Source organism: Coregonus lavaretus (genome assembly GCF_964263955.1).
Source record: "Coregonus lavaretus genome assembly, chromosome: 40".
Taxonomy (NCBI): domain Eukaryota; kingdom Metazoa; phylum Chordata; class Actinopteri; order Salmoniformes; family Salmonidae; genus Coregonus; species Coregonus lavaretus.
The window spans coordinates 3,122,480-3,194,568 of record NC_140027.1 but is presented as its reverse complement, the minus strand read 5'-3'; the positions used below and the strand labels follow the sequence as shown (position 1 = coordinate 3,194,568).

At 43.2% G+C, this 72,089-nt stretch overlaps 1 protein-coding gene across 2 annotated transcripts; it reads right to left on the bottom strand.

The window, feature by feature from the left end:
- Positions 1-31,139: 31,139 nt before the first annotated feature.
- On the bottom strand, positions 31,140-64,052 carry LOC311113743 (uncharacterized protein). Of its 2 annotated transcripts, XM_084157044.1 has the most exons (8): positions 63,929-64,051; positions 59,408-59,490; positions 58,845-59,189; positions 57,442-57,762; positions 56,417-56,542; positions 49,999-50,031; positions 33,588-33,635; positions 31,140-33,235 (listed from the first exon to the last, which is right to left on the bottom strand). In XM_084157044.1, exons 2-8 carry the CDS (start codon positions 59,478-59,480, stop codon positions 33,192-33,194), a joined length of 990 nt encoding a protein of 329 aa, XP_084013170.1. In that variant the 5' UTR covers positions 59,481-59,490; positions 63,929-64,051; the 3' UTR covers positions 31,140-33,191. The 2 variants fall into 2 exon arrangements, with proteins under 2 accessions (XP_084013170.1, XP_084013171.1); XM_084157045.1 differs by lacking the exon at positions 49,999-50,031 and having other exon boundaries at positions 63,929-64,052.
- Positions 64,053-72,089: the final 8,037 nt, after the last annotated feature.

Genomic DNA, 72,089 nt, shown 5'->3' with positions numbered 1-72,089 from the left:
GGATGATCCAATGACCTGTGTCATTGCCAACAAAGGGTATATAACAAAGTATTGAGAAACTTTTGTTATTGACCAAATACTTATTTTCCACCATAATTTGCAAATAAATTCATTATGTGATTTTCTGGAATTTTTTTCCTAATTTTGTCTGTCATAGTTGACGTGTACCTATGATGAAAATTACAGGCCTCTCTCATCTTTTTAAGTGGGAGAACATGCACAATTGGTGGCTGACTAAATACTTTTTTTCCCCACTGTAGTTTTATCTTATCTTGATTATTGTCTAGTCATATGGTCAAGTGCTGCAAAGAAAGACCTAGTTAAGCTGCAGATGGCACAGAACAGAGCGGCACGTTTTGTTCTTCATTGTAATCAGAGGGCTAATACTAATACTATGCATGCCAGTCTCTCTTGGCTAAGAGTTGAGGAAACACTGATTGCGTCACTTCTTGTTTTTAGAAGAAACAATGTGTTGGAAATTCCAAACTGTTTGCATAGTCAACTTACACACAGCACAAACACACACACTTACCCCAACAGACATGCCACCAGGGGCCTTTTCACAGTCCCCAGGTCCAGAACAAGGAAACGTACAGGGTTATACAGAGCCATGAGTGCATGGAACTCCCTTCCATCTTATATAATACAAGTGAACAGCAGAAAACTAATAAAGCAACACCTCACAGCACAATGCCTCTCCCCCATGTGACCTACTAGTTGTGTGTATGTACTGACATAACTGATAGATGCACACACCCACCACGTTAATGTGTTTAGATGTATGTAAATTGTAAAGTATTTTGTCTGTAATGTCTTTTTGTTATGTGTCGGACCCCAGTAAAAGTAGCTGTCGCCGTTGGATTCGGCTAATGGGGATCCTAATAAATCAAATAGGACAGTGGAGATCGAACAATTGTCGAGAGACAGACAGCAACGTTTGTACACACCCCCGTTGTTGCAAACAAAATGTTAGGCTATAAGCAAGGGGAAATAATGTCTAGATGCTTTTTACAGTGGCGATCAAGCTAATTAATTGGCTGGCTGGGCTGATGGGACAGTGGATGAGCAGGGATTTCTCAGATGGAACAGAAAACAAGATGCCCATTTTTGCATCATAGGTCTAACCGTGCTAAACCGGTTCTTTAGTATTGCTTAGCGCGCATGTCAACCAATCACAATGGTTGTTATGACCAACCCGTTTTAGAATACACAATACCACCTCGGCCTTAAGTATTCTGATTAAGAATACAATTTATACGTTCAGAAAAAGTTTTACTTTGCTCTGTGTGTTTGGTCACTCACTGTGGTTGGTTTCTGAAAATGATGGGTGTGTTAAAGAGAAGCACATATGTTCCCCTAGGGTGTTGGGTATGGTTTCGCATGTGTCTGCTGCCACCACATCAGAAGCCACTGTCACCAGCAGCACACTGAGGTCTGGCTTACAGGATAAGTGTCTGTGTGACACTTATAGAGTACTTGACTTATGGTTATGCTTGGAGAATATAGTATGTCAAAAACAACATAATCATGTTGCTCATGTATATTGAAACTATTTATTGACAAGAGTAGCTTAAAAGTGATTAGATAGAAAGCCTCTCAAACATATAATATAAGTAAGCCAGATAGCTGAACATCACCAATGTGTAACACATACATATATACAACATAAACATGAATACACATGTTGAATATCACATGGCTTTATAATAATTATCTATCAATATTTTGATTAAAAGGCAGTAAACAGTGAGAATTATATTTGTCTCCCTCAAAAACATACCTTACACATTAACAGGTATTCAAAATGAAAATACCTGTTAGGAAGTTGAAACATAAGTAGAAAACAGTGACTCGTAGAGTAAGACAAATACTACGTCACTTGGTAAAAATGAATAATAGTTTTTCCAACCACAAGACGTCCTCATTACTCCGTATCAGTATGAAGACAATGTACTCAGACCAATAGTAACAGACAGACATTGATTTGGTTAAAGCTACTCTTTCAACTAAAATAATACATTATGTAAAAATGTCTTATGTCCTGTATAAAGCAATGCATGTGGTACCTGAAAAAAGTTCAGGCTGCTAAAATAATAATATAAATATAATAAACGTTTTAATAAACTGTTCTTGTTTTTACTTTGACGCTCTTTTGACTTTGTGGCAGACACCATGCGCAGAAACAACTTCCTGAATGGTTGGACGGAAGGTACTGTAGTTGAGTGTTCCAGTGACCTAAAAACACTACAGCCTACGCCATTGTTTAGAGCTGAAACCAATATAAATCGTATGACCTGATGTACTGTTATTGAAAAAAATTGTAAGATGAAAAGTTTCCATTGAGATTTTTATTATAAACATGCATGCAATGTAATGCGACACACACGCACGCACACACACACAAACAACCATACAACCACTAAGTATTGCGTCGAGGATAGAATTGTGAAACATAGCTAGACAGGCTTTTCAATTCTGAGAAAAGAAAGAAGCAATATTCCGAGAAAGCATTTGAAGCTGCTACTCAGTGGTCCTACGTCCTCCTTTGGTATACACAGAATAGGGGTCTGATTCTACCTGCTGTGTGGCTGGTGGAGGAAAGCGATTCTTGCCCATGTCTACATAGATCGAGTCAGGAAAGACCTGGGGTGTGTATCCTCCCTGGTTACAGCACCTCTTCACCTGTGAAACAGGAATGTTGCTTCATTGATATCTTCTAATGTGCTACAAGCAATCAATAATTTTTACTAATTCAACCACTTTAATTATTCTTGGACATTGATTAAAAAAATAATGCATCTGAATTGCCCTTTGTCCATTTCAGTCACTACGATGACTGGCATTGAAAGGACATTGTGTTTTGACAGAGTTTAGAACAAAATGCAAATCTGCATGCTAGTATTATGCTCCCAAAGTGTTTAGTAGGACTAGGACAACTTGTTAATAAAGGACAAGGTTTTGACAGAGTTTGACAGATACATGTGATTGACCCATCACCCAGGCAACCTTCAGCACACTCACCTGAGGAGTGACCCAGATGAGGAAGATGACAGCACACAGCAGGATGGTCAAGGTGCTGGTGATGATGATGATGTTTACCCAGCCAGATAGGCACGGCTTTTCGTCGGCTGGGTGAAAGGGGGTCAGCAATACCGCAGTAGCATTGTCTATGTAAGACAGTAGGGCATTGTCTATGTAAGACATCACCAAATGGGGAAATCTAATTAGTATGCTGCAGCACTCACACAGAATAACTATCAGAGACAGAATTTTACAAAATAAAAGCCACTGAAGAACAGTGTTTGTCAACTTTTTTATTTATTTAAATTTATTTCACCTTTATTTAACCAGGTAAGCCAGTTGAGAACAATTTCTCATTTACAACTGCGACATGGCCAAGATAAAGCAAAGCAGTGCGATAAAAACAACAACACAGAGTTACATATGGGGTAAAACAAAACATAAAGTCCAAAATACAACAGAAAATATATATACAGTGTGTGGAAATGTAGCAAGTTATGGAGGTAAGGAAATAAATAGGCCATAGTGCAAAATAATTACAATTAGTATTGACACTGGAATGATAGATGTGCAAGAGATGATGTGCAAATAGAGATACTGGGGTGCAAATGAGCAAAATAAATAACAATATGGGGATGAGGTAGTTGGGTGGGCTAATTTCAGATGGGCTGTGTACAGGTGCAGTGATCGGTAAGGTGCTCTGACAACTGATGCTTAAAGTTAGTGAGGGAGATAAGAGTCTCCAGCTTCAGAGATTTTTGCAGTTCGTTCCAGTCATTGGCAGCAGAGAACTGGAAGGAATGGCGGCCAAAGGAGGTGTTGGCTTTGGGGATGACCAGTGAGATATACCTGCTGGAGCGCATACTATGGGTGGGTGTTGCTATGGTGACCAATGAGCTAAGATAAGGCAGGGATTTGCCTAGCAGTGATTTATAGATGGCCTGGAGCCAGTGGGTTTGGCGACGAATATGTAGTGAGGGCCAGCCAACAAGAGCGTACAGGTCACAGTGGTGGGTAGTATATGGGGCTTTGGTGACAAAACGGATGGCACTGTGAAAGACTATATCCAATTTGCTGAGTAGAGTGTTGGAGGCTATTTTGTAAATGACATCGCCGAAGTCAAGGATCGGTAGGATAGTCAGTTTTACGAGGGCATGTTTGTGAAGGAGGCTTTGTTGCGAAATAGGAAGCCGATTCTGGATTTAACTATGTTTTGGAGATGCTTTATGTGAGTCTGGAAGGAGAGTTTACAGTCTAACCAGACACCTAGGTATTTGTAGTTGTCCACATACTCTAGGTCAGACCCGTCGAGAGTAGTGATTCTAGTCGGGTGGGCGGGTGCCAGCAGCGTTCGATTGAAGAGCATGCATTTAGTTTTACTTGTGTTTAAGAGCAGTTGGAGGCTACGGAAGAAGTGTTGTATGGCATTGAAGCTTGTTTGGAGGTTTGTTAACACAGTGTCCAATGAAGGGCCAGATGTATACAAAATGGTGTCGTCTGCGTAGAGGTGGATCTGAGAATCACCAGCAGCAAGAGCGACATCACTGATATACACAGAGAAAAGTGTCGGCCCAAGAATTGAACCCTGTGGCACCCCCATAGAGACTGCCATAGGTCCAGACAACAGGCCCTCCGATTTGACACATTGAACTCTATCTGAGAAGTAGTTGGTGAACCAGGCGAGGCAGTCATTTGAGAAACCAAGGCTATTTAGTCTGCCAATAAGAATGCGGTGGTTGACAGAGTCGAAAGCCTTGGCCAGGTCGATGAAGACGGCTGCACAGTACTGTCTATTATCGATCGCGGTTATAATATCGTTTAGGACCTTGAGCATGGCTGAGGTGCACCCATGACCAGCTCGGAAACCGGATTGCATAGCGGAGAAGGTGGTAGTGGTAGCCAGGTGGAAAGCATGGCCAGCCATAGCAAAATGCTTGTTGAAATTCTCGATTATTATAGATTTATCGGTGGTGATAGTGTTTCCTAGCCTCAGTGCAGTGGGCAGCTGGGAGCAGGTGCTCTTATTCTCCATGGACTTTACAGTGTCCCAAAACTTTTTGGAGTTAGTGCTACAGGATGCAAATATCTCTTTGAAAAAGCTAGCCTTTGCTTTCCTAACTGCTTGTGTATATTGGTTCCTAACTTCCCTGAAAAGTTGCATATCGCAGGGGCTATTCGATGCTAATGCAGTATGCCACAGGATGTTTTTGTGCTGGTCAAGGGCAGTCAAGTCTGAGGAGAACCAGGGGCTATATCTGTTCTTAGTTCTGAATTTTTTGAATGGGGCATGCTTATTTAAGGTAAAGCACTTTTAAAGAACAACCAGGCGTCCTCTACTGACGGAATGAGATCGATATCCATCCAGGATACCTGGGCCAGGATACCTGTGGTCCTCTGTAGCTCAGCTGGTAGAGCATGGCGCTTGTAACGCCAAGGTAGTGGGTTCGATCCCCGGGACCACCCATACACAAAAATGTATGCACGCACGACTGTAAGTCGCTTTGGATAAAAGCGTCTGCTAAATGGCATTTTATTATTATAATTAGGAAGGCCTGCTCGCTAAAGTGTTTTAGGGAGCGTTTGACAGTGATGAGGGGTGGTCGTTTGACCGCAGACCCGTTACGGACGCAGGCAATAAGGCAGTGATCGCTGAGATCCTGGTTGAAGACAGTGGAGGTGTATTTAGAAGTTAGTCAGGATGATATCTATAAGGGTGCCCATGTTTACAGATTTAGGGTTGTACCTGGTAGGTTCCTTGATAATTTGTGTGAGATTGAGGGCATCTAGTTTGGATTGTAGAATGGCCGGGGTGTTAAGCATATCCCAGTTTAGGTCACCAAGCAGTACAAACTCTGAGGATAGATGGGGGGCAATCAATTCACATATGGTGTCCAGGGCACAGCTGGGGGCTGAAGGGGGTCTGTAGCAAGCGGCAACAGTGAGAGACTTATTTCTGGAAAGGTGGATTTTTAGAAGTAGGAGCTCAAACTGTTTGGGCACAGACCTGGATAGTATGATAGAGCTCTGCAGGCTATCGCTACCGTAGATTGCAACTCCACCCCCTTTGGCAGTTCTATCTAGATGTAAAATGTTGTAGTTGGGGATGGACATTTCTGAATTTTTGGTGGCCTTCCTAAGCCAGGATTCAGACACTGCTAGAACATCAGGGTTGGCGGAGTGTGCTAACGCAGTGAATAACTCAAACTTAAGGAGGAGGCTTCTGATGTTAACATGCAAAAAAAACAATGCTTTTACGGTTACAGAAGTCAACAAATGATAGCTCCTGGGGAGTAGGAGTGATACTGGAGGCTGCAGGGCCTGGGTTAACCTCTACATCACCAGAGGAACAGAGGAGGGCTAGAATAAGGATACGGCTAAAGGCTTTAAGAACTGGTCTTCTAGTGCGTTGGGTACAGAGAGTAAAGGGGGCACATTTCTGGGCGTTGTAGAATAGATTCAGGGCATTATGTACAGACAAGAATATGGAAGCATATGAGTACAGTGGAGGTAATCCTAAGCGTTGGGTAAAAATGAAAGAGATTGCGTCACTGGAGGCACCGATTGAGCCGGTCTCCGCGTGTATGGGAGGTGGAACAAAGGAGCTATTTGAGGCAGTTTGAGAGGGACTTGGGGCTTTACAGTGAAATTGTATAATAAGAACTAACTGGAACAGCAATAGGCAAGGCATATTGACATGGGAGAGAGGCATAAAGCAATCACAGGTGTTATTCGAGAGAGCTAAGACAACAACTGGTAATGGCGATGAAAGTTTGGGCTGAGGCTAAACAGATCAACTGGACAGGGTACCGTGTAAAGGAACAGTCCAGCAGGCATCAGCTGTGCAGCTGAGTGATCATAAGGTCCAGTGAACAGCAATATGTGAGTCCGAGAGCAGTTCGAATTGGTGCTACAGCACTGGCTAGCAGGAAGCACGGCTGTTGTTTGCGTGTGCTAGCGGGCTGGGGCTAGCAGATGGATCTTCGTGGTCATCGAAACGGGAAGCCTGTTGAAACCACAGACGATTACGTCGGCAGACCAGTCGTAATGGATCGGCGGGGCTCCGTGTCGACTCTAGGAGGTCCCGTCCGGTTGACAGAGAGGTAGATAGCCGGGAGATGGGCCTGACTCGAGGCTAGCTCAAGGCTGATTAGCCAACAACAACATACATTTGGTTGCAGCTAGCTAGTTGCGATGATCCGGAGTTAAAGGTCCAGTGATTCAGTGATTCCTGCAGAAAAACCAATATGTTCTGGGTCGATAACGCGCTGTGCCAACAGTGCAGACTGGCCGATAATAGTCCAGGCTAGAGCTGGCTGGTAGGTAGTGCAGGCCACAGACAATGGTGAAAAAACACTAACGGTGGCTAATAGCAACTTATTTGTATCTGGATCAGCAGGCTATGGTTGTTTAGATTGAAACTAACACTTGAGAGCTAACTAAATCGGTCTGGAACATCTCAGGAACCGCTGCCAGTCCATGAACCACAGATTGAGAAACACTAGTCTAGATTACACCATTTTTGTCTGCATGTGAAATTGACTGTCCATTGAGAAGAGTAAAACACATCACCACAACCAGAGTGGAGCCTCTGCCTTGTTTGATATCATTTTCAAACGTGGCTTTATTTAATTTTGTGTAAACACACCAGTAGACTCCTGTGTCCTCTATGGTCAGGTTATTGACGGTGATGGTCAGTTGGTCCACAGGTCCCTCAGTCTTCACTCTGTCCCAGTAGCCTTTCCTGGGTGGACATCTTGGAGTCATGCTGATGGTAATACAGCTCCTCAATGTCCTTGTCCAGCCCAACATACAGGTACATTCCATCCTGGTCTTTTAGAGTGGTGGAGCAATTCATGGTAAACTGCGCCCCTGTATTCACCCTAAGGATGGTTTCTATAGAAAAGAGGTGAACGAAAAGGTAAACCATGATTCAGAGATGCAGTGTAATACATAGATTAAGATTTTGCTACTCAAAACAAAACATCATAGCTGAAAGGCTGAACCCGTTTTCCCCCCAGAAAGGGTTAAACACCAAAAACAAAGCTCAAATTGTATTTTATCTACATACATATCTACATACATAGTAGGGCACTATACCCTACTATGTCATTTTAGTCTCCAAATGTTTAATACCCATCTGAAAAAACAGGTGCAAACTTTGCACATAGTGTAAACTTTGCTCCTGGTGCAAAAAGGCTTAACAGAGCCCAAACCGGTGATTCTACATTCAATTATGTGAGAAAAAACACAGTTTGTCTTATTACCTGCTGCTGTGGTTGATGCACTGAGACAGATCAACAGCAGATACCAGCGCAGTAACATATCCATCACTTAACCCCTGGGTACTGCTGTCTCTCTGTCGTTATGACTTTTAAAGACAGAGGAAGTGGTATCAATGTCCTCAAAGCCCCTTCTCAACAACCACTCCCTCCTCAACCATCAGTACTGAACATTACACATAATCTAAACAACAATCCTTAATTTAATTCTATTTTTGAGATATGTGTAATCATGTTATCATAGCGTCAATGGGTGTATTGTCGTAGCCTACAATAGTACTGCACTTTGTCTGGGGAAATGATTAATATTCAACTCATTCTGTCATTCAGCAGGGTACCATTTCCTGTAATATCACCATATGACCACTGGATCATTTTCACTTTTCAATACTACCTTTATGGATCTTTTTGCTGTTACATTACCCAACTTGACACACGTCACAGGCTGGGAGCAGCCCCTGGAGATCTAGGGTAAAAGGGCCTTGCTGAAGGGCACAACAGTGGAAAGTAGCTCATGTGATATTGAAGCCAGCAACACTCTGGCTGCCAGTTCACTCAGTTATTGAGGAGAGACAGCCCTCTAGTGTCAAGCCATAAAAAAACAGAAGGCAGAAAGAAACAAAGGTTTTATACCATTCCTCAGAAGAGTGTATTCATATAAAGTTATTAACAAGTAATCAATTAGATTTTAACTAACAAGACTGTTTTCTCCCTCAAAAGATGTAACCTGCTTGTCTGATGACTCAAACTGAATTATTCCACTGCTGTATCATTCGCTACATACTTCAGTCTGAGACTGCCATCATTGAAGTAATTTGTGATGACGTCAAAATGAGAGGTGTTGTACAAAACAAAGTCATCAGCGATAGGATCATCTCTAACCAATTAGAGTACCAGATGGGCACGGCTTCTTGACGGCTGGGTGAAAAGGGGTCAGCGTTACCGCAGTAGCTGGAGGACATGGAAGATTTAGGGAGACATCAACGATGGGGAAAATCCGATCAGTGGGCTTTGGGACTCATACATAATAACTCTATCAGACACACAATTGTACCAAAAATAACCAATAAAGGACAGTGTTTCTTAACTGTTTTTTTATCCAGGACCAACAGGCTTTGGTTGCTTATTTGAAACTAGCACGAGAGCTTACTAAATCACCCTGGAACACCTCAGGGACCGCTGCCAGTTTATGAACCACAGATTGAGAAACACTAGTCTGGATTCTAGATTACAAGCAATTTTTTCTACATGTGAAATTACTGTCCATTGAGAAGAGTAAAACACATCACATCTACTATTATAAACATACACCTGCCATTCACCACTACCAGAGTGGAGCCTCTTCCTTGGTTCATGTCATTTTCAAACTAGGCTTTGTTGACTTTTGGGTAAACACATCAGCAGACACCAGTGATGGTAATGGTCAGTTGGTCCACAGGTCCCTCAGTCTTCACTCTGTCCCAGTAGTGTTTCCTGGGGGTTTACGCTGGTAATAATACAGCACCTCCCGGTCCCTGTCCAGTCTAACATACAGGTACATTCAATCCTGGTCTTTTAGGGAGGTAGAGCAATTCATGGTAACCTGCTCCCCTGTCTTCACCCGGAGAATGGTTTCTATGGAAAAGAGGTGGAAGAAACAGAAACCATGATTCGGTGCAATGTAAAACATAGATTTCTTACTAAAAAAAAAACGTCATAGTTTAACTTTAATGTCTGCACCCGTTTTTCCCCCAGAAAGGTTTAAATACCTTCTAAAAGCAAGTATTATTATATATTTTTACTTTCTTTGGGAAGTAATATGTGACTCTGTCACTTTTAATTGATCTAATCACTTTCCGAAAAAGATGTTCAACTAAATTGATACTTCATGGTTCAAATAAATTAAAATATTATTTAAAAAATAATATTTTTTTGCAGAATAACATTTGTGTTGAGGGTCAGCGTGGCGGAGAGGTTGTAGCTTACTCTCACCACCTGGGGTCGGCCCATCAGGAAGTCCAGGATCCAGTTGCAGATGGAGTTGTTCAGTCCAAGGGTCCTGAACTTGTAATCTGTAGATCTGTTGGGGCGGTATGCAAACTGGAGTGGGTCTAGGGCACGGTTCCCCAACTGGCGGCCCGAATTTGGCCTGCGGGTGGTTTTATTTGGCCCCCTATGTTTTCTGAGAAAAATTAATAAATCTATATATACACGGTGCATTCGGAAAGTATTCAGACCCCGTGACTTTTTCCACATTTTGTTACGTTACAGCCTTATTCTAACATGGATTAAATTGTTTTTTTTCCTCCCTCATCAATCTACACACAATAGTCCTTTACGTGCCTTTTGGCAAACACCAAGTGGGCTGTCATGTGTCTTTTACTGAGGAGTGGTTTCCGTCTGGCCACTCTACCATAAAGGCCTGATTGGTGGAGTGCTGCAGAGATGGTTGTCCTTCTGGAAGGTTCTCCCATCTCCACAGAGGAACTCTGGAGCTCTGTCAGAGTGACCATCGGGTTCTTGGTCTCCCCCGATTGCTCAGTTTGGCCAGCTCTAGGAAGAGTCTTGGTGGTTCCAGATCTGTGCCTCTATACTTAACTCTATTTCTTGAACTGCATTGTTGGTTAAGGGCTTGTAAGTAAGCATTTCACAATAAGGTCTACTACACCTGTTGTATTCGGCACATGTGACAAATACAATTTGATTTGATTTGATTTTAATCCTGCCTCGGAGCTCTACGGACAATTCCTTTGACCTCATGGCTTGGTTTTTGAGCTGACATGCACTGTCAACTGTGGGACCTTATATAGATAGGTGTGTGCCTTTTCCAATCAATTGAATTTACCACACGTGGACTCCAATCAAGTTGTAGAAACATCTTAAGGATGATCAATGGAAACAGGATGCACCTGAGCTCAATTTCATAACAAAGGTTCTGAATACTAATGTCAATAAGGTATTTCAGTTTTTTCTTTTATATAAAATTGCAACAATTTCTAAAAACCGTGATCGTATATAAATGTAAGCAAGGTATGAAATGCTACTTTTTTTGTCAAACATTATGTCTGTTTGGGCTTCTTGCAGTCAATTTGCAGTCTACAAATTATTTGTAATTATGTTCCGGCCCTCCGACCATCTGCTCAAGAAGAAATCGGGCTGAGGCTGAATCTAGCTGATGAACCCTGGTCTAGGGTTTCTGGGATGATGGAGGGGATATGTGCCATGCTGCAAAGGCATCGGTTTCCTCCTAAACTAGCTTTAATTGCGACCAGGCCTAAAAACCTGGGAAAATATGTGTACTGTACTAAATAAAATAAAATGTTCTACCACCATGCTAGGGTGGTTAATGCTACTCCCGGAGGTTTCATACAGCATTCAACCAATCAGGTTGCACCATTCTATTGTTTACCCCTTGGTTGAACTCACCTGTGACAATGACTCACCTGTGACTATGGCATCACCATCGTCTGTGACCACCATGAATTCATACTCCCCCGTGTCTGCCATCTTGGTATTTGTCAACAACATGAAGACGTTCATATTCTTGTTGTTCCAGGATGGCTCAGCAAATTTAAATCCAGAGGTTGGGTTAATTTTGTCTTTATGGTATTCCAACAAAGCATCAGCTTCACCATCAGCATCAGCTCTCACCTTCTTCCAGTTCACCGCTATGATGTTATAACCTTAACCCTATCCCTTGTTCTAACCCTAACCATAACCATAGCAAGCAGTTACTTATCAACAGATAGTCACACTATCAACAAACTATCTGTAGATCATCTATATGGGACTATCCAAATAAAGTGTGGCCTACATTTCTTTTATCTCTATCACATGTTCTAATTTAGTCTGTGTACACTATTGTGTAAACACTGTGATTGCATGCCTGGGCAGAAAGAAAATATGGAGGCTAGTTGTGGAAATTTCAACTGGTCCTACTGCGTGCCATTCGAGCACTGTCATTCTGAAACAGAAAGTAACTATGGCTCATGCTGTGCTGTCCAATCACAACAATGCAGGATATTCAGCCACTCTTGGAGGACAATGGAAATAGAATAGAACTGCATTCCAATTCATTTCGACATGTGGGCATCATAACACCCTGATGAAGACTGTACAGTGTCTTCGGAAAGTATTCAGACCCCTTGACTTTTTCCAAATTTTGTTAGGTTACAGCCTTATTCTACATTTTATTAAATTGTTTTTTTCCCTAATCAATCTACACACAATACCCCATAGTGACAAAGCAAAAACAGGTTTTTAGAAATGTTTGTCTAATTTATTACAAATAAAAATATTACATTTACATAAGTATTCAGACCCTTTACTCAGTATTTTGTTGAAGCACCTTTGGCAGCAATTACAGCCTCAAGTCTTCTTGGGTATGACTCTACAAGTTTGGCACACCTGTATTTGGGGAGTTTATCCCATTCTTCTCTGCAGATCCTCTCAAGCTCTGTCAGGTTGGATGGGGAGCGTTGCTGCACAGCTATTTTCAGGTCTCTCCAGAGATGTTCAATCGGGTTCAAGTCCGGGCTCTGGCTGGGCCACTCAAGGACATTCAGAGACTTGTCCCGAAGCCACTGCTGTATTGTCTTGGCTGTGTGCTTAGGGTCGTTGTCCTGTTGGAAGGTGAACCTTCGCCCCAGTCTGAGGTCCTGAGCACTGGAGCAGGTTTTCATCAAGGATCTCTCTGTACTTTGCTCCGTTCATCTTTGCCTCGATCCTGACTAGTCTCCCAGTCCCTGCCGCTGACAAACATCCCCACAGCACGATGCTGCAATCACCATGCTTCACTGTAGGGATGGTGGCAGGTTTCCTTTAGATGTGACGCTTGGCATTCAGGCCAAAGAGTTCAATCTTGGTTTCATCAGACCAGAGAATCTTGTTTCTCATGGTCTGAGAGTCTGTAAGTGCCTTTTGGCAAACTCCAAGTGGGCTGTCATGTGCCTTTTACTGAGGAGTGGCTTCCGTCTGGCCACTCTACCATTAAGGCCTGATTGGTGGAGTCCTGCAGAGATGGTTGTCCTTCTGGAAGGTTCTCCCATCTCCACAGAGGAACTCTGGAGCTTTGTCAGAGTGACCATCGGGTTCTTGGTCACCTCCCTGACCAAGGCCCTTCTCCCCCGATTGCTCAGTTTGGCCAGGTGGACGGCTCTAGGAAGAGTCTTGGTGGTTCCAAATTTCTTCCATTTAAGAATGATTGAGGCCACTGTGTTCTTGGGGACCTTCAATTCTGCAAAAATGTTTTGGTACCCTTCCCCAGATCTGTGCCTCGACAAAATCCTGTCTAGTAGCTCTACGGACAATTCCTTCGACCTCATGGCTTGGTTTTTGCTCTGACATGCACTGTCAACTGTGGGACCGTATATAGACAGGTGTGTGCCTTTCCAAATCATGTCCAATCAATTGAATGTACCACAGGTGGACTCCAATCAAGTTGTAGAAACATCTCAAGGATGATCAATTGAAACAGGATGCACCTGAGCTCAATTTCGAGTCTCATAGCAAAGGGTCTGAATACTTATGTAAATACGGTATTTCTGTTTTTAATTTTTGATACATTTGAAACATTTTCTAAAAACCTGTTTTCGCTTTGCCTTTATGGTGTATTGTGTGGAGATTGCTGAGGATTGTATTTTTTATCATCCATTTTAGAATGAGGCTGTAACGTATCAAAATGTGGAAAAAGTCAAGGGGTCTCCTTTCCGTAGGCACTGTAGATCTGAATTTACCACCATCAAATAGCGCAAGACAAGAAGAAAGGAGACAGAGGAAGGACAAAAACATAAACATCTGTGATAGGAGCGACAGGCTGACCTTTGGTAATAAGAGTGGTTATATGTTACATTCCAGGCCAAATATTATAAAACACAAAGTCAAGTCAAAGGTTGCATTCCAAATGGCACCCTATTCCCTCTGGTCAAAAGTAATGCATTATATAGGGAATTGGGTGCCATTTGGGACTCAAACAAAGAGAATAGAAACAATGTGGTGGGGACTCACATTCTTCCCATAGACATTGTAGCAGAATCAAAGCCCAGGGAGAATAGTGGCAGGCAGGTATCTATTGAAACAACAATTATTTTTCACATTTACAGTTTCATTCCATTGCACTTCCTGGAGGTGATCCCTGAGCAAGATATAGATATAGATATAGATCTGGACGTTCCACCAGTAGATAGTGCAAGACAAGAACAAAGGAGAAAGAGGAAGTACAAAAACAAAAAACATCTGTGGCAGGAGCGACAGGCTGGCTTCTGGTAATAAGAGTGTAAGCCAAAGGTTACATTCCAAATGGCACCCTATTCCCTCTGGTCAAAAGTAATGCACTATATAGGGAATTGGGTGCCATTTGGGAGTCAAACAAAGAGAATAGAAACAATGTGGTGAGGACTCACATTCTTCCCATATATTGAATGTTCGCACAACCTTAGTATAGAACAGTGTGTAAAGTTATAGTGATTAGATGGTCTGGTGTTACAGTATAGTAATAACAACCACTATGGGAGAATCTACAGTATTAGAAACGTGGAATGTTTACCCATGCACCTTGTGGTATAGTGTGTACAATGATCAGATTACCTGATTATGAAGAAACAAATGCATCAATCAGAATGACCTGAGTGCCAAAGTGACTGTCATCGGACACTTAACAGGAAACAGTCCATCAAAGGATAGTGATGGTGACAAGCCCCTTTTTGATCGTCAAGGAAACAGTCCCTTCCAGAGACTGCCAGCTAACGAATCAGTTACTAGAGACTGGAATGCTGATCCTGTGGACTGTCCCTGTTTAGACCTGGAGAGAGGGAGAGGGAGGGAAGGAGGGAGAGAGAGTGAAATAGAGTGAAAGAGAAAGAGACAGACAGACACACAAACAGACAGAGAAGATGAGAGAGAGAAAGATAGAGAGAAAGAGCATATTGTTACAAAATAATAGAAAGTAAAAACAGGAGAGACACCACTAATCATTACAAGGAACAAGGACAGCATGTAAACTACAAAATAATCAATCATTAAAAAAAACATGTCCCCCATGAAGCTATGATGCTGAATAGAAAGAGAGCTATTATAAATACAGTAGATGTAGATACAATATATTTTAGGTAGATATATTCATTATATATGTACAATATAAATATAGATATATTCATTATTGTCACACCCTGGCTCTGGGGACTCTATATGTTGAGCCAGGGTGTGTAGATTCTATGTGTTCTTGTTCTATGTCGGTATTCTAGAGTTGTGTTTTCTATGTTGGCCAGTATGGTTCTCAATCAGAGGCAACGAGTATCAGCTGTTGCTTGTTGTCTCTGATTGGGAGCCATACTTAAGCAGCCAGTTTACCCACAGTAGTTGTGGGATCTTGTTCCTTTTGGTTTGTTCCGTGTTGGTTGTGTTTAACCTAGGACGTCACGTTATCGTTTATTGTTCTATCGTTTATCACTATCGATAATAAAGTATGTTCGTTCATCACGCTGCGCCTTGGTCTACTCCGTTCAACGATCGTGACAGAAGATCCCACCATACCAGGACCAAGCAGCGTGTCCAGGAGCAGGCAGCCTGGACATGGGAGGAAGCGCCGGGTAAGGAGCTGGAGAGGTTGGCGATGGCCCAGGTGGGCCAATTGTGGTCCTGGGAGGACATGCTCGGGGGAAAAGGGCCATGGGCTAAGGTTAAGGCTCTGGCAAGAGAGGAGCAACGGCGTCAACAGTGTCGTCGTCGGACGGACGAGAGGCAACCCCAATAATTTTTTAGGGGGGGGCACACGGCATGGGCGACGGGGCAGCAGGAGGCTGCCACAGGGCGTATTGGGAGATTAGGAGAGGAGGCCACCGGGTTTGGGGGGCCAGAAGGCAGGTTGGCGGAGCCTGGATGGAGAGCAGAGCCAACTCCCCGTACTCAGGCATGGCAGCATGAGACTGGGCAGGTTCCGGGGTATGCGGAGCTGCGTACTGTGCCACGAGTGGTCCGGCATAGTCCGGTACGTCCTGTGCGAGAACCCCGCACGTGTCGTGCGAAGGTGGGCATGCAGCCAGGACGGAGTGTGCCGGCTCAGCGCTCGTGGCCTCCAGTGCCTCTCCTCGGTCCCGGATATCCTGCGCCAGTGTCACGTGCTGTTATGCCAGTACGGGTACACAGCCCTGTACGTCCTGTGCTGATGCCTCACACAGAGTGTGTGAAGGTAGGCATTCAGCCAGGACGGGTTGTGGCAGCTCTTCACTCCAGGCCTCCTGTCCGTCTCCACAGCCCGGCCCGGCCTGTTCCTGCTCCTCGCACCAAGCCTCCGGTGCGCGTCGCCAGCCCGGCCCGTTCCTGCCCCTCGCACCAAACCTACGGTGCGCGTCGCCAGCCCGGCCCGGCCTGTTCCTGCCACTCGCACCAAGCCTACGGTGCGCGTCGCCAGCCCGGCCCGGCCTGTTCCTGCCACTCGCACCAAGCCTACGGTGCGCGTCGCCAGCCCGGCCCGGCCTGTTCCTGCCCTTCGCACCAAGCCTACGGTGCGCGTCGCCAGCCCGGCCCGGCCTGTTCCTGCCCCTCGCACCAAGCCTACGGTGCGCGTCGCCAGCCCGGCCCGGCCTGTTCCTGCCACTCGCACCAAGCCTACGGTGTGCGTCGCCAGCCCGGCCCGGCCTGTTCCTGCCCCTCGCACCAAGCCTACGGTGCGCGTCGCCAGCCCGGCCCGGCCTGTTCCTGCCACTCGCACCAAGCCTGGGGTGCGAGTCGTCAGCCCGGTAAGGCCCGTTCCTTCTCCACGCACCAAGCCAGGGGTGCGAGTCGTCAACCCGGTAAGGCCCGTTCCTGCTCCACGCACCAAGCCAGGGGTGCGCATCGTCAGCCCGGTACGGCCCGTTCCGGCTCCACGCACCAAGCCAGGGTTGCGCAGCGTCAGCCCGGTCCGGCCCGTTGCTGCTCCACGCACCAAGCCAGGGGTGCGCATCGTCAGCCCGGTCCGGCCCGTTGCTGCTCCACGCACCAAGCCAGGGGTGCGCATCGTCAGCCCGGTCCGGCCCGTTGCTGCTCCACGCACCAAGCCAGGGGTGCGCATCGTCAGCCCGGTCCGGCCCGTTCCTGCTCCACGCACCAAGCCAGGGGTGCGCGTCATCAGTCCGGCACAACCCGTGCCTGGGTCACCGGTGCCTGGTCGGGTACCGGTCAGCTGCTCCACACCGGAGCTTAAGCAATCCGCTCCTACGATGTCCAGTCCAGCTCCAGCCAGCGGGGCCAGACCGGACCAAGGGCGCTACGGGGGGATTATTGGAGGGTGGTGGGCAAGCCCGGAGCCGGAACCGCCTCCGAGGAGGAATGCCCACCCAGCCCTCCCCTGTTTGGTTTAGGTTGAGGCACGGTCGCAGTCCGCGCCTTTGGGGGGGGTACTGTCACACCCTGGCTCTGGGGACTCTATATGTTGAGCCAGGGTGTGTAGATTCTATGTGTTCTTGTTCTATGTCGGTATTCTAGAGTTGTGTTTTCTATGTTGGCCAGTATGGTTCTCAATCAGAGGCAACGAGTATCAGCTGTTGCTTGTTGTCTCTGATTGGGAGCCATACTTAAGCAGCCAGTTTACCCACAGTAGTTGTGGGATCTTGTTCCGTGTTGGTTGTGTTTAACCTAGGACGTCACGTTATCGTTTATTGTTTTGTTCTTGTTATCACTATCGATAATAAAGTATGTTCGTTCATCACGCTGCGCCTTGGTCTACTCCGTTCAACGATCGTGACAATTATAGATGTACAGTAGAGATATAGACATATTAGATGTAGATACAACATACAGTAAGAATAACTTTTCCTTCTGCCTCCTCATTGTGATGTCTGTCTGTTGGATGGAAACTGTGACCTATAACTGACAAGGACAAGTCAGAAGCTGATCTGTGACATATTGTGGAGGAATGTCATCTAACATTTAAATCTCCAGAGGAGCATTGCATCCTCCAAAGTTCAGTGAAATTAAGAGTTGGGCAGAAAGAGAAAAGTTAGTCAAGAGACTTGCAAGACAGCAAGTGTTCAGATAGGCCCATATTTCACCCAACATTACATAATAGTAAGACCCAAATAAATAATCTCCCTTCACCACAGCCATGCAAATAAACTACCTTAATTAGGACAGGTAGGAGTCAATTCTTAAGAGTTCCCCATGAGAACAGTACAAAAGCGGAGCCATCATCGCCAACTGGTTTGGTAAACAATTTATAATCATCCAACCTCCATTTTATACTCCACTTGTGACGGACGAAACACTTCCCTTTGACTTACATTCAATCACCCTAGTAGTCATGTTTAATAGGATAGCTAAGACAGATACTGTGTGTACAGCATATCAGATATTATACAGGGACAGATACAGGGATGGACTGGGACCAGAAACCAGGTCCATGTTTGCCCCTGGAGGCCCCCATACCTGCCCTAGACTGATAGGACAGACACTGTGTGTACAGCATATCATAAATAAGGGCCCAATGCAAACAAAGTATCTCCCTCTGAAGCTACAGTAAAGAGGAACAGAGAGAGGGTGTGGTTAGTGAGGAGATTTGGAAGGGTGACAACAGACAGACATGTGTTCCGGGTGAGTGGCCACTGTTTCACAGTTTTACTGACTAAGGCTGAGTGGCTAGTTTCACAAACCAAAAACATGTGAATGCTTTCCTGGTCAAATGTCTGTTTGTGCTACTCTTGCCAACTCCATAGATCATTGTCAAGACAAAGATGCTAAGCATGACGATGAGTGACGAGTTGGCATGATAGCCCAAACAGACTGGCACTCAGGCTATGTGAATGCATTATGGAGTGTTGTTTTTGCCTTGTAATCATTTGTTGAGTTATACTTTTTATCAAATATTCCAAATATGATGTAGGTCATTATAAAGTATATGTATTGCTTTTACAGGGAATTCTGTGAACTGTCTAGCAAAGATGGGAAACCATGAACCCAAGGTGACAAATTAAAATTACATATTGTCACGATCGTTGGTTTGAGATGAGGACCAAGGCGCAGCGTTGAAGGTGAACATATCCTTTTATTACTGATCACACGATCAAAACAATAAACGATAACGTGACGTCTACAGTTTAACACAAACCGAAATGAACAAGAAACCACAAACACAAAGTGAAAGACAGACAGTTAAATATGGCTCCCAATCAGAGACACCCAGCTGACACTCGTTGCCTCTGATTGGGAGTCACTCAGCCCAACATAGAAAATCAAACATAGAATTACACACCCTGGCTCAACATAACATAGTCCCCAGAGCCAGGGCGTGACAGTACCCCCCCCCAAAGGCGCGGACTCCGGCCGCGCCAAACAACCACAACAGGGGAGGGACCGGGTGGGCACTCCGCCTCGGCGGCGGATCCGGCTCCGGACATGACCCAGGCACGGGTTGTGCTGGACTGACGACGCACACCCCTGGCTTGATGCGTGGAGGAGGAACGGGCCGTACCGGGCTGACGAAGCGCACCCCTGACTTGGTGCGGGGAGCAGGAATGAGCCGGACCGGGCTGACGACGCGCACCACTGACCTGGTGCGGGGAGCTTGGACGGGCCGGACCGGGCTGGCGACGCGCACCACAGACTTGGTGCGGAGAGCAGGAACGGGCCGGACAGGGCTGACGAAACGCACCATAGACTTGGTGCGGAGAGCAGGCACGGGCCGTGCCGGACTGACGACGCACACCACTGGCTTGGTGCGGGAAGCTTGGATGGGCCGGACTGGGCTGGCGACGCGCACCACAGACCTGGTGCGGAGAGCAGGAACGGGCCGGACAGGGCTGACGAAACGCACCATAGACTTGGTGCGGAGAGCAGGCACGGGCCGTGCCGGACTGACGACGCACACCACTGGCTTGGTGCGGGAAGCTTGGATGGGCCGGACTGGGCTGGCGACGCGCACCACAGACTTGGTGCGGAGATCAGGAACGGGCCGGACAGGGCTGACGAAACGCACCATAGACTTGGTGCGGAGAGCAGGCACGGGCCGTGCCGGACTGACGACGCACACCACTGGCTTGGTGCGGGAAGCTTGGATGGGCCGGACTGGGCTGGCGACGCGCACCACAGACTTGGTGCGGAGCGCAGGAACGGGCCGGGCTGGGCTGTCGACGCACACCGTAGGTTTGGTGCGGGGAGCAGGAATAGACCGGACCGTACTGGGGACACACACCACTGGCTCTACACCGGGATCTGGAACGGGCCGGACCGGACTGGCAACACACGCCAGTACCTCTCGCCGTGCCTCTACACCCTCCATCCCCTCTTCTACCAGTGGCCCCCGTAACCTGGCGGCCTCCTCTGCAACCCCGCTGGACCGCTCCATAGCGGCCTCCTGCTGCCCCGACGTCGTGAGCCCCCCCCTAAAAATTTTCTGGGGGTCTCTCCTCCCCGTGGGCCAGGCCTCCATCATTCTCGCCAGACTCTCACCCCACTGCTCCAAACTCCAACCTCTCTCCTCTTCTCTTGGCTTGGCCCAGTCGAGACTCCTACTCAACTGCTCCCAAGTCCTTCCTCTCTCTTCTTCATGCTGCTTGGTCCTGTTATGGTGGTTTCTTCTGTCACGATCGTTGGTTAGAGATGAGGACCAAGGCGCAGCGTTGAAGGTGAACATATCCTTTTATTACTGATCACACGATCAAAACAATAAACGATAACGTGACGTCTACAGTTTAACACAAACCGAAATGAACAAGAAACCACAAACACAAAGTGAAAGACAGACAGTTAAATATGGCTCCCAATCAGAGACACCCAGCTGACACTCGTTGCCTCTGATTGGGAGTCACTCAGCCCAACATAGAAAATCAAACATAGAATTACACACCCTGGCTCAACATAACATAGTCCCCAGAGCCAGGGCGTGACACATATTTTAATAAATACTGAATATTGAAGGACATACTCATTAATGGCAAAGTGGACTGCCTTCGAGCCCCTGGGAAAAAATTACACAAAACCTACTATTACAATTTAGCATAAAACAAACTATACTGAACAAAAATATAAACGCAACATGTAAAGACTTTGTCCCATGTTTCATGAGCTGAAATAAAATATCCCAGAAATGTTCCATATGCACAAAAAGCTTATTTCTCTCAAATGTTGTGCACACATATGTTTACATGCTGTTAGTGAGCATTTCTCCTTTGCCAAAATAATCCATCCACCTGACAGGTGTGGCATATCAAGAAGCTGATTAAACAGCATGATCATTGCACCTTGTAATGGGGACAGTAAAAGGCCACTCTAAAATGTGCAATTTTGTCACACATCACAATGCCACAGATGTCTCAAGTTTTGAGGGAGCATGCATTTGGCATGTTGACTGCAGGAATTTCCATCAGAGCAGTTGCCAGATAATTTAATGTTAATTTCTCTACCATAACCCACCTCCAACGTCGTTTTAGAGAATTTGGCAGTACGTCCAACCGGCCTCACAACCGCAGACAACATGTAACCACGACAGCCCAGGACCTCCACATCCGGCTTCCTCACCTGCGGGATCATCTGAGACCAGCCAACCGGACAGCTGATGAAATTTAGGAGTATTTCTGTCTGTAATAAAGCCCTTTTGTGGGGAAAAACTCATTTTGATTGGCTGGTCCTGGCTCCCCAGTGGGTGGGTCTGGCTCACAAGTGGGGGGGCCTATTCCCTCCCAGGCTCACCCATGGCTGCGCCCCTGCCCAGTCATGTGAAATCCATAGATTAGGGCCTAATGAATTTATTTCAATTGATTTCAACTGATTTCCTTATACTGTAACTTAGTAAAATCCTTGAAATATTTGCATGTTGATGAACAATAAATAGCCTACTATTGCAGTTATCCATTAATAGATAATAGTATTATTGACTTGGATTGAGCATCAACTACACTGTTTTTCATGGTTAGTATAAGCCTATGCCACACATGGCTGAAAGCCACTGATCATATAGTAAAGATGTCTTCTGATGTTTAACTACTGTACATGAAGACTGGCTGAGCCTGGAGTATTTTCACTATGATGTTTGACTACTGAGGTACTTGGCAGTGCTACTTTAAGGTATGCTTCCCCCATTCATAGCCAAAATGGATGGCTGCCAACTGCCAAAGCATGCAGTCCCACTATACAGGTTCATCTAGCACCAACTAGCACATTGTTACACGCACATTGAGAGATCAATGTGCGTGTAACAGCGCCGGAGAAGATGGCTGCCGTTTTACAGCCCTCTAACCATTTGTACTATTATGTGTGTTTTTCCGCATTATTTGTAATTTATTTTGTACATAATGTTTCTGCTATCGTCTCTTATAACCAAAAAGAGCTTCTGGATATCAGGACAGCGATTACTCACCTCGTATTGGACGAAGATTTTTTCTTCAACGAGGCGGCCGCGAAGGATATCATACAGACACCCGACAAGGCCCAAATCCCCGTCATTCGCGTGAGGAAGAGACGGAGATATCGTGGACGTAGATCGGGGTGCCTTGTAAGGATCCGACGGCGAGCGAGTAAACTGCCTCTTCCATCAATCCTATTAGCCAATCTTCAATCATTGGATAACAAATTGGATGACCTAAGATTACGGTTATCCTACCAACGGGATATTAAAAACTGTAATATCCTATGTTTCACCGAGTCGTGGCTGAACGACGACAATGATAACATACAGCTAGCGGGCTATACGCTACATCGGCAGGATAGAACGGCTGACTCCGGTAAGACAAGGGGTGGTGGTCTGTGTATATTTGTAAACAACAGCTGGTGCACAAAATAAAATACTAAGGAAGTCTCGAGGTTTTGCTCGCCTGAGGTAGAGTATCTTATGATAAGCTGTAGACCACACTATTTACCAAGAGAGTTTTCATCTATATTTTTCATAGCTGTCTATTTACCACCACAAACCAATGCTGGCATTAAGATTGCACTGAATGAGTTGTACAAGGCCATAAATCAACAGGAAAACGCTCATCCAGATGCAGCGCTCCTAGTGGCCGGGGACTTTAATGCAGGGAAACTTAAATCCGTTCTACCTAATTTCTACCAGCATGTTAAATGTGCAACCAGAGGAAAAAAAACTCTAGACCACCTTTACTCCACACACAGAGACGCATACAAAGCTCTCCCTCGCCCTCCATTTGGCAAATCTGACCATAACTCTATCCTCCTGATTGCTGCTTATAAGCAAAAACTAAAGCAGGAAGCACCAGTGACTCAGTTAATAAAAAAGTGGTCAGATGACGCAGATGCTAAGCTACAGGACTGTTTTGCTAGCACAGACTGGAACATGTTCCGGGATTCTTCAGACAGCATTGAGGAGTACACCACATCAGTCACTGGCTTCATCAATAAGTGCATCGATGATGTCGTCCCCACAGTGACCGTACGTACATACCCCAACCAGAAGCCATGGATTACAGGAAACATCCGCACTGAGCTAAAGGGTAGAGCTGCCGCTTTCAAGGAACGGGACTCTAACCCGGACGCTTATAAGAAATCCCGCTATGCCCTCCGACGAACCATCAAACAGGCAAAGAGTCAATACAGGGCTAAGATTGAATCGTACTACACTGGCTCTGACGCTCGTCGGATGTGGCAGGGCTTGAAAACTATTACAGACTACAAAAGGGAAGCACAGCCGCGAGCTGCCCAGTGACACAAGCCTACCAGACGAGCTAAACCACTTCTATGCTCGCTTCGAGGCAAGCAACACTGAAGCATGCATGAGAGCACCAGCTGTTCCGGATGACTATGTGATCACGCTCTCCGTAGCCGATGTGAGTAAGACTTTTAAGCAGGTCAACATTCACAAGTCCGCAGGGCCAGACGGATTACCAGGACGTGTACTCCGAGCATGTGCTGACCAACTGGCAAGTGTCTTCACTGACATTTTCAACATGTCCCTGACTGAGTCTGTAATAACAACATGTTTCAAGCAGACCACCATAGTACCCGTGCCCAAGGACTCTAAGATAACCTGCCTAAATGACTACCGACCCGTAGCACTGACGTCTGTAGCCATGAAGTGCTTTGAAAGGCTGGTCATGGCTCACATCAACAACATTATCCCAGAAACCCTAGACCCACTCCAATTTGCATACGGCCCCAACAGATCCACAGATGATGCAATCTCTATTGCACTCCACACTGCCCTTTCCCACCTGGACAAGAGGAACACCTACGTGAGAATGCTATTCATTGACTACAGCTCAGCATTCAACACCATAGTGCCCTCTAAGCTCATCACTAAGCTAAGGATCCTGGGACTAAACACCTCCCTCTGCAACTGGATCCTGGACTTCCTGACGGGCCGCCCCCAGGTGGTAAGGGTAGGTAACAACACATCTGCCACACTGATCCTCAACACGGGGGCCCCTCAGGGGTGCGTGCTCAGTCCCCTCCTGTACTCTCTGTTCACCCATGACTGCATGGCCAGGCACGACTCCAACACCATCATTAAGTTTGCCGACGACACAACAGTGGTAGGCCTGATCACCGACAACGATGAGACAGCCTATAGGGAGGAGGTCAGAGACCTGGCCGTGTGGTGCCAGGACAACAACCTCTCCCTCAACGTGACCAAGACAAAGGAGATGATTGTGGACTACAGGGAAAAAAAAGAGGACTGAGCACGCCCCCATTCTCATCGACGGGGCTGTAGTGGAACAGGTTGAGAGCTTCAAGTTCCTTGGTGTCCACATCACCAACGAACAATCATGGTCCAAACACACCAAGACAGTCGTGAAGAGGGCACGACAAAGCCTATTCCCCCTCAGGAGACTGAAAAGATTTGGCATGGGTCCTCAGATCCTCAAAAAATTCTACAGCTGCACCATCGAGAGCATCCTGACTGGTTGCATCACCGCCTGGTATGGCAACTGCTTGGCCTCCGACCGCAAGGCACTACAGAGGGTAGTGCGTACGGCCCAGTACATCACTGGGGCCAAGCTTCCTGCCATCCAGGACCTCTATACCAGGCGGTGTCAGAGGAAGGCCCTCAAAATTGTCAAAGACTCCAGCCACCCTAGTCATAGACTGTTCTCCCTGCTACCGCACGGCAAGCGGTACCGGAGTGCCAAGTCTAGGTCCAAAAGACTTCTCAACAGCTTCTACCCTCAAGCCATAAGACTCCTGAACAGCTAATCATGGCTACCCAGACTATTTGCACTGCCCCCCCACCCCATCCTTTTTACGCTGCTGCTGCTCTGTTAATTATTTATGCATAGTCACTTTAACTCTACCCACATGTACATATTACTTCAACTATCTCAACTAGCCGGTGCCCCCGCACATTGACTCTGCACCGGTACCCCCCTGTATATATAGCCTCCCTACTGTTATTTTATTTTACTTCTGCTCTTTTTTTCCTCAACACTTTTTTTGTTGTTGTTTTATTTTTACTTTTTTTGTTAAAAATAAATGCACTGTTGGTTAAGGGCTGTAAGTAAGTATTTCACTGTAATGTCTGCACCTGTTGTATTCGGCGCATGTGACCAATACAATTTGATTTGATTTGATCACACACATCTGATCAGCCAGGCCCATGTAGCACACAGGCTGTCATCAGTTTGTACTGTATGAGTATGACAATTCATGTACTTACGTTGGGTGGTGCGCCTCTTAAATATCAGCAACGCAGCAAGGAGTCCAATGGTCAGAGATCCTATGACCCCAACCGGGGCAAGCCACTTGGTGGTGGAGTCAGAAGCAAAATCCTCTTTTGAACCTTCAACTGCATGGAGAAAATAAACAATTTGCAAATTAATGTGTTCTTGAATTAAATACAGGTAGTGCTATATCTGTGACCATTTTTTACATTTTAGTCATTTAGCAGACGCTCTTATCCAGAGCGACTTACAGTTAGTGAGTGCATACATTTTCATACTGTCCCCGTGGGAAACGAACCCACAACCCTGGTGTTGCAAGCACCATGCTCTACCAACTGAGCTACAGGGGGACCAGATACAGATGCACAAAGTCCATGACTGAGAACAAATCAAATCAGATTGATTATTTTTACATATCTAATCCAGCAGACCTGGATTCAGTCAACCAGAGTTCACTGTCATTTCTACTAAATAAAAGTTCAAATTACTGTCTGTGTGTGTATACACATTTATTTTCTCAAATATCAAATCCAGAGGAAAAGCTTAGCTATGCTTGTTCAAAGTCAGTATCAGGGCATTTCACTTGTTCCAACTTCATTTTCTGCAGAGTAATTTTTTGGATTATTTTGATATCTTAAAAACACACACATACTAAAGCGCTGTTCTAATCTAAATATAATCTTAATTTACTTCCCATTGCTAAGACTAATTAGTTTTGCATCAGATGGATAATTTTTATTTGGGAATTCCCAGCCAGGCAGGCAAAGATTAAAAATTAAAACATTAAAATTAAAAGGCAGGTCAGAAAAAACATTCAAAATGGCTGCCAGAGGTGAGAAACACAACTGCAGAGGCAGAATGTTCTGGTAAGAAGATATTATGACTGCAATGAATCATGATAAGAGGGAGCATTAGAGACAGATTGGAGACTATCAGCTCTGATTTGTTGTCATGAGAATTTCTATCTCTAATACTAAGCTTTGAATAATTCCTAGAGGTTGTAAGACTCTAGTTAATTAAGAATGAAACAGCTTCTCCAGTGTGTAAGAAATCAGCCATTTTTATTCATGAGAGCTCTCACGCTCAAAACACACACAGCCTTTTTACAGTGGGGAAAAAAAGTATTTAGTCAGCCACCAATTGTGCAAGTTCTCCCACTTAAAAAGATGAGAGAGGCCTGTAATTTTCATCATAGGTACACGTCAACTATGACAGACAAATTGAGGGAAAAAAATCCAGAAAATCACATTGTAGGATTTTTTATGAATTTATTTGCAAATTATGGTGGAAAATAAGTATTTGGTCACCTACAAACAAGCAAGATTTCTGGCTCTCACAGACCTGTAACTTCTTCTTTAAGAGGCTCCTCTGTCCTCCACTCGTTACCTGTATTAATGGCACCTGTTTGAACTTGTTATCAGTATAAAAGACACCTGTCCACAACCTCAAACAGTCACACTCCAAACTCCACTATGGCCAAGACCAAAGAGCTGTCAAAGGACACCAGAAACAAAATTGTAGACCTGCACCAGGCTGGGAAGACTGAATCTGCAATAGGTAAGCAGCTTGGTTTGAAGAAATCAACTGTGGGAGCAATTATTAGGAAATGGAAGACATACAAGACCACTGATAATCTCCCTCGATCTGGGGCTCCACGCAAGATCTCACCCCGTGGGGTCAAAATGATCACAAGAACGGTGAGCAAAAATCCCAGAACCACACGGGGGGACCTAGTGAATGACCTGCAGAGAGCTGGGACCAAAGTAACAAAGCCTACCATCAGTAACACACTACGCCGCCAGGGACTCAAATCCTGCAGTGCCAGACGTGTCCCCCTGCTTAAGCCAGTACATGTCCAGGCCCGTCTGAAGTTTGCTAGAGTGCATTTGGATGATCCAGAAGAGGATTGGGAGAATGTCATATGGTCAGATGAAACCAAAATATAACTTTTTGGTAAAAACTGAACTCGTCGTGTTTGGAGGACAAAGAATGCTGAGTTGCATCCAAAGAACACCATACCTACTGTGAAGCATGGGGGTGGAAACATCATGCTTTGGGGCTGTTTTTCTGCAAAGGGACCAGGACGACTGATCCGTGTAAAGGAAAGAATGAATGGGGCCATGTATCGTGAGATTTTGAGTGAAAACCTCCTTCCATCAGCAAGGGCAATGAAGATGAAATGTGGCTGGGTCTTTCAGCATGACAATGATCCCAAACACACCGCCCGGGCAACGAAGGAGTGGCTTCGTAAGAAGCATTTCAAGGTCCTGGAGTGGCCTAGCCAGTCTCCAGATCTCAACCCCATAGAAAATCTTTGGAGGGAGTTGAAAGTCTGTGTTGCCCAGCGACAGCCCCAAAACATCACTGCTCTAGAGGAGATCTGCATGGAGGAATGGGCCAAAATACCAGCAACAGTGTGTGAAAACCTTGTGAAGACTTACAGAAAACGTTTGACCTGTGTCATTGCCAACAAAGGGTATATAACAAAGTATTGAGAAACTTTTGTTATTGACCAAATACTTATTTTCCACCATAATTTGCAAATAAATTCATAAAAAATCCTACAATGTGATTTTCTGGAGAAAAACATTCTCATTTTGTCTGTCATAGTTGACGTGTACCTATGATGAAAATTACAGGCCTCTCTCATCTTTTTAAGTGGGAGAACTTGCACAATTGGTGGCTGACTAAATACTTTTTTTCCCCACTGTATATGCCTTCACACAAAGGAACTTTGCTCCGCCCACCTTTAGGCATCCTGTGACTTTCCACAGTATAGTTTTCAGCAGTTTCTAAGTCCCCTCTTACTATGGTATGTTGGCCTCCAACAGTTTCTACCCATATTACCAGTTAGTGGTTTCATTGTCTTTATAACTCTAACACAGTTATACACAGTTTCGGGGTGGAACAATTTTTGTCATTACCCTAAACATACAAATGTTCCTATCATTTGTCAACTAGCACAGGTAGTTACAACTCCACTATCATTATTTCATTATTAACCTTGTAATTTCCTATAGTCTCATCAGATGACAAGCAGACTAGGTTAAGCAAACATTGAAGATCTTCTGGATTCATGTTGAAACATGCATGGATTGTTTCTTAACCAAACCAAGACATTCATTTTCTTTTTTTCAAGTTTCAAGGAAGATGCTCTGTCAGATTGGCCTGATCTAGGGCAGTGTTAGGATTCTTTGATCTACTCCACTCTTGTGATGTTGTTCTCTCATTATAAGGCTGACTTTCATTGTGCTCACACGTGATAAAGACGTCGTAAAAAGGCCTATGCTAATAAAAGTAGACTAGATTGAGGCTGAATTGTTTACAATTATCAGTGGTCCTCTGCAGCTCAGTTGGTAGAGCACGGCGCTTGTAACGGCAGGGTAGTGGGTTCGATCCCCGGGACCACCCATACACAAAAATGTATGCGCGCATAACTGTAAGTCGCTTTGGATAAAAGTGTCTGATAAATGGCATATAATTATTATTATCAGGGTCTGGATGAGGTAATAAGGGAGACTGGCAGGTTTTGGACTTGGCCCTGCTTTCACTAAGGATGACATCAAAAACATCATTCATTCAAACTGTGTATACCAACCACGATGGCAGAACGTACCTGCTGAACGTACAAACGGGATCTCAAATGATGCCTTCCCTTCCTGGACTCCATTGGTGTTGTGCACTGTGCATGAGTAGTTTGTGGAACCACTGTATGTAGCCTTCAGAACTGTTAGTTTACTGGAGAGGCTAAACAGTTAGTCGTCGGTCTCTTTGGCCACCAGTTCAGCACTCTCTGTGCAGTTTGTGCTAAACTCGTCAAACCACCAGATCAACCCTTTCTGGTGCCCGCCTGTAGAGTTGAAGGAAATGGTCACATTCGTGTTCTGTTTGATGCTGTTCTCAGGACTGGAACTCATGGTTGGAGATTTGTACATAGCTGGAAGAGAGAGAGGAAGATACATTATATTATGTACATGTGGGTGCTGTTCGCAACAGTAGTTAACAACGTCAGTAGGTAAACATTGTTAAGACAGACGCATTTCGGCATGTGGGCATCCAATCAAATCAAATCAAAATGTATTTGTCACATACACGTGTTTAGCAGATGTTATCGCAGGTATAGCGAAATGCTTGTGCTTCTAGCTCCGACCGTGCAGTAATATCTAACAAGTAATATCTAACAATTTCACAATATATACCCAATACACACAAACTAAGTAAGGGATGGAATTAAGAATATATACATACAGTGGGGAGAACAAGTATTTGATACACTGCCGATTTTGCAGGTTTTCCTACTTACAAAGCATGTAGAGGTCTGTAATTTTTATCATAGGTACACTTCAACTGTGAGAGACGGAATCTTAAACAACATATCCTAGATCTGAATTAATGAAATAATCTTATTAAATACTTTTTTCTTTACATAGTTGAATGTGCTGACAACAAAATCACACAAAAATTATCAATGGAAATCAAATTGATCAACCCATGGAGGTCTGGATTTGGAGTCACCCTCAAAATTAAAGTGGAAAACCACACTACAGGCTGATCCAACTTTGATGTAATGTCCTTAAAACAAGTGAAAATGAGGCTCAGTAGTGTGTGTGGCCTCCACGTGCCTGTATGACCTCCCTACAATGCCTGGGCATGCTCCTGATGAGGTGGCGGATGGTCTCCTGAGGGATCTCCTCCCAGACCTGGACTAAAGCATCCGCCAACTCCTGGACAGTCTGTGGTGCAACGTGGCGTTGGTGGATGGAGCGAGACATGATGTCCCAGATGTGCTCAATTGGATTCAGGTCTGGGGAACGGGCGGGCCAGTCCACAGCATCAATGCCTTCCTCTTGCAGGAACTGCTGACACACTCCAGCCACATGAGGTCTAGCATTGTCTTGCATTAGGAGGAACCCAGGGCCAACCGCACCAGCATATGGTCTCACAAGGGGTCTGAGGATCTCATCTCGGTACCTAATGGCAGTCAGGCTACCTCTGGCGAGCACATGGAGGGTTACCCGCTTTTGGTTCCTTAAAACAGTTTAGATCTTAGAACATGAAAGAATGCAGATTAGCCTCCCCATCAATTTTGATTTTCATTTGTTTAAAGATTGTTGTTTTTAATTACTACAATTCAAAAGCTTCCTTTCATTCTATTTACAAAACTTTCTGTGTAAAAACTTTCTTACTGCCCTATATTTAATTAACAGTATCAAGGTGTGAGATTTGAATAGGAATTTCACAGTGCGAAATATATCCAAAAATATCATACAAAAGATGTTTTATCTGAACAAAGTAAAAAGCTTTAATCTCAATGATCTCATTAATAACAAACAAAGTCACATATAAAAACATACAAAATGTAGCAACAATAAAGTCTGTTATATGGGGTAAAGTGCGGAGTAGGCCTCAAGCAGGCATATCTTTCGGCCGAAAACAGGATGTTGTCTTTTTTTTTTTAACCTATTAACAAATCTCATGATAATCACTTCATATACAGACAGGAGTCTGCTCTCATCTCGGCCTCTTACATTACGAAATAACATGTCTTATTTTTGTTAGAAATGGGAAATAAATGTAACTTTACACACAAACATCTCAAGCCACCATTGTAGATCTAAGCAAAGATCAACAACAAAAAAGTCCCTGACTAGTGCCATGCAGGCTGGCATAGAAATAGGTTAATCATATCTTTATCTACAGTGCCAACTGCGAAGTATGCACATAAGCAAGAAGGAGCAGATACTGTAGAAGATTTGGCAGGAATTGTGGGAGGTGGAGTCTTGTTGTGGACAGCATTCACCTCAAGTTGCCACAATAGAACAACAGATTTCTCTGTTGATATGTAATGCCATCACCAGCAACATGATATCAGAAAAAGGGAACTGAAACAATCATTATATAACTATAAGACAATAGCTGCCTCTTGCATAACACAAAATATTTCTAAATGGTTTTCCAAAATTATCATAATCAACCACCAGGTGAAAATGTCCATGTTCAATTGAAACTGATACCAATTCTCTCAGATTAATAATTGACTCTAGTCCATTGTTTTTCATGTTTACTGTTGCGTTCCATTAAACTGACCTCATGGAGGCGAGCCCTGGGCAAGACATAGATATAGACACAGATCAGACATAGATATAGACACAGATCAGACATAGACACAGATCAGACATAGATATAGACACAGATACTGATTTTCCACCAGCAGAAAAAGGAAGGACAAAACAAAAGAAACTGCTGCAGTAGAACTGTTGAAGCAACAGGCTGGCTGTTGGTAACAAGGTTGGTTAATGTTTAGAGATTACACAAAGTCATAGGTTGAATTCCAAATGGCACCCTATTCTTTCTAGTCAAAAGTAATGCACTATTTAGCCTAACATTTCTTCCCATACACATTGTAGCAGAATCAAAGCTCAGGGAGCATAGTACCAGGCACATTAGTATCCATCAAAACCTGATGATCAACAAATCTTTGGTGAAATGAAACATGTCATGTTGTACAGTCTTACGAAACCAATTTGACTTAATGTTTATGGAAAAGTGCAGTGTTCACTCATTAACAATGTTCCCTCTAAGCTGCGAGTGGGCGCACAGATCCCCGGGAATGCCGTGCAGAAGAAATATCAGCCCATGCAGAGAAGCACGAGATTGAATTTCACTTACATTTCTCGTTTTCCCCGTTAGTTAACACTATCAACGTTTCCCTTTACTGTGGGAATTGTGATCGAATCAACGCAATAATAGCTACTTTCAATGCAACTTACCGAAACAAAATTAACTTTATTTTGTAAAGTGCTTTCTTGCATAAAGCACAACATTTTCAGTCACCTCCTTGTCTGAAGGACAAGTGGATAAACAGGTTAATGTCAAGCCCTGCATGTTCTCTTCTAAAGTTTCATTGAATGTAGGCCTACATTGAACACCACACATTGGCTGCTACTGTAGGCTATTTCCATGTTAAAATGTTATGGGATGCATTTGCTCCATTGTTTTTTATGGTAGGCCACTCTAGTAGGCCTACATTATGATAGCCATACTAGCCTACTTCACCACTGTTTAAACTAACTTAAAATGGGTACAGCCTCAGTGTTCACAGTAAAAGCACGCCAGAAGTTGCACCGAATTTTTGCAACGTTCAAGTTTGCTGGTATTATCAGTAGATTATGAAGAAACAAATGCCTCAATCAGAATGACCTGAGTGCCAAAGTGACTGTCATCGGACACTTAACAGGAAACAGTCCATCAAAGGATAGTGATGGTGACAAGCCCCTTTTTGATCGTCAAGGAAACAGTCCCTTCCAGAGACTGCCAGTTAACGAATCAGTTACTAGAGACTGGAATGCTGATCCTGTGGACTGTCCCTGTTTAGACCTGGAGAGAGGGAGAGGGAGGGAAGGAGGGAGAGAGAGAGTGAAAGAAAAAGAGACCGACAGACAGACAGAGAAGGTGAGAGAGAGAAAGATAGAGAGAATGAGAGAGAAAGAGCATATTGTTACAAAATAATAGAAAGTAAAAACAGGAGAGACACCACTAATCATTACAAGGAACAAGGACAGCATGTAAACTACAAGATAACTACAAGGTTAACTACAAGATAATCAATCATTTAAAAAATGAAGCTATGATGCTGAATAGAAAGAGAGCTATTATAAATACAGTAGATGTAGATACAATTACTTTAGATAGATATATTAATTGTAGATTGAACACATGGACACAGTACCTTTTGCTTCAACATCTTCATCATGCCTGGTATCTGTTTGGTGGCCACCTAAAAAAGAAAAAGACAGTCAGTGATCGTGATGTCTGTATGTCTCATCGTGATGTCTGTCTGTTGGATGGCCACTGTGACCTATAACCGACAAGGACAAGTGAGAAGCTGATCTGTGAGATATTGTGGAGGAATGTCATCTAACATTTAAATCTCCAGAGGAGCATTGCCTCCTCCAAAGTTCAGTGGAATTAACAGTTGAGCAGAAAGAGAAAAGTTAGTCAAGACAGCAAGTCTTCCCTCACAGTGCAGGTAGGCCCATATTTCACCCAGCATTACATAATAGTAAGACGCAAATAAATAATCTCCCTTCACCACAGCCATGCAGCTAAACTACCTTAATTAGGACAGGGGTGAGTCAATTCTTACGATTTCCCCATGAGAACAGTACAAAAGAGGAGCCATCATCATTGGCAACTGGTTTGGTAAAAAATGTGTAATCATCCAGCCTCCATTTTATACTCCACTTGTGACATGTGGTATCTGAACTTCTATAACTTTGGCTGAGGTTTTCATATTGTGGGTTAGATTAACTTTACTCTACTTTGCTGAAACATCTGGAAAGTGTTACTATAGGGGCCCCCTAAAACAGAGGAGATTCGGATATGTGGAGGCCAGGGATTGGTCTATTCAAATCACGCCACCTTATGTTACATAAAGCATAGGATATATATACCATGTTTTAACAAAAGAATGGGAGAGTGATCATATTTGGGATTGGTTTTGTTGCTCTCCAGATTCTGCAGAGTCTGTAAATTGATGCTGAAATCTTTGATATAATAAACTTTTATAAATAAGTACAGTGTCAGCGGATTCCTTATCAACACATCATCGCAGCATCGTTGTTCGGACACCACAGTTGCGTCTGTTTCAACGTTCCATCATGGGCTCCGAGCTGACTCCCGCTCCAGAGGCCGTCAGATAAGGTGAGCTTTCTCACAACTTTGGGCGCTGGTCAGTTCATGTGGCTGTGTGTGCGTTGAGGGAATGCACCGTGAAGAACCTGTGTGTGCCATGCTGTGATTGCTGTGTGATGAGATTCCGTTCTAAATTTTGAAACAACGCAAACAGGGGGGAGTGTGAATATAATAAAGGATCAAAGGAAAAAAATGAATTGATAACACTGGGCCCAGGGAAATTTGGCTTGAATAAAATTAAAGGGAAAAAGGAATAAAATAAAGGAATAAAATAAGGGACAAGGAACTAAGGAAAACAGGAATAAGGATTAGGACGCCGCTGATCTACGGAAGTCCTCAAATGAGGCGATCATTAGATGGGCCGCAAATCCTGGAAAGTCACTAGGTGAATTTTCGGGTCCATTCCAAGGAACTGGGAGATTGTAGAATACAAATTCAATTGTATGTTACCTTTCGATATATAGTTGACGAGCTATATGTCTGAAGTAGCCTCTCATTGAATATCTGCAACTCAAGGCAACAAAAATTTTGGAAGAAAAGGAATAAAGGAAAAGGAGCGGCGGAAGCATGCTTTAGGAACTGTATGAATGAATGCATTCTTGTTGATTGGATAGTTTTCATGTGTGTATGAGAGACAGAGTGTGTATGTGTGTGTGGAAAGAAAGATGTCTCTGCTGTGTTTCAGCTGTGTGGATTGTGCAGAGATTTATATGCTCGACTCATGCTATGATAAGATTTTATGTTAGATATATATACATATATATGTTTTGGTTGAGAACAGGGGTTTTAGTTTTTTGTAAGGAAATCTTTCTTTTTTCTTTTGTTCTCCTGTGGTGTGAGAGACGAGAAGGAGGAGACAGAGAGAGAGGAGGTGCTGACCAGTGCGTCACGCGACAGCGTGTGCTGTCCTGGATCCAGTCCAATTAAGGCCAGTACTGTTCTATCCACAAACGTACTTTCCCTTACAGGATATTATAGACACATTTCTCGATGAAGGGCATTTATCTGTTTGTGTATGCCTAAAATATTTCATGTTGTGACCATTTAGCAGGGGACTTGGCAACAGACTGATCAATTGATGTAATTGAGAATTACACATTGGAGTTTTCTTTGTGCATGGGTTGTTTTGATTAGAGTTGTGTTGGAAATCCAGCACTGAGATTATTCTGTAAAATTAAGGTGATTGGGTGCTTATTAAGCAATTGGTTTGTGGGCGCTGTAGTGTTGCTGGATTACAAGTCTTTATTTTTCGATTGCTCTGAAGTTGACTAGTTTCCTTTATCGGATGTGGTAAGATTGCCACTAATCAATAATTTGGTAGAATAAAAACAAAAAAAACAAAAAAAATAGGAGGGTAAGATAAGATACATAGCTTAAAGTATTTTTTGGTTTACAAATTAATTAGTTTAAAATAATAATAAAATAATTAACTATAAAGGAATATAAAAGAGTTGTTACAATGCGGAAAAAGGACATCAAAACTACGAAAGTAATTACTCCTGTTAATGTAGTACAAAAGAGTAACCCTCTAGTTAATGGTATTGCAAGGTTATCTGGAAAATAGCATAAACGTTGGCCTGACATTGAACAACCATGGCCAGTGGAAGGGACTCTTAACCCAGACGTAATTAAAATAATGCAAGTGCTTGTGTCCACGTATAAGGCAGATCAAAAGAAGGGGAAAAAAGGGGAACAACATAAAGAAAAGAGACAAAGAGAGCTGGGTGTTCTTAAGTTGTTTGAAAATGAGGGACAAAAACTGATAAAAGATACAAAAGATAAGAGACAGAGGTATAGAGAAAATGGCAAAAGAGGCGAAGATAACAGAAAAACTAATGGCAGAAGTCAATACACCTTTCTCACATACGGATTCAGCAAAAAGACCCCCACCTTACGAGGAAGAAGTAGAGTTTAAGGACGTCTATCCTCAGCTTCCAGTGATCATTCAGGAGGGTGATTATTGCATCAGAGATGAAGATGAACGAATAATAGAGAGAGGACAAGCAGAAACGACCATAAAGATGAATCCAAACTCCAAATGTAAACGACACTGTCACAAGCCGGGCTAGAACTCCGGTCTCAGATGTGTAGAGCTGGGGGTACTACCCCTTAGCCACAGAGGAGATGTTGTAGGACCCAAATGAAACACCCAAGGCAATACTCCAGGCAAGTAGATTTAATGTTCCAAAACAGGAGGCAAAACAAAACCACTCCACGAGGGGAGAAAAACAAACTAAAGATAACTTCGAACAACTTACTAGGACTGACACGGTGGGACAAAGCAGGAGACACATAGTCAGGACGCAATAACCAAGTGAGAAACAAGGGGAAAACACACAGCTAAAATACTAAAGGGAAAACAAGGCACAGGTGACCTGGATCAAACTAATGAGGACACATGAGGAAGAACAAAGGCAGAGGGGAACACAGCTGACCTCTAGAGGCCAGGAGACAAACAGGAGAAGCAGGAAGCTGACAGGACCCCCTCCTCTAGGAACGACTCCTGACGTTCCTTCCAGAACACCCTGGCCTCAGGGTGCGAAAATCTCGGACCAACCCTGGATCCAGGATGTCCCTGGCTGGAACCCAGGAGCGCTCCTCTGGCCCGTAGCCCTCCCAGTCCACCAGATACTGCAGAGAGTTCTGGACCCTCCGGGAGTCCAGTATCCGGCGGACTGTGTAGGCTGGCTGGCCGTCAATAATCCTGGGAGGTGGCGGGGGTCTGCGTGGGGGGGCAAAGGGAGAAGACAAGACAGGTTTAATAGGTGAAACATGGAAAGTGGGGTTAATACGAAGGGAGCGAGGGAGAACCAAACGATAAGACACAGGGTTAACCTTTCTAGCAATGCGGAAAGGGCCGATGTATCTCTGGGAAAGCTTCTTGGATTCGACCCGGAGGGGCAGGTTCTTAGTGGCCAACCAAACTCTCTGACCAGCTCGGAAACTAGGGGCCGTCCGGCGGTGGCGATTAGCCTGACTTTGGTATCTCTGGGAGGTCCGAAGGAGGGCACGCCTGGCCTTCTTCCAGGTCCGCCTACAGCGTTGGACAAAGCGCTGGGCCGAGGGAACACCAACCTGCGCCTCCTCCTCTGGAAATAATGGAGGGTTGTAACCGAACTGGCATTCGAATGGGGACAATCCGGTGGCTGAGGACTGGAGGGTGTTGTGGGCATATTCAGCCCAAATGATATAGGTGGCCCAAGACGTGGGATTACTGGCCGCCATACACCGCAGGGTGGTCTCCAGATCCTGATTAATCCGTTCCGTTTGGCCATTAGACTCTGGATGGAACCCCGACGATAGGCTGGCTGTGGCCCCAACAAGCCTGCAGAAGGCCCCCCAAAACCGGGACGAGAATTGGGGACCTCGGTCAGAGACCACGTCCAGGGGAATACCAAATATCCGGAAGACATGGTTCATGAGGAGCTCAGCAGTCTCCTTAGCCGAGGGCAGCTTGGGCAGGGGAATAAACCGGGCAGCCTTAGAGAACCGGTCTACCACCACTAGGATGACGGTGTTGCCCTGGGATAGAGGAAGTCCCGTAACAAAGTCCAGAGAAAGGTGTGACCATGGCCTTCGAGGAACAGGTAAGGGATGGAGCAGTCCCTGGGGTCGCTGGCGTGTCGACTTTCCCTGGTTGCACACAGGGCAGGCCTCAACATAGACCTGCACGTCCTTCTTGATGGACGGCCACCAAAACCGCCGTCGGAGGAACTCCAGTGTGCGAGCACTGCCTGGATGGCATGTCAAGGGCGACTCATGACCCCACTGCAAGACGCGGGCCCGAACAGAGAGAGGAACGTACAGGCGACCGGCAGGACCACCGCCTGGATCGGGCTCCTGGACAAGAGCTTCTCGTACCCCTCTTTCTAGTTCCCACTGAAGAGGTGCGACGATCCTAGACCTCGGAATAATCGATGCCAAGGGCTTCTCTTGTACCTCGGGAGAATAGACTCGAGACAGAGCATCCGGCTTGACGTTCTTGGTGCCAGGTCGGTAAGTCAGGAGGAACTGGAATCGATTAAAGAAAAGAGACCATCGTGCTTGCCGAGGGTTCATCCGCTTAGCCTGTTGGAGATATTCCAGGTTCTTGTGGTCTGTGAGAACCTGGAAAGGGTGCTGAGCCCCCTCAAGCCAATGGCGCCACTCCTCCAAGGCCAGTTTTACCGCAAGCAACTCTAGATCCCCCACGTGGTAGATGCGCTCGGCCTCAGACAGGCGGCGAGACATGAAGGCACAAGGGTGTAATCTCCCATCCGCACCCCTCTGTGACAGGACGGCTCCTACCCCCACTTCTGAGGCGTCCACCTCCACCACGAAAGGTCTTTCTGGGTCAGGGGTCACCAGAATCGGAGCAGAAGTGAAGCGGCGCTTGAGATCCTCGAAGGCCCCTGCTGCTTCCGGACCCCAGTGAATCTTGGTCCCTCCTCCCTTGGTAAGCGTCGTCAAGGGGGCTACCACCGAGCTGAAATTCTTGATGAACTTCCGATAGAAGTTAGAAAAGCCAATGAACCGTTGAACCTCCTTGACCGTGGCAGGTGTGGGCCAATCGTGGACCGCCTTGACCTTCTTGGGATCCATCTCTAGGTGCCCGGGAGTGACAATAAACCCGAGAAACTGAGTCTGAGAAACATGAAATTCACACTTCTCAGGCTTAACGTAGAGGTGATTGTCAAGGAGCCTCTGGAGAACCCGGCTAACATGCCCCTCATGCTCCTTCAGTGACCTCGAGAAGATGAGGATATCGTCCAGGTACACGAAGACGAACAGATTAAGCATATCCCGGAGAACATCATTAATCAGGGCTTGGAATACTGCGGGGGCATTGGTGAGCCCGAACGGCATCACCCGATATTCATAGTGCCCCGTGGGCGTGTTGAACGCCGTCTTCCATTCGTCTCCTGGCCGGATCCGCACGAGATGGTAAGCATTGCGGAGATCCAGCTTAGTAAAAATGGAAGCCCCTTGAAGCAGCTCAAAAGCAGTGGCCATGAGAGGAAGGGGGTATCGATTCCGAACCGTGATCTTGTTGAGTCCCCGGTAATCAATACAAGGCCTAAGACCCCCGTCTTTCTTTTCAACAAAAAAGAAGCCCGCCCCAGCCGGGGAAGTAGAGGCATAGATGAGGCCGGCTGCCAAGGACTCCTTAATGTAGGTGTCCATAGCTGCGTGCTCGGGGGAGGACAAGGAAAAGATCCGACCTCTAGGAGGGCAGCACCCAGGGAGTAGATCAATGGCACAGTCATACGTGCGATGAGGCGGTAAGGCAGTAGCCCGGGCCTTGCTGAACACTGCCTTGAACCAATGGTAAACACTGGGGACTCGGGAGACGTCAACAGACTCTTGAAACTGGGTACTAGGGGCTGAGGGACTCTGAAGCATGCAGGTGAGTTGGCAAGTGGGACCCCAGCTTAGAATGGTGCCAGTAGGCCAGTCGATCTGGGGATTATGTCTGCATAGCCAAGGGTGACCCAGGATAATAGGATACTCGGGAGAGTCAATGAGATAGAAGGTCTCCTCCTGCTGGTGTTGAGAGATGGTAAGTCGCAGGGACTGAGTCGCCTCAGTAACCTTTCCTGGTTCCAGAGGTCTGCCATCTAAGGCTGTAACTGCCTGGGGTTGAGGAAGTAGTTGGGTAGGGATCTTAAGTTCCTTAGCCAAGGTTACATCCATAAAATCACCTGCGGCACCGGAATCGATCATAGCCTGGACCCGATGCTGGTGGCCCTCCCAGGACAGAGTGGCTGGAATAGCTAGGACCGCGTTAGTAGGAGGAGCTCTAATTTTCCCCATCACAACCCTCCTGTAGCTGGGCGGGGACAGGCGTTTCCCGAAAGCTCGGGGCAAGTGGAGCGGAAATGGCCGGCAACCCCGCAGTAGAGGCACCGACGCTCCCTCATGCGACGTTCCCTTTCGTTGGGAGAAAGCCTGGAACGGCCTAACTGCATGCTCTCCGGGGAATCCTGGGGCAGTTCAGGAGCTGGGGCAGCTCTGAATGACGGAGTCCAAACAGGAGAAACAGAGCTGCTCAGAGGAACTTGGGACTGAGACACCTGACGGCGAGCCGTTCTCCGCTCTCTTAGACGATTGTCCAGGCGGATGGCCAAGGCTATGAGGGACTCGAGATCTCCAGCTGGTTCTCGGGTGGCTAACTCATCTTGAAGGGGCTCAGATAACCCTCCCTGAAAGCAGACCCTCAGCGCTTCATCATTCCATCCGCTCCTTGCTGCTATGGTCCGGAAATCAATGGCAAAATCTGCCGTGCTTCGGGGGCCCTGACGGAGAGACAGTAGGCGCTTGGAAGCCTCCCGCCCACTGACAGGATGATCGAACACCCGCTTGAACTCTTCTACAAATGCAGCGTGGGAGTCACAACAGGCCTCCTGGGACTGCCACACCGCAGAAGCCCAGGCGAGCGCCTTTTCTGAAAGAAGGGTAATGATGTAGGCAATCTTGGAACGGTCTGTGGGAGAACTTGAGGGTTGGAGCTCGAAGGTGAGGGAGCATTGGGTGAGGAAACCCTGGCAAGAGCTTGGATCCCCAGAAAAGGGCTTGGGAGGTGGTAGTCGGGGCTCCGCCAACCGAGAAGGCCTGTCGTCACTGGGGGGTGACCTGGGGGAAGGGAGAGGACCAGGGAGGCGTTCAAAGAGCTGGCGAAGGGCACTCATCATTTCGGCCAAGAGTTGAGAATGACTAGCCATCAGCTCCTCTTGTCGGCTGAGAACGGCTTCATGGCGCTGGAAAGAAGCCTCATGTCGAGTGATCACCGCCAACAGGTCCTGGGAACTGAGTGTTTCTGGGTCCATGATTGACTTGGTTATTCTGTCACAAGCCGGGCTAGAACTCCGGTCTCAGATGTGTAGAGCTGGGGGTACTACCCCTTAGCCAAAGAGGAGATGTTGTAGGACCCAAATGAAACACCCAAGGCAATACTCCAGGCAAGTAGATTTAATGTTCCAAAACAGGAGGCAAAACAAAACCACTCCACGAGGGGAGAAAAACAAACTAAAGATAACTTCGAACAACTTACTAGGACTGACACGGTGGGACAAAGCAGGAGACACATAGTCAGGACGCAATAACCAAGTGAGAAACAAGGGGAAAACACACAGCTAAAATACTAAAGGGAAAACAAGGCACAGGTGACCTGGATCAAACTAATGAGGACACATGAGGAAGAACAAAGGCAGAGGGGAACACAGCTGACCTCTAGAGGCCAGGAGACAAACAGGAGAAGCAGGAAGCTGACAGACACGTCTGGAAACTAAGGGTAGAGTGAGGTTCAGGAGGATGGAATTTGAAGATGATGATGATCAGAGTGATTCAGAAGAGATCATGGGTGGATATGACCCTGTGATCGGACGGAGGTTGGCCAGAGCGGAAAGAAGGGGTGATGGAAGTTGGAAGAAGAAGGATACAAGAGATCCGACCTCTGATGAAAGTGAAGATGGAGACAGCGATGAAGATTTGGAGATTAAAGGTGCTTCATGTTCAAGAGGACTTTATCCTACAATGACTAGCACAGAAGAAATAGAAAGAGATATGGATCGATGCATATCATGCTTGGATAAGTCAAATAATTTAGAAGAAGTAAGAGAATTGGAAGAACAACTCGAGAAGCTGAAGATACAGAAGGAAAAACTGCTGAAAAAAGGATCCCAAAAATTGGAGAGGAAGTATACATTGCGCCCAAGAAAAGGGAGCACAAGTAAGAAGATGATGCCAGTGATAATCTGAGGACAGAACCTGGAGTATAAGCCTCTGCAGAATACCGATATGTCAGATATACTTGAGAAGCTGCCTACTCTTCAAGATGGAGCACATCCTTGGATTTCAAAGTTGGAAGAAATTACGGTGGAAACACAGTCTGCCATAAGAGACATTAAGAGACTTTTGGCTAATCTCCTTGGGATTCCAGGTATGGAAGACATTTTTCAGAGAGCTGGACTTAATCGATATGTGGGGACTGCGGTGAATGATCCTGAGTTGTTAGCTGCAAGTAGAAATTGGCTGTGGAGAGCACTGAAAGATACGTTTCCAACAAATGTGCATCCTGACAACATTCTGATTGACCCACTAGGACAACAAGAAAATCCGAGAGCCTCTGTGTCAAGAGCTCATCAAGTGTGGAGAAATATTACCGGAAATGATCCAGATGTGAGTCAAATGGAGCAGTCAATTTTGCGAGCTAAACTGCAGATGGGGCTTTCCTCACCAGTAAGGAGCAAATTGGCAGAGGTGGTTGGACTTGGAAGCATGGCAAAAGGTATCTATACAGATCATATAGCCCATCAAGTGGATCTATACAGGAAAAAGGAACACAACCAGAAAGAACAGGACCAAGAAACTCTCAGAAAACTCAATCAAATACAACTGGTGGAGAATAAGAAGAAGGAGAAGAAACAGGCTTTGGTTATGCAGAATCAGTGTTCACCAAATCAACAAATCACTGCCACAGCTTCAACCGAACCAGGTCCAACCGCAATTGTCCCAGCCACCACTAGTGGTACCAGTTGTTTCATATCCACAGCCAGTTTCCGGACAGACACAGAATTGGAGAGGAAGAGGATGAGAAGGTTTAGGAAGAGGAAGAGGAGGAAGATTTAATCCATACTTCCAGCAATCTTCAGAAGTGTGTTATAATTGTGGACAGGTTGGTCACTTTGCCCGTGAGTGTAATGGGCCAGGAGGAAACACTATAGGAAATTTCAGAGGAAGATACAGGGGCCAGTCAAGATCATTTGGAGGACCGGTGAACCCTTATAGGGGCCCGGAGCCAGGATTCTAGAGGTGCCCAGAAGATCCGAAAGGGGGGTGTCAGCTGGTAGCATCAGGACCGGAAAAAGATCCAACAATTGAGGTGAAAGTAAACAACCGACCATTGGAAGTGATGGCAGATAGCGGAGCTGCTTTCACCTGTGTTCGGCCTGAAGATGCTACACATCTCCCCATGTCCAATTAACTGATTCGGACAATCGGGTTTGAGGGAGTGAAACAGCTGATTCCTCTTACGGAACCAATTGAGCTCTGCTATAAAAATCAGAAAACTACAATACCCATACTGGTATCGGAACATACACCTATTGCATTGTTGGGAAGAGATGCATTGTGTAGATTGAATTGTACAATAAAATGTACGCCAGACGGCTGTCTGGTAGAAGTGCCAAAAGAAACGGTTTACCAATTGTTGATGACGACAGAGTGACTCTTCTTCAGTATTTTGGATTGGAAATCTCAGTGCAGATTTTTTGAAGCCGGCTAAAATATGGGAGAAATTAATTGTGGCAAACATGCCAGATGCGAGGCTTCCGGAATATCCATTTCATTGTACGCTCAAGTATTTCAAGAATGCTGCCCAATCGAACTCAGAGGAATGGTTGAGTCATCAACCAAAGAAAGTTCAACTCAGCTCATGTTGCATAATTTTAGGACCACAAGGAGCAGCTATGAAGATAAACACAGACGATTATCTGGATAAAGAATTTGAGATTGAGAAGAGCGTGCCACATGTGACCTTGTTGGTTTCTGAAGACTATAAGCAGAAGCATATAGGAGAAATGATGATAGAAGCAGAGAAAGCTGTTTTTGTACCGATGAAAGAGAATTTGGCGATTTGGAGGAGTGAAGATCAGCGATTTCTCAAAATCATGATTTCGGCTCAAGGACAAGGACAGCCACAAGCTGTACGGATGACACATGAATCTATTTGCAGTGCGAAGATGGATTCAGACCCTATGAAAGAGGAGATGTTGCAACAAGTTCCAGAATGTTTGTGGTCTCAACACAGTACCGATATTGGACTTGTGAAATCAGCCCAACCGGTGAAAGTTGAACTTCGACCAGGAGCCAGACCTCCTTGGAAGAATCAGTATCCATTGAAAGATGAAGCAATCCAAGGGACCGAACCACAAATTGAAGGACTTTCGAAAGCAGGTGTTTTGAAGACAATAAAAAATCCTCAGAGTAACACGCCTTTGTTGCCTGTGAAGAACCCCGATGAGACTTGAGAGCAGTGAATGAAGTAGAAACTGATTTTCCAGCAGAAGTGCCAGACCTGCATACCTTGTTAGCCCAAATTCCAACTGATGCGACACATTACACAGTGTTAGACTTATGTGGTGCATTTTTTTGTGTTCCACTTAGTGTAGAAAGTCAGGGTTTATTTGGGTTCACATATAATGGACAGTTCTATGAGTACAGGCGATTGCCACAAGGGTTCAAACATAGTCCTCACATTTTCAATAAAGTACTGAAGGACGATTTGGTAGGGATAGATCAGATATTGCAAAGCACTGTCATTCAGTACGTGGATGATATAATTATCTGTTCACAGAATGAGGAAACATGTCATAAAGACTCAATTAAATTGCTACAGATATTGGCAGAAAAGGGCATAAGGTTTCACAGAAAAGGTTGCAATATTGCCAGGAGAAGGACACAGAAGCATTTCTGACAGTCAATTGGAAGCTATTCGTAAGGCTCCGAAGCCTAGAACTGTCAGAGAGATGATGACATTTCTTGGTATTTCTGGTTATTCTTCAGCCTGGGTTGAGGGCTATGCTAGTTTGACGGGACCTTTGAGAGCTATGGTTAAAGATACTGGGAATGGTCAACTCCATAGCAATCTTTCCTGGACACAGGAAGGCCTTGTAGCATTTGAAACGATCAAACAGAGGTTACAAGAGGCACCAGCACTCACACTACCAGACTACTCTAAGAATTTCTTGCTATATGTGTCTACTTCTACTGGAGGTAAATATGCATGTGCAGTTCTTTGTCAGCCGACAGGTACAGGGACGAATCCTCAACCTATTTCCTACTACTCTACTGCCTATTCAGAAGTAGAACTAGGGCTACCACTGTGCTACAGAGCAATGGTGGAAGTATAGTTAATGTATGACAAAGCATCATCTGTTACGATGGGTTACCAGTAACAATTCTTACCCATCATAGTCTCAGAAATCTTCTGAACTATGGAAAATATACATTAACTATGCCTAGGCTCAGAGACTATCATAGGCTCTTAGAGCAGGAAGATGTCACCCTAGTGAGGTGTGATACGGTGAATCCAGCCGAGAATTTGCCAACTTCAGAGGATGGTGAGCCACATGATTGTGTTCAAGAAGCAGAGAAATACTTGAGGCTTAGATCAGATTTGCAAGCCCTTCCATTACGTGAGACAGACCTGGAGTATTGGACTGATGGGTCTTGTTATCGTGTGGGAGATAAATTGTGTGCTGGCTATGCAGTAGTTAAAGCCCAAGGAACTGGATTTGTTGTTGAAAAGGCTGAAGTAATACCACAGCCTGCCTCCGCACAACTTGCTGAACTTGTGGGGCTAACAGAAGCGTGTTTGTTAGCAGAAGGAAAGCGAGTGACGATATATACTGATTCTGCATATGCACATAATGTATGTCATTTGTTTGGAGCAGTGTGGAAAGGTCGAGGGTTTAAGAAAACGGATGGTTCTCCGATACAACATCACGCGCAAATAATGAAACTGTTGCATGCTATGATGAAGCCTAAAGAGATAGCGATAGCTAAGTGTGCAGCTCATAAAACAGATGTGTCAAAAGTCACACAAGGGAACAAAGCTGCTGATGAAGCTGCAAAAGCCGTCACAGGAGCGGACAAATTGGGCAAGGTTTTTCTGGTCACTCATGGAGTGGACTTGGAAGACAAAATTACGCTTAAGGATGTGATTTTGATGCAGGAAGCTGCTTCTACGATTGACAAACAGTTATGGCTAGACAGAGGTGCCGTCAAAGATGTTACGGGTCTTTGGAGAAACCATGAGGGGTTGATAGTAGCGCCTCTAGACCTATTAGGTCTGATGATTCAGGAAGCACATGGGTTAGCTCATGTTGCAAGGGGGGAGGTTAGGAGAAAGATCACAAAGGAGTATGGTTTTTGGGCACCATATTTGCTTGAGCAGGTTGACTATGTCATAGGCAGGTGCACAATCTGTCTGAAAAATAATGTTTGCAGGGGTGTGACTGTTCTTCCTGGTCACATTCCAACACCGAGAGGTCCTATGCGTGAGTTGGTTATCGACTTTGTTGATATGATAAAACCAGTTGAAGGGAAAAGATACATGCTGGTGGTTGTGGATAGATTTTCACGATGGCCGGAGGCCTGTCCAACCAAGCGAAAAGACGCTCAGTCGGTTGCCAAGTTCTTGTGTAAAGAAGTCATAAGCAGGTGGGGACTTCCCGATCAAATATCCTCAGATAATGGGAAAGAGTTTGTGGATAAATCAGTGAAATTGATTTAGCAAAAATTGGGAATTAAGCAACGTCTAGGAGCAGTTTATCACCCACAAAGTCAAGGGATTTGTGAAAAAATTAATGGTGTTTTGAAAAATCGCATTGTCAAGATTTGCCAGCATACGGGTCTAAACTGGATAGCGGCGCTCCCTTTAGCATTAATGGTGTGTCGCTCAAGTGAGTTGCGTGATCTACGTATGACACCCCATGAACTGGTCACAGGAAGAAGGATGCCTACGCCTTGTTTGCGAACAAGCGGAAAGGGTCCAAGTTTGGCTCTTTTGGAAGATTAAATGAGAGCATATGTTACATATATGGCCAATTTTCATAAAAAGTTATCCACATATATTTCTGACAGGCAAAGAAAAGAAGAGGTGCAGGAGAAGCTCGATGAGCAAAAAAGGAGTACAGTGCAACCTGGGGACAAGGTGTTCGTGAAGGTATTTAGAAGGAAGTGGTATAACGAACGCCGTGAGGGACCATTTGAAGTTGTTCGTAGTACTGGAACGGCTGTCCAGGTTAAAGGGTCTCCAACGTGGTATCATTTGTCATATTGTGTTAAAGCGCCTAGAGAAGAGGTGCCACGCGCAGAGAGCCAAGATGTTGAAGTCTCAAGAGAGCAGGATGAAGATAGGGAAGAACAGACAGAAGGAGAGATGCATGACAATATCCAGAGTCAAAACCCAGAAGGAGAGATTGTCCATGCTGTGGACAACGTTGATGATCATGTGTACACTTCTGATGATGTCAGACACGACTCTGCAATGGATGGACAGGAAAGGAGATTTGGGGACATTGATTTTCAATACGTCCCAGAAACAACAGGGCATATTTCAGTGGAATGTGAAACCGCAGAGATCACCAAGGGCAACTCTGTTACAGGAGAAGCCGGTGATTCGGTTAGACAAAGTAGCCCCAGACCAGTTCAGAAAAAAGTCAGACCAAAACGTTACGAAAACTAGGGTTGAAGTAACTCTAGGAAAGTCTTTGTTATTGACTTTTGCGAAGGCTATGATATTGAGATGGGTTGGAGTTGTGATGCCTGGAGACAACACTCAGATGCCGTTGTTAACCGTGACTGATCTAGATGGAGATGAACAAGTGGTACTGGATGGAGTATTGATGGATAGATATCCATTTTGAATATCTGATTGTGCGATAATTTTCAAATTTCTTTGCATATTGTTGTGATATTTAGTGTTTTCTTATGAATCAAAGGGGGAAATGGAATGTGATTCATTTTTATATATAATTTTTTTATATTATTTTTGATATTTATGTTTTAATTTTCATGTGTTGCTTTGCAAAAGATACTGGTTGGTGTTTTCTTTTCTTCCAGAAGCATATGGGGAATGTGCAGAGTGGGATTCAAATACTCAAACATGGACAATATGAATGGACTGGAGGAAGCTGAACAAGGACGGTGTGGAAATGTTCCGATTTCATCATCGACGTTGCATTGAAAGTCGATACTGCTGAGGAGCTGCAGTGTAGTGGACTACATTCCAGTGTCTGCACTGATATATATACATATTTGCATGTGTAATACATAATTTGTGTCATATTCTTTCTGTATTCATGTTTTGAAGAATTATGTTTTCTGTTGTTGGGTACATGTGGGGACCTCAGATGTTTTTCTTTTTTCTTTGACGCTTAGGGATATTGGGTCTAGGCAGGGACAGAGAGAATCCACGGGAGGGTCCGATGGGTCGACCAGCCTGAATGTGGAATTTTTTTTGATTTTTTGTTTTTTTCTGAGGCTTTCACGTGTATTCGATTGCACCATAGCTTAAAATGCATTGATAAAGATTTATAAATTGATCTGGAGTACTTAGGTGGTCGCCTGGGGCAGAGGGGCCATGAGAGAATGTTCCTATCTTGATTGATTGATGGATATTTGGAAAGAAAGCTGCCAGACAGGTTTTTCGCTCTTACACTCCATAAAAATGTGTTCACACTGCATAAACTTTGTTTTATTGCTAAAGTTACACAAGAAGCTTGATGTAATAAAAATTGTTATTTGTCATAATCCTATTATTTTTGTTTTCGAGACTTAATTAGTCTCGAAGGGGGGAAATATGTGGTATCTGAACTTCTATAACTTTGGCTGAGGTTTTCATATTGTGGGTTAGATGAAATGTACTCTACTTTGCTGAAACATCTGGAAAGTGTTACTATAGGGGCCCCCTAAAACAGAGAAGATTCTGCTATGTGGAGGCCAGGGATTGGTCTATTCAAATCACGCCACCTTATGTTACATAATGTTACTTTCATTGCTCTCCAGATTCTGCAGAGTCTGTAAATTGATGCTGAAATCTTTGATATAATAACCTTTTATAAATAAGTACAGTGTCAGCGGATTCCTTATCAACATATCATTGCAGCATCGTTGTTCGGACACCACAGACGCATGTGATGAAACACTTCCCTTTGACTTACATTCAATCACTATAGTAGTAATGTTTAATAGGATAGCTAAGATAGATACTGTGTGTACAGCATATCAGATATTATACAGGGACAGATACAGGGACGGACTGGGACCAGAAACCAGGTCCATGTTTGCCCCTGGAGGCCCCCATACCTGCCCTAGACTGATAGGACAGACACTGTGTGTACAGCATATCAGACATAAGGGCCCAATGCAAACAAAGTATCTCCCTCTGAAGCTACAGTAAAGAGGGACAGATAGAGGATGTGGTTAGTGAGGAGATTTGGAAGGTGACAACAGACAGACATGTTCCGTGTGATTGGCCACGGTTTCACAGTTTTACTGTCCAAGGCTGAGTGGCTAGTTTCACAAACCAAAAGCATGTGAATGCTAGCCTGGTCAAATAGCTGTTTGTGCTACTCTTGCCAACTCCATAGCTCATTGTCAAGACAAAGATGCTAAGCATGACGATGAGTGACGAGTTGTCATGATAGCCCAAACAGACTGGCACTCAGGCTATGTGAATGCATTATGGAGTATTGCTTTTGCCTTGGAAAATTGAATAATTTGTTGAGTTATAATTTTGATCAAAAGTCCAAATATGATGTTGGTCATTATAAAGTATATGTATTGCTTTTACAGGGAATTCTGTGAACTGTCTAGAAAATATGGGAAACCATAAACCCAAAGTGATAAATAAATATAAACTATTCAATATTTAAATAAATACTGAATATCTAAGGACATACTCATTAATGGCAAGGTGGACTGCCTTCGAGCTCCTGTAAAAAAAGACACAAAACCTAATATTACAATTTATCTTAAAACAAATTACATTAAAAAGATCATAATTAAACCAAAAGCGATGTTGATGAACAATAGATAGCCTACTAGTGCAGTTAATACTTAATCCATTAATAGATAATAGTATTATTATAATATTATACACTGAGTATACAAAACATTTAGGACACCTGCTCTTTCCATGACATAGACTGACCAGGTGAATCCAGGTTAAAGCTATGATCCCTTATTGATGTTTAAATCGACTTCAATCAGTGTATGGGAAAAACAAAAGATTTAAGTGTCTTTGAATGGGGTATGGTAGTAGGTACCAGGCGCAACTGTAGAACTGCAAAGCTACTGGGTTTTTCAAGCTCAACAGTTTCCCGTGTGTATCAAGAACGGTCCATACTTCTCCCATGGTCAAAGAAATTCAAAAGTGGTGATGATATTAATTAATAGTAATTTCGATCCGAATGTGCAAATTGTCCAAATAGATACACAAGGTAGATGGATATTTTAAATATGTTATTGGACCATAAACAGATATGGCTCATTAACCTTTATGGACCAAATAATGATGATCCACACTTCTTTGACAATATATATAATAAATTATCAACCCTGCAAGCAATTCAAGACAATATTATTATGGTGGGGGATTATAATACTGTTTTAAATAGATCAATGGACCACAAAGGAAATCACACCACAAACAATCACCCTCATGCGCTTAAGGAAATCGTGAATGTCATGGATACATTAGAACTAGTAGATATATGGAGGCTTAAATATCCTGATCTAGTGAGATATACATGGCGGAGACTCAATCAAGCTAGTCGTCTTGACTTCTTTCTTATCTCATTCTCGTTGGCACCAAAAGTTTAAAAAGTATTGATAGGGGACAGAATGCGGTCGGACCATCATATAATTGGCATATACATTACTCTTACTGAATTTCCACGTGGGCGAGGATATTGGAAATTTAATCAAAGCCTTTTGGATGATAATTTATTTTTAACTAGGACAAAGGAATTTATAACTGACTTTTTCCGACATAACATAGGTACAGCAAATCCCCTTATTGTATGGGACACCTTTAAATGTGCCTTTAGAGGCCATGCAATTCAGTACTCATCTCGAAAACAAAAGCAATTTAGGTCAAAAGAGTTTATACTAACAAAGGAAATAGAAAGTCTAACAGAACAGATACAGTGGGGAGAAGAAGTATTTGATACACTGCCGATTTTGCAGGTTTTCCTACTTACAAAGCATGTAGAGGTCTGTAATTTTTATCATAGGTACACTTCAACTGTGAGAAACGGAATCTAAAACAAAAATCACATTGTATGATTTGTAAGTAATTAATTTGCATTTTATTGCATGACATAAGTATTTGATCACCTACCAACCAGTAAGAATTCCGGCTCTCACAGACCTGTTAGTTTTTCTTTAAGAAGCCCTCCTGTTCTCCACTCATTACCTGTATTAACTGCACCTGTTTGAACTCGTTACCTGTATAAAATACACCTGTCCACACACTCAATCAAACAGACTCCAACCTCTCCACAATGGCCAAGACCAGAGAGCTGTGTAAGGACATCAGGGATACAATTGTAGACCTGCACAAGGCTGGGATTGGCTACAGGACAATAGGCAAGCAGCTTGGTGAGAAGGCAACAACTGTTGGCGCAATTATTAGAAAATGGAAGAAGTTCAAGATGACGGCCAATCACCCTCGGTCTGGGGCTCCATGCAAGATCTCACCTCGTGGGGCATCAATGATCATGAGGAAGGTGAGGGATCAGCCCAGAACTACACGGCAGGACCTGGTCAATGACCTGAAGAGAGCTGGGACCACAGTCTCAAAGAAAACCATTAGTAACACACTACGCCGTCATGGATTAAAATCCTGCAGTGCACGCAAGGTCCCCCTGCTCAAGCCAGCGCATGTCCAGGCCCGTCTGAAGTTTGCCAATGACCATCTGGATGATCCAGAGGAGGAATGGGAGAAGGTCATGTGGTCTGATGAGACAAAAATAGAGCTTTTTGGTCTAAACTCCACTCGCTGTGTTTGGAGGAAGAAGAAGGATGAGTTCAACCCCAAGAACACCATCCCAACCGTGAAGCATGGAGGTGGAAACATCATTCTTTGGGGATGCTTTTCTGCAAAGGGGACAGGAAGACTGCACCATATTGAGGGGAGGATGGATGGGGCCATGTATAGCAAGATCGTGGCCTCCTTCCCTCAGTAAGAGCATTGAAGATGGGTCGTGGCTGGGTCTTCCAGCATGACAACGACCCGAAACACACAGCCAGGGCAACTAAGGAGTGGCTCCGTAAGAAGCATCTCAAGGGTCTGGAGTGGCCTAGCCAGTCTCCAGACCTGAACCCAATAGAAAATCTTTGGAGGGAGCTGAAAGTCCGTATTGCCCAGCGACAGCCCCGAAACCTGAAGGATCTGGAGAAGGTCTGTATGGAGGAGTGGGCCAAAATCCCTGCTGCAGTGTGTGCAAACCTGGTCAAGACCTACAGGAAACGTATGATCTCTGTAATTGCAAACAAAGGTTTCTGTACCAAATATTAAGTTCTGCTTTTCTGATGTATCAAATACTTATGTCATGCAATAAAATGCAAATTAATTACTTACAAATCATACAATGTGATTTTCTGGATTTTTGTTTTAGATTCCGTTTCTCACAGTTGAAGTGTACCTATGATAAAAAATTACAGACCTCTACATGCTTTGTAAGTAGGAAAACCTGCAAAATCGGCAGTGTATCAAATACTTGTTCTCCCCACTGTAGATGGCAATAAAAACTGTAACATAGAGGCTCAGAATAAATTAGAGGAAAAACAAAAAAAGAAATGGAGAAACTTATTCAAGAAAGATCAAGTGTAATATATTATAAAAATAAAGCAAACTGGATGGAATATGGGGAAAAATGCACAAAAATATTTTTTAATCTTCAACATAGGAATGCTACCAAAAATAAATTTATGAAACTGGTTACAATTGACGGAGTCACCCATGATTCACCAAATTATATATATTTTGAAGGAGGAAACAAAGTACTTTAAGCATATGTTTTCGTTTCAGTCGCCTCCATCTCCTCTAACTGAAGTTAATTGTAGAGATTTTTTTTCTATTGATAATGTAAAATTAACAGCCATACAGAAAGACTCATGTGAAGGTGAAATTACAGAGGAGGAACTTCTGGATGCAATTAAAGACTTTAAGTCCAAGAAAACTCCAGGGTTGGATGGCATACCAGTCGAGGTATACCAAACCTTTTTTGATATACTAAGAGGACCGTTATTAGCACGTTTTAACCACTCCTATGTAAATGGTAGATTATCTGACACTCAAGAAGAAGGTCTGATGTCATTATTACTGAAACAGGATACAAGTGGAACATATAAAGATCTAGTCCATTAAAAAAATTGGAGGCCCCTTACACTTCAGTGTTGTGATGCAAAAATTCTAGCAAAATGTATAGCGCATAGAATTAAAAAGGTATTGTCGGATATTATTCATTCTAATCAGATAGGTTCTTCACATGGAATATACATTGAAGATAATATAAGGCAAGTATTGGAAACAATAGAACATTATGGAAAATCTGGGAAACCACACCTGCTATTCATAGCAGACTTCGAAAAGGCATTTGATAAAGTACGACTGGGGTTTATATATAAATGCCTGGAGCATTTCAATTTTGGAGAATCTCTTATAAAATGGGTCAAAATCATGTATAGTAACCCTAGGTGTAAAATAGTAAATAATGGCTATTTCTCAGAAAGTTTTAAACTGTCAAGAGGAGTGAAACAAGGTTGTCCACTATCGGCATATCTATTTATTGTGGCCATCGAGATGATAGCTATTAAAATCAGAACCAACAATAATATCAGAGGATTAGAAATCCAGGGCTTAAAAACAAAGGTGTCATTGTACGCTGATGATTCATGTTTTCTTTTAAATCCACAACTAGAATCCCTACACAGCCTCATAGAGGATCTAGATACATTTTCTAACCTCTCTGGATTACAACCAAATTATGACAAATGTACTATATTACGTATTGGATCACTAAAAAAATAAAAATGTTACATTACAATGTAGTTTACCAATAAAATGGTCTGATGGTGATGTGGATATAGTCGGAATACATATCCCAAAGGAAATAAATGATCTCACTTCAATAAATTATAATAGAAAGTAGTTAGCAAAAATAGATAAGATCTTGCTACCATGGAAAGGTAAATACCTGTCAATTTGTGGAAAAATGACCCTGATTAACTCTTTAGTATTATCCCAGTTTACCTATTTGCTTATGGTCTTGCCTACGCCTAGCGAACTGTTTTTTTAATTATATGAGAAAAAAATATTCAATTTTATTTGGACCGGCAAGCCAGATAAAATTAAACGGGCCTATTTATATAATGAATATGAATTCGGAGGACAGAAATTATTAAATATTAAAGCATTAGACCTATCACTAAAAGCTTCAGTCATACAAAAGTTGTACTTAAATCCGAACTGGTTCTCTAGCAAATTAGTAAGATTGTCTCACCCAATGTTCAAGAATGGCCTTTTTCCCATTATTCAGATTACAACCACTCACTTTCAGTTATTTGAAAAGGAAATAATCTCCCAAATATCACTATTTCTAAAACAAGCCATAGAAAGTTGGTTGCAATTTCAATTTAATCCTCCAGAAATGACAGAACAAATAATGCAACAAATATTGTGGTTAAACTCAAATATACTAAATGACAAAAAAACTTTTTTTTTTGACAAAATGTTTAAAAAAAGTATAATCTTCATATATTATATCATTGGTAGGACTGGTGGAGTTATGTCGCACATGCAGCTAACAAAAACATATGAAAATGTCTGCTCTACCAAAAATTACAACCAAATAATTGCAGCCTTACCGCAAAAATGGAAGAGGAAAGTGGAAGGGGAAGAAAGTAAAGAACATAATTGGTTAAGAAAAACTGTGATAAATAAAAAAGTATATCAGTTTCATTTAAGGACCAAAGGATTGACAGCCGTCCCATATAGATTGCAAAATAGTTGGGAAGAGATTTTTGACGTACCGATCCCATGGCATAGTGTTTATGAACTGATACGCAAAACGACACCGGATTAAAAAAAATTGAATCTTTCAATTTAAATTATTATATAAAATTATTGCTACCAATAGAATGTTATTTATATGGGGGATACAATCTTCCCAGCTCTGCAGATTTTGCTGCGAAGAGACAGAATCATTAGATCATTTGTTTTGGTACTGTCCATTTGTAGCTTGTTTTTGGACACAGGTCCAGGAATGGCTAAAGGATTGCAATATTTACCTGGAGCTAACCTTGCAGATAGTATTACTGGGTGATCTGAAAAGTCATAGTCAATCGAGCAATAATATAATAATACTTTTAGCAAAAATGTTTATTTTTAATTCACAATCTGTTGAAACAATGAGAATAGAAAGGTTCAGAATTTTTGTACAGTTGAAATATATATGGCAAATAGAAATCCTATATGGATGGTGTTAAGAGATAGATGGGAGGTGTTGAATGGAGTTGAAGGATGGGACTAATAACAACTAACAACAAAATAATAACAATATATTAACTAATAATGTAAGCATACTGTGCCATAATAAGTATATAGGTTTTATGTTGGGAGCTTTTGGGAAAGAGCACAGTTAGAAAGATATGGCATATAGAAGCAAACCGGATGGACATCATGAAAATGATCGGAGAGGTTGAGAGTAGAAGAATTTCAGGAGAAAAAAACAAACAAAATATAATTATTGTAAAATTGACTGTGTCCATAAAATATAGATAGTAAGTATAAGCTGGATGTAGAGGCCTAAGCATTGTTGTTCACTAGTTTACCCCAAGTAGGGAAAGGGTAGCGGGGTTGGAAAGTAATAAAGGGGAATATATATATAAAAAACATGGGGGATTGGAAGTGATGCAGACAATTACATTGATGGAACTTACAATCTATCTGCAGTATTTTTAAAAATAAATAAATTAAACAAACAAACAAACAAAAAATATGAATGGTCCACCACTTTGTACAGGTTAATCTAGCACCAGCTAGCATGACAAACAGATACATGATCAGATACATGATCAAAGCTCCATGTAATGATATTTGTTTATACAATAATATAATATAATATGCCATTTAGCAGACGCTTTTATCCAAAGCGACTTACAGTCATGCGTGCATCATTTTTTTTTTTGTGTATGGGTGGTCCCGGGGATCGAACCCACTACCTTGGCGTTATAAGCGCCGTGCTCTACCAGCTGTTATACACACACACACAACAGTCTCTACTGTATGAGTATGACAATTCATGTACTTACGTTGGGCGGAGCGCCTCCTAAATATCAGCAGCGCAGTAAGGAGTCCAACGATCAGAGATCCTATGACTACAACCCGGGCAAGCCACATGGTGGTGGACACAGAATCCAAGTGGTCAGCTTTCCTACCTGGACAGACAAAATTGACAAAAATTGGGAGTTACAAAATAAATAGGCAATTCATATGAAGTCAAGAGAAAAAGGTTAGCTATGCTTGGGTCAAAGTCAGAATCAGGGCATTTCAGACACACAGACTTGAGCTCTGTTCTAATCTAAATGCATCTTAATAACCTTTTACTGCAGTGGGCTAAATCAGGATCACACAGAGAGATTATTGGTAGTCTTAAACAAATCTAGAAGACTGGAATATAACAATACCGTTTGACATAGAAACACTGGATTTTCGTTGTTTTTTAAAATAATATCACATAAATACTTCAAAATTCACAAAAGGTTACGCTAACTGATGAAGATTATCTCATAGAACAAAACGTATAAGATCTCCTAAGCCTATGTTTACCACAGACCTTATTTTTGGTGTTTATCCAAAAACCCTACAAAAACTCCACTCATTCACTCCATAGCCTTTGTCCAACGAACCATGGTGGAGTTATTGCCTACAAAAAGACACCACTACTATTGCGCTCTATTGTTTCTTATCCAAAACAAGACAAGCATTTTCCTGTTGTTCGAGTTTCAAGGAAGGTGTTCAGTCAGATTCGGGAGCATGTTATGGGCTGACCTAGGGCAGTGTTATAATTCTCTGTATCTACTCCACTCTTCAGTGACATGTTGTTCTCTCATTATAAGGCTGACTTTTATTGCGTTCAGAAATCTGATAAAGACGTCATAAAAAAGACCTATGCTAATAAGAGTAGACTAGATTAAGGCTGAATTGTTTTACAATTATCAGGGTCAGGATGAGGGAATAAGAAAAACTGGCAAGTTTTAGACTTCGCCCTGCTTTCACAAAGGCTGACATCACCAACATATTCATACCATTAGGTAGCAGCCATGGCAGAACGTACCTAAGTCTCGGGACACAAACTGGATCTCAAATGATGCCTTCCCCTCCAGGGCTCCATTGACATTGAGCACTTTGCACGTGTAGTTCGTGTAACTGGATGTTGCCTTCAGCACTGTGAATTTACTGGCGAGGCTAAACAGACCATCGTCGGTCTCTTTGGCCACCAGTTCAGCACTCTCTGTGCAGTTTGTGCCAAACTCGTCAAACCACAAGATCAACCCTTTCTGGTGCCCGCCTGTAGAGTTGCAGTAAATGGTCACATTCGTGTTCTCTTGGATGTTGGTGTCAGGGAAGGAGCTCATGGTTGGAGTTTTGTACTTAGCTGGAAGAGAGAGAGAGGAAGGGGAAATTATATTATACATGTGGGTGCTATTTGGTACATCAGTAGTTATACAACGTCAGTGGGTAAACATTTTCTAGACGGACTTTGCACCTTTTCAACGTCAATCGAACGATTATAACTTGGAATGAGATTACAGTAGGAGTGATTTTAATAAACTGGAATGACCTCAGATGTTCTAATTGAGTCTGTGTACATTATTTGTAAACACTGATTACATTTACATTTTAGTCATTTAGCAGACGCTCTTATCCAGAGCGACTTACAGTTAGTGAATACATATATTTTTTTTTTATACTGGCCCCCCGTGGGAAACGAACCCACAACCCTGGCGTTGCAAACGCCATGCTCTATCAACTGAGCTACATCCCTGCCGGCCATTCCCTCCCGTACCCTGGACAACGCTGGGCCAATTGTGCGCCATCCATGAGTCTCCCGGTCGCGGCCGGCTGCGACAGAGCCTGGATTCAAACCAGGATCTCTAGTGGCACAGTTGGCACAGTTAGTACTGCGATGCAGTGCCTTAGACCACTGCGCCACTCAGGAGAATGGCATTATGGAGGCTATTTGTGGACGTGGTACTACTGTGTACCATTTGAGCACTGTCATTCTGAAACAGAAAGTAAACAACGCTCCTGCTGTGCTGTCCAATCACACACTTACAAATAGATCTGAACTCCCCCTGAACATATTCCAGAATATATATCCTTATCAACTTTGTATCATAACTGTATGGAAGTGCTTTCTCAGAAATGAAAAGTCTGTTCTACTGTATTTCACAATTCTATCCTCGATGCAAGACTTAGTGGTTGTATGGTTGTGTGCACGTGTGTGTGTGTGTGACAACAATCGAAGTTGAATAGAACTTAATTCTAAAGGATTTCAGCGTATGGGCATCATAACCTATGAGCCGAGACACATAAAAAAAAAGAAGTTGTCTATTTTTCTATTGCACTCCAAGCTTGGCTGAATATCTCACATGTTTAGTTTGCTCCTTTCATGAACCAGTGTTGAAAAATGTGTATATTTTCCTAAAATGACACTGTAGACAGTCTATGACTCACCTGTGACACTGAGGTTGGGTGTAGCTTTGGCAGTCCCAACATCTGTTTCCACCTCGCATTCATACTCCCCATTGTCGGCCATCTTGGTATTTGTCAACAACAAGGACACATTCATATTCCTCTTGTTCCAGGATGGCTCAGCAAATTCAAACCCAGGGATTGCGTGCATTTGATCTTTATGGTATTCCAACAAATTAGCAGCAGCTTTAGCAGCAGCTCCCACTCTCTTCCAGGTCACCGTTATGATGGTCACATCCTCAACCACTGGTTTGACAATGCACTCTACAATTGACTGCTGTCCATAAACCCCATGGTATTCTGTTTTACACTCCAATTTGACAAGTACTGTTAGTAAAATATCAGAGAAAAAATTTGACATTAATACAAGAGAGAATTACTGTTATTGTAGTCAGTTTTATCATGTGACCAATCTTATTGAACATTTGGTTTAAAAAATAATACACAGTTCTCCCAAACCACAGAGAAAGGTAACAATCATCTGAAAACTATTTTTTTATATAACATTTTATAACCATTATTATGGCATTCATGGCACAACTTACTCTCAGAGGAATTTCCAGCTCTGATACAGGCAAAATGAATCGCAAAAATCAGCAAGCTGGTAGCTGAAGTCATCTTTGGTTTCCTGAGTAGGAAGACAGAAATGTACAATGACAACACTTATCACATCAGTATGAGGTCAGTCTATAGACTGTGTAAGGTAGGTTAATAGACTGCCTGTCACTCACAATGGCTCTGGACTGTCATCCGAAAATAAACATAAAACAGTTGCTAACAGAAACCAGACAGAAATTAATTATAATCCAGTGCTGAATATGTCTTAACCAGTGCTTGACTGTCCGGAACTATCCGGAACGCCATACTGGCAATTCTAATTTTGGGGGATTTGCGTACAAGCTCCTCTGTAAAAACAAAGTAGCCTATCGCTGGCCCAGATTCACACACCGAAGAAAAAAAGGTTAATCAAACCAGATTTGTTTTTGGGTGTATTTTATTAGGATCCCCATTAGCTGTTGCAAAAGCAGCAGCTACTCTTCCTGGGGTCCACACAAAACATGAAACATTACATAATACAGAACATTAATAGACAAGAACTACATACATTTTGTTTTTAAAGGCAAACGTAGCCTACATATCAATACATACACACAAACTATCTAGGTCAAATAGGGGAGAGGCGTTGTGCCGTGAGGTGTTATCTGTTTTTTGAAACCAGGTTTGCTGTTTATTTGAGCAATATGAGATGGAACGGAGTTCCATGCAATAATGGCTCTATATAATACTGTACGCTTTCTTGAATTTGTTCTGGAATTGGGGACTGTGAAAAGACCCCTGGTGGCATGTCTGGTGGGGTAAGTGTGTGTGTCAGAGCTGTGTGTAAATTGACTATGCAAACAATTTGGGATTTTCAACACATTAATGTTTCTTATAAAAAGAAGAAGTGATGCAGTCAGTCTCTCCTCAACTCTTAGCCAAGAGAGACTGGCATGCATAGTAGTTATATTAGCCCTCTGATTACAATGAAGAGCAAGATGTGCCGCTCTGTTTTGGGCCAGCTGCAGCTTAACTAGGTATTTCCTTGTAGCACTGGACCACACGACTGGACAATAATCAAGATTAGACTAAACTAGAGCCTGCAGAACTTGCTTTTTGGAGTGTGGTGTCAAAAAATCAGAGCATCTCTTTATTACAGACAGACCTCTCCCCATCTTTACAACCATTGAGTCTATATGTTTTGACCATGATAGTTTACAGTCTAAGGTAAAGCCAAGTAATTTAGTCTCCTCAACTTGTTCAACAGCCACACCATTCATTACCAGATTCAGCTGAGGTCTACAACATAGGGAATGATTTGTACCAAATACAATGCTCTTAGTTTTAGAGATGTTCAGGACACACCATCACACCTCCTCCATGCTTCACGGTGGGAACCACACATGTGGATCATCCTACTCTGCGTCTCACAAAGACACGGCAGTTGGAACCAAAAATCTCACATTTGGACTCATCAGACCAAAGGACAGATTTCCACCGGTCTAATGTCCATTGCTCGTGTTTCTTGGCCCAAGCAAGTCTCTTCTTATTATTGGTGTTCTTTAGTAGTGGTTTCTTTGAAGCAATTCGACCATGAAGGCCTGATTCACACAGTCTCCTCTGAACAGTTGATGTTGAGATGTGTCTGTTACTTGAACTCTGTGAAGCATTTATTTGGGCTGCAATTTCTGAGGCTGGTAACTCTAATGAATTTATACTCTGTAGCAGAGGTAACTCTGGGTCTTCCTTTCCTGTGGCGGTCCTCATGAGAGCCAGTTTCATCATAGCACTTGATGGTTTTTGCGACTGCACTTGAAGAAACTTTCAAAGTTCTTGAAATTTTCCTGATTGACTGACCTTCAAGTCTTAAAGTAATAATAGACTGTCGTTCCTCTTTGCTTATTTGAGCTGTTCTTGCCATAATATGGACTTGGTATTTTACCAAATAGGGCTATCTTCTGTGTACCACCCCTACCTTGTCACAACGCAACTGACTGGCTCAAATGCATTAAGAAGGAAAGAAATTCCACAAATGAACTTTTAACAAGGCACAACTGTTAATTGAAATGCATTCCAGGTGACTACCTCATGAAGCTGGTTGAGAGAATGCCAAGAGTGTGCAAAGCTGTCATCAAGGCAAATGGTGGCTATTTGAAGAATCTCAAATATAAAATATATTTTGATTTGTTTAACACTTTTTTGGTTACTACATGATTCCATATGTGTTATTTCATAGTTTTGATGTCTTCACTATTATTCTACAATGTAGAAAATAGTAAAAATAAAGAAAAACCCTGGAATGAGTAGGTGTGTCCAAACTTTTGACTGGTACTGTATAAAATAATGACAGACAGACTAACTAGATCACCAATTTAAAACATAACTTGTAGCAGTTATCTCGCTAGTTAACTATAGCTAACTAAGCATTCATTTCGTTGTTGCCATTCCACCGACACTGTAGAGCCTAAATAGATCTACACTGTTGGAAAGCGGGGATTCCCTTCTATTAAACAGTAGCCATGTAATTGCGACAACGTTAAAAATATTCTAAGAATAGCTTAATTGACAAATAACTGGCTGTGCATTGATCTCCCCCGAAACGTGAATATTTGAGCCTTATATATAAACATGTCTAGTTAGATACATTGCTTTGAAATAGCCTACCTTATCCATTTGATCCCTGATTTATAGAATGATGGAATCATTTTATAAAGACAAAAGTATTTGGTTGTAATGTTGAAAAAGCCACGCCTGCACACCCAGGAGCTCTCCAGATGGAGGGTTGACCACCTGTTGACAACATGTGACTAACAGTGCAGTTCTATGTGGGTGGGCTAAGTCCCTTGATCAAGGGCACAACGGCAGGAGGAGGTAGGTCTACATGGGATCAGATACAGCAGCTTTCCAGTGTCAATAATGCTTACTTTTTCATGTAGACTATAATAATAGTCATGGAAATTTGGTTAAAAGTGATGGAGAATTAATGGAAAATGTGTATAAACTGTTAACAGTGAATAATCAGAGGTCTCTATAACATAATGTAATTTGTGAATTTCAGTGAACATAGTCTAATGGACCGACTTGGAAAAAGACAGCTCCTGCACTTCTTCCATCCCAAATCAAGCACTGGTCTTAACTAAGTGCATTGTGAATATGGGCCTCACATAGGCAACTGTCCCCTATTTAGCTATCTACTGGTCACCTCCCATCTGGATTGTTAACACGTCTGTTTCAACTATTTCTTCGGCAAACAAATGCAATACAATCTGAACATTATACAAATACACAAAAGAGCATAACCTTCACTGAAGGAAACACATTCTATTATTAAGGAAACAATGTGTGGGAGATGACAGTAATGTTAAATGAATTCAAGTGGCCACTAAAGCTGTTGGAATTATTCTCCCCCACAATATCCTCATTGCTTCTGGAGCCAATGCAGCTGATTTATGCCCAAAGGAATAAACAGCTGCAATGGGAGAATAAGGAATTTGTTCCTCCCTAGTGAAGGCTACTGGAGGGACCTTTTATGGAAAGATGCATGAAATAGGGCTACAATGCATGCAATAATCGAGGGACAAATGTGCAGTACCCACCTCTTCAATTGTTTATTTAGCACACTCCTTGTACTCAACCTGGTCTTTTATAGTATTACACTTTATTGTGATATAGGCAGTGAGTGTATTGCCTTGCACCTTTGTGTTCCCAGATGGTTGTGATGCAATTATCAAATTCCCTTTTTACTAAATTAGACATTGTATGGGTGTAATGTGAATAGAAAAAAATATTATCTGGCATAAACCAACCAGTTATTGAATACATGTTACAGTAGAATCCCAGTACAGCTCACTTAAAGAGGAAGTAAAGGAGAAGGAAGTTCTATAACTATAATTCAGCTTATGAACTCAGCACTTAACTTGTTTGTGGTTTAGGGACAAAAGCGAACAAACAATTCCATTTGGTATACTTGACGTGGAGAAAGCGACAAAATGTTTGATAACACAAAAGGAAACATAAGATGCATTTGAAGGACTCAGAACATTCACTATGCAAATAGATAAAGAGGTCGTATAGCTTGTTCGACTAGGGAAAGTCCACCATGTATTTTGAGGGTACTATTAGCCATAAGCAAAGAAACATTACTAATACCTCACAAATCTACCCCTCGTGAAGCATAGCCTAACAGTAGCCATAATGGTTTTGTCAGTGGCAAACAACTCACAACAACCGCCTGTAGACAATCCGAGTTTTTCTCAACTCCTCCATGAGTACATGGAGTTGAGAAACCCAACTGTAGGCAGGCTAAACTTTTAAATAGTTGAACATACAAATATTTGTATTTCGAACACAGTAACATTTCCAACATAAAGCCCAATGGCATAAAATTGTATTTTATCACGAGTGCTTGACAGTGACCGTCGTGTACTCGTGGTTTAATCTGTAAACCAATATCAACGGGCAACAATTAAGGATATTTATTCAGAAAAACAAAACATAGGCTACAGACACGGAAAACGTTAAAATCTTACCGCGCAAACCCTTCAGGCTGTTGACGTTTAGAAGATGTCGAAGGTCTGAGCGAATCTCATAAAGATCGTAACATTGACAGGCAACAGAATGTATGCCTACTTTCGCTTTTGCTATTATTAGTATGGGGACTTTTCCACATTGTGTTGCGTTACAGCCTGAATTTAAAATGGATCAAATATCTTTTTTTTTGGCACTGGCCTACACACAATACCGCATAATGTCAAAGTGGAATTATGTTTTTTGACATTTTTACAAGTTAATAAAAAATGAATAGCTGAAATGTCTTGAGTCAATAAGTATTCAACCCCTTTGTTATGGCAAGCTTAAATACATTCAGGAGTAAAAATGTGCTTAACAAGTCACATAATAAGTTGCATGGACTCACTCCGTATGCAATAATAGTGTTTAAATGAGGAAGGGGACCAACAACATTGTACTTACTCTCCACAATACTAACCTAATTGACAGAGTGAAAAGAAGGAAGCCTGTACAGAAGAAAAATATTCCAAAACATGAATCCTATTTGCAACCACACCCGTCGCTATGGGCGGGCCATAGGGGCCAGGGCATTTTTGCAGTTAATAAATTGCTTTCCTGCAGTCAAATTACCAACTACATGTGAGCTGTAATTGATATGCTGGAGTTTTTAGTGGTGAATCAATTGCCGTTACGTGGAGATAATGCTGGTTTTGCCAGTGTGCTAGATGATAATAGCTCAATGGGGCTGTTTTTGTCTCTCTTTGAGTACACCATGCACAAAGATCCCGAACTGACACGGATTACAAAAACAATCCCACAGAATGCACGCTATACCAGCCCACAGATACAAAACGAGATTATCGAAATGATGAGCAAACTCGTGACAGCGGAGATAGTGAGACAAGTCGGCGATAGCTGGTATTCAATTAAAGTGGATGGCACACGGGATCCTTTAGGCCAAGAAAACATATCTGTAGTTGTGCGTTTTGTTGACAAAAACTATGGTCTGTGTGAGCGCCTCTTGGTAATGGCCACATCTGAGAAAGGTGATGCAGAGGCTCTGACAGGTGTCATCATTGATGAGCTCACCAGCGCCGGACTCAGCACGGACAAAATCCTGAGTCAAGTTTATGATGGCGCATCACTCATGTCTGGCAGGCATGGTGGTGTGCAGAGATTGCTCCAAAACAAGCTGTATCGTAACATACAATATATTCACTGCTTTAATCACCAACTTCATCTGGTTGTGATTCAAGCCATGTCCAGTGAAGCAGCTGTCAATGATTTTTTTGGAGTATGCAACATGCTGTACAACTTCATCAGGAAGCCAACCATGGCTATTCTGTACAAAGGCGATACCCTGAAACCACTTGGCAACGGTCAAAGTTGTGGTGAAGAGTTTTCACGACATTTCCACATTACTGACGGAGGTGGAAAACACACGAGGCCTTGGAGCAGAGGTGCGCGTCGAGGCTACGGGGCTGCTTCGTGCCATTACGCAGCGCAGTTTTCTTTTCATTGCGCACCTTATTATAAAACTGTTGTCACTTTTCGAGCCGCCTAACAGACTACTACAGGCCGAAGATATGGACTTGTTCACTGCGGTGACACTTGTGAACAGCGCTTCTGACTGCGTGAAGACACTTGAGATTGAGAGTTCATGAGATTGTTTTACAGTGTTATCGATGCTGTGCAAGGAGAGATGAATGCGCGTTTTGGAGAGCGCAGTAGCGAGCTCATTGGCGCACTGGCTGCTTTGAACCCAGAGGCCGAGGATAATTTCCTGGACCCATCAAAGGTAACCCCTCTCCTGGTATTAGCTGGAACTGATGTGGTTGAATCTGAATATACTGTGGCTCGTGAGTTCCTGGTGAAGAAAATTACTGACACCCCGGTTCCCCCCGAAGATGGAAAATGGACAATAGCCAACATCCTCAGCACATTCAACTGTGCACTCCAGGCTATGCCGACTGTTCTCACAGCCTACACACTTGCCCTAACTTTAGGAGCTTCCACAGCAATGTGTGAAAACTCATTTTCCACGCTCAAAAGCGTCTTCTCAGAGCATCGGCGCAGTATGCTGCACAGACGCAAGGCCCAGCTGATTCAGCTTGCTTTGGACCTCACTCACAGGTTTAAGTCCAAGTGGAAGGATACTTTGATGAGGAGGTTCTGCTCGGAGAAACGCCGCTTCCCGCTGTACTGACAGGAGGGACTGGAGAGAGGACAGTGCTGCCTCCACTCAAAGTACCGGTAGGTTCAAAGTCTCTGTGTGTGTGTGTATATGTGTGTGTGTGTGTGTCTCATGGCAATGCATATCCCTCTGTTGACTGCTTTAAAATGCAATGTTTGAGAGATGCTTCTAGTGTTACATCTAATATGTTGTATAGTCAAGTGTTTTATGGATATTCATAACATGTAATGTGTAATGTAATATGTAATGTGGTGTAAGCTATAGGCTACCTGGTCATATTGCTGTTGGTTATGTTTAATGTGATGATTACGTGCTGCGCAAATAGAGTATAAGATTATTATAAATATAAATACTGTAGGATAATAATAATTGTGCCCTGCCCTCCCATGCATTTCATATGCCCCCCTTAAGACTGAGGTCTGGCGACGGGTCTGTTTATAACAAGGCACTAAAGTAATACTGCAAAAAATGTGGCAGAGCAATTCACTTTTGGTCCTGAATACAAAGTGTTATGTTTGAGGCAAATCCAATACAACACATTACTGAGTACCACTCTCCATATTTTCAAGCATAGTGGTGGCTTTATCATATTATGGGTATGCTTGTCATTGTTAAGGACTAGGGAATTTTTCAGGATAAAAAAGAAACGCAATGGAGCTAAGCACAGGCAAAATCCTAGAGGAAAACCTGGCTCACTCTGCTTTCCATCATACACTGGGAGATTAATTCACCTTTCAGAAGGACAATAACCTAAAACACAAGGCCAAATCTACACTGGAGTTGCTTACCAAAAAGACAGTGAATTGTCCTTAGTGGCCGAGTTGTAATTTTGACTTAAATATTCTTGAAAATCTAGCAATGATCAACAACCAATTTGAAGAATTTTGAAAAGAATAATGGCAAAGTTGCACAATCCAGGTGTGGAAAGCTATTGGAGACTTACCCAGAAAGACTCACAGCTGTAATCACTGCCAAATGTGTTTCTACAAAGTATTGACTCAGAGGTGTGAATACTTATGTAAATGTTGTATTTCTGTATTTCATTTTCAATAAATTAGCAAAAATGTCTAAAAACATGTTTTCACTTTGTCATTATGGGGATTGTGTGTAGATGGGTGAGAATTGTTTTGTTGAAATCAGGCTGTAACACAACAAAATGTGGAATAAGTAAAGGGGTATGAATACTTCCTGAAGGAACTGTATATTAACTTTTCTATTCATTTAACAAATATCTAGGTAGAAACCTTCCCAGTCAATGGTAGAAACAAACTAATTGTAGAGTATGCTACAATCAAGACCGTAGCCCCCTTCAAAAGTTTGTCCACTGTGCGTAAAATGTGATTGACATTCTGACTTGAAAGAAATATTGCAATGCAATGCCACCCCTTTCACTTGGCACCTATGCAGCACTTGCACTAGAGAAAAATATTCAGTAGCTGCCAGGGCATTTTTGCAGTTAATAAATTGCTTTCCTGCAGTCAAATTACCGAAAATAGCTTCTGGATTTCAGGACAGGGATTACTCACCTCGTACTGGACGAAGATTTTTTCTTTAACGACTCAGACGCAAAGGATTTTCTTCAGACACCCGACAAGGCCCAAATCCCTGTCATTCGCATGAGAAAGAGACGAAGACATCGGGGACGTAGGACAGGTGCCTTGTAAGGATCCTACGGCGAGTGGGTAATCTGCCTCTACCATCAGTCCTATTAGCCAGGGTAATCTGCCTCTACCATCAGTCCTATTAGCCAACGTACAATCATTGGATAACAAAATAGACTAAACTATGATTACGGATATTCTACCAACAGGACATTAAAAACTGTAATATCTTATGTTTCACAAGTCATGGCTGAACGACGACATGGATAACATACCGCTGGCCGGATATACGCTGCATCGGCAAGATAGAACAGCTGCCTCCGGTAAAACAAGGGGTGGAGGTCTGTGTATATTTGTAAACAACAGCTGGTGCACAAATCTAATATTAAGGAAGTCTCAAGGTTTTGCTCGCCTGAGGTAGAGTGTCTAATGAAAAGCTGTAGACCACTATTTACCATGAGAGTTTTCATCCATATTTTTCGTAGCTGTCTATTTACCACCACAAACTGATGCTGGCACTAAGACCGCACTCAATGAGATGTACAGTGGGGAAAAAAGGATTTAGTCAGCCACCAATTGTGCAAGTTCTCCCACTTAAAAAGATGAGAGAGGCCTGTAATTTTCATCATAGGTACACGTCAACTATGACAGACAAATTGAGAGAAAAAAATCCAGAAAATCACATTGTAGGATTTTTAATGAATTTATTTGCAAATTATGGTGGAAAATAAGTATTTGGTCGCCTACAAACAAGCAAGATTTCTGGCTCTCACAGACCTGTAACTTCTTCTTTAAGAGGCTCCTCTGTCCTCCACTCGTTACCTGTATTAATGGCACCTGTTTGAACTTGTTATCAGTATAAAAGACACCTGTCCACAACCTCAAACAGTCACACTCCAAACTCCACCATGGCCAAGACCAAAGAGCTGTCAAAGGACACCAGAAACAAAATTGTAGACCTGCACCAGGCTGGGAAGACTGAATCTGCAATAGGTAAGCAACTTGGTTTGAAGAAATCAACTGTGGGAGCAATTATTAGGAAATGGAAGACATACAAGACCACTGATAATCTCCCTCGATCTGGGGCGTCCACGCAAGATCTCACCTTGTGGGGTCAAAATGATCACAAGAACGGTGAGCAAAAATCCCAGAACCACACGGGGGGACCTAGTGAATGACCTGCAGAGAGCTGGGACCAAAGTAACAAAGCCTACCATCAGTAACACACTACGCCGCCAGGTACTCAAATCCTGCAGTGCCAGACGTGTCCCCCTGCTTAAGCCAGTACATGTCCAGGCCCGTCTGAAGTTTGCTAGAGTGCATTTGGATGATCCAGAAGAGGATTGGGAGAATGTCATATGGTCAGATGAAACCAAAATAGAACTTTTTGGTAAAAACTCAACTCGTCGTGTTTGGAGGACAAAGAATGCTGAGTTGCATCCAAAGAACACCATACCTACTGTGAAGCATGGGGGTGGAAACATCATGCTTTGGGGCTGTTTTTCTGCAAAGGGACCAGGACGACTGATCCGTGTAAAGGAAAGAATGAATGGGGCCATGTATCGTGAGATTTTGAGTGAAAACCTCCTTCCATCAGCAAGGGCATTGAAGATGAAACGTGGGTGGGTCTTTCAGCATGACAATGATCCCAAACACACCGCCCGGGCAACAAAGGAGTGGCTTCGTAAGAAGCATTTCAAGGACCTGGAGTGGCCTAGCCAGTCTCCAGATCTCAACCCCATAGAAAATCTTTGGAGGGAGTTGAAAGTCTGTGTTCCTCATTTTGTCTGTCATAGTTGACGTGTACCTATGATGAAAATTACAGGCCTCTCTCATCTTTTTAAGTGGGAGAACATGCACAATTGGTGGCTGACTAAATACTTTTTTTCCCCACTGTAGTTTTATCTTATCTTGATTATTGTCCAGTCATATGGTCAAGTGCAGCAAAGAAAGACCTAGTTAAGCTGCAGATGGCACAGAACAGAGCGGCAAGTTTTGTTCTTCATTGTAATTAGAGGGCTAATACTAATACTATGCATGCCAGTCTCTCTTGGCTAAGAGTTGAGGAAACACTGATTGCTTCACTTCTTGTTTTTAGAAGAAACAATGTGTTGGAAATTCCAAACTGTTTGCATAGTCAACTTACACACAGCACAAACACACACACTTACCCCAACAGACAGGGGCCTTTTCACAGTCCCCAGGTCCAGAACAAGGAAACGTACAGTGTTATACAGAGCCATGAGTGCATGGAACTCCCTTCCATCTTATATAATACAAGTGAACAGCAGAAAACTAATAAAGCAACACCTCACAGCACAATGCCTCTCCCCCGTGTGACCTACTAGTTGTGTGTATGTACTGACATAACTGATAGATGCACACACACACCACGTTAATGTTTTTAAATGTATGTAAATTGTAAAGTATTTTGTCTGTAATGTCTTTTTGTTATGTGTCGGACCCCAGTAAAAGTAGCTGTCGCCGTTGGATTCGGCTAATGGGGATCCTAATAAATCAAATCAAATAGGACAGTGGAGATCGAACAATTGTCGAGAGACAGACAGCAACGTTTGTACACACCCCCGTTGTTGCAAACCAAATGTTAGGCTATAAGCAAGGGGAAATAATGTCTAGATGCTTTTTACAGTGGCGATCAAGCTAATTAATTGGCTGGCTGGGCTGATGGGACAGTGGATGTGCAGGGATTTCTCAGATGGAACAGAAAACAAGATGCCCATTTTTGCGTCATAGGTCTAACCATGCTAAACCGGTTCTTTAGTATTGCTTAGCGCGCGTGTCAACCAATCACAATGGTTGTTATGACCAACCCGTTTTAGAATACACAATACCACCTCGGCCTTAAGTATTCTGATTAAGAATACGATTTATACGTTCAGAAAAAGTTTTACTTTGCTCTGTGTGTTTGGTCACTCACTGTGGTTGGTTTCTGAAAATGATGGGTGTGTTAAAGAGAAGCACATATGTTCCCCTAGGGTGTTGGGTATGGTTTCGCATGTGTCTGCTGCCACCACATCAGAAGCCACTGTCACCAGCAGCACACTGAGGTCTGGCTTACAGGATAAGTGTCTGTGTGACACTTATAGAGTACTTGACTTATGGTTATGCTTGGAGAATATAGAATGTCAAAAACAACATAATCATGTTGCTCATGTATATTGAAACTATTTATTGACAAGAGTAGCTTAAAAGTGATTAGATAGAAAGCCTCTCAAACATATAATATAAGTAAGCCATATAGCTGAACATCACCAATGTGTAACACATACATATATACAACATAAACATGAATAGACATGTTGAATATCACATGGCTTTATAATAATTATCTATCAATATTTTGATTAAAAGGCAGTAAACAGTGAGAATTATATTTGTCTCCCTCAAAAACATACCTTACACATTAACAGGTATTCAAAGTGAAAATACCTGTTAGGAAGTTGAAACATAAGTAGAAAACAGTGACTCGTAGAGTAAGACAAATACTACGTCACTTGGTAAAAATGAATAATAGTTTTTCCAACCACAAGACGTACTCATTACTCCGTATCAGTATGAAGACAATGTAATCAGACCAATAGTAACAGACAGACATTGATTTGGTTAAAGCTACTCTTTCAACTAATATAATACATTATGTAAAAATGTCTTATGTCCTGTATAAAGCAATGCATGTGGTACCTGAAAAAAGTTCAGGCTGCTAAAATAATAATATAAATATAATAAAAGTTTTAATAAACTGTTCTTGTTTTTACTTTGACGCTCTTTTGACTTTGTGGCAGACACCATGCGCAGAAACAACTTCCTGAATGGTTGGACGGAAGGTACTGTAGTTGAGTGTTCCAGTGACCTAAAAACACTACAGCCTACGGCATTGTTTAGAGCTGAAACCAATATAAATCGTATGACCTGATGTACTGTTATTGAAAAAATTGTAAGATGAATAGTTTCCATAGAGATTTTAATTAAAAACATGCATGCAATGTAATGCGACACACACGCACGCACACACACACAAACAACCATACAACCACTAAGTATTGCGTCGAGGATAGAATTGTGAAACATAGCTAGACAGGCTTTTCAATTCTGAGAAAGCAAAGAAGCAATATTCAGAGAAAGCATTTGAAGCTGCTACTCAGTGGTCCTACGTCCTCCTTTGGTATACACAGAATAGGGGACTGATTCTACCTGCTGTGTGGCTGGTGGAGTAAAGCGATTCCTGCCCATGTCTACATAGACCGAGTCAGGAAAGACCTGGGGTGTGTATCCTCCCTGGTTACAGCACCTCTTCACCTGTGAAACAGGAATGTTGCTTCATTCATATCTTCTAATGCGCTACAAGCAATCAATAATTTTTACTAA

What these genes read in the sequence shown, in the direction of transcription:
- LOC311113743 (XM_084157044.1), bottom strand. Translation starts at nt 59,480, where the DNA reads ATGACTTCAGCTACCAGCTTGCTGATTTTTGCGATTCATTTTGCCTGT. An exon ending in AGCTGGAAATTCCTCTGAGA is followed by an intron (nt 59,190 to 59,407) that starts GTAAGTTGTGCC and finishes TTTTACTAACAG; the next exon opens with TACTTGTCAAATTGGAGTGT. An exon ending in GTCCACCTTGCCATTAATGA is followed by an intron (nt 33,636 to 49,998) that starts GTATGTCCTTAG and finishes TTTCTTTTTTAG; the next exon opens with GTGGCCACCAAACAGATACC.